General features: G+C 51.7%; 1 protein-coding gene across 4 annotated transcripts; it reads right to left on the minus strand.

The window, feature by feature from the left end:
• Positions 1–22361: 22361 nt before the first annotated feature.
• On the minus strand, positions 22362–37228 carry Kctd15 (potassium channel tetramerization domain containing 15). Of its 4 annotated transcripts, none has more exons than XM_045155219.1 (7): positions 37200–37228; positions 35433–35546; positions 33784–33929; positions 32955–33130; positions 27897–28041; positions 24953–25258; positions 22362–23786 (listed from the first exon to the last, which is right to left on the minus strand). In XM_045155219.1, the coding sequence occupies exons 3-7, from the start codon at positions 33838–33840 to the stop codon at positions 23628–23630; spliced, it is 843 nt and encodes a 280-aa protein (XP_045011154.1). In that variant the 5' UTR covers positions 33841–33929; positions 35433–35546; positions 37200–37228; the 3' UTR covers positions 22362–23627. The 4 variants fall into 4 exon arrangements, with proteins under 4 accessions (XP_045011154.1, XP_045011156.1, XP_045011155.1 ...); XM_045155221.1 differs by having other exon boundaries at positions 33784–33867; positions 37200–37217; XM_045155220.1 differs by lacking the exon at positions 37200–37228 and adding an exon at positions 34842–34977 and having other exon boundaries at positions 33784–33867.
• Positions 37229–64948: the final 27720 nt, after the last annotated feature.

Genomic DNA, 64948 nt, shown 5'->3' on the forward strand with positions numbered 1-64948 from the left:
GAAGAGAGGGAGGGAGTGTCTACAGTTATGATCTATTTACCATCTGTCTCTCTCCTTTTCCTTGATCCAAGTTTCCATGCAATCGCATGTTCCTTCAACCTGAAGAATTTCCTCTACAATTTCTCGAGGTGAAGGTCTCCCAGTGACAATACTGTAAAATGCTGAAAACAAACAAATGAAAAACCATGAAGTGGGGAGGGGTCAACCTGCAATTCTATACCCAGCTAAAGGAATCTTTTCCTCCCTCCGAGCTTAAAGGTGCTTCATTTTCTTCTTGATTACATTGTCTCTGGAAGGGCAGAATTGTAATTCTTTTATTTTTTATTTATTTAATTTTGCTTATTAATTTGAGAGCAACAGACAGAGAGAGAAAGAGGCAGATTAATAGAGAGAGAATGGGTACACCAGGGCCTCCAGCCACTGCAAACGAACTCCAGATGCATGTGCCACCTTCTGCATCTGGCTTATGTGGGTCCTGGGAAATCGAGCCTTGAATCGGGGTCCTTAGGCTTCACAGGCAAGTGCTTAACCACTAAGCCATCTCTCCAGCCTAGAATTGTAATTCTTTTACAACAGTGGTAATTCTTGCTATGTGCTTTAATTCCTTATTATTATGTTTATGATGGTGATATGATAATCAGCTCTCTCTTATGAGGTCTTATCTGTTGAGTGATTTGAAAAAAAATATAATCTAAAGGACAAGGTACAACACTGAGTGGTAGAGTCTTTGCCTACATATGAAAGGCCCTGGGTTTGATTCACTGTGCCATAAGAAAAAAAAAAAGCTGCTCTTCTGACTAAAAGACACATTTTGAAAGTCTTTTGATACAATTAGATGTTGATATTTGTACAATAAATTTGCTGACATAAATGTTTAAAAATATAGTCACTGAACAATTTGTTCTTTATTGTCTGTTTTTAGCCATTTAGATATGAGTCTTTGTGAGTGTTCTGCTTTGGAGTTGTAGGGATTCTTTGATCTATGAATGAAAATTTTTCATTAATTTAAGAAAGACTTGAGCTGTTATTTCTTGGAAAACCATCCTTCCTCATGTCTGTCTATATTTCCTTTTATAGTCTTTTAGACTATTTGATATTGTCATTGAGGCCACTGAAGCTGATCTTCATCTTTTTTTTGTAAATGATCTGTTGTGTGTGTTGTGTGAACACAGGTATGTGCGTGCGGAGGTCAGAGTTCAGCCTCCAGCGTGGTTCCCGATCTCCCCCGTGCTCGAAGCAGGGTCTCTGTTGCTCGGTACCACGTATGCCGTGCACCGGGCTAGCTGGCCCACGAGGTGCTGAGGTGCTCTCCTCTTCTCCTGTCTGCACCGCCATCTTGCTGTGACAGTGCTGAGACGACAGACGTGCGCCACAGCATCTGGCTTTACACAGGTTCTGAGGGTCCCAACTCAGGTCCTCACAGAGTCATCTCCTCAGGCCTCCACTCATTTTCACTGATTTATGAGAGAGAGTGTGTGTGAATGCTAGGACCTCTTGCCACTGTAAACAAACTTTAGACACCTGTGCCGCTTTGTGCATCTGGCCTTACATGAGTACTGCGAATTGAACCTAGGCCTGCTAGCAGCCATTGCAAGCAAGCTCCTATAGCCACTGAGCCCCTTCTCCAGCCCTAGGCGCTCGATTTTTACGCTTCAGTGTTCGGCTTTCAAGGTGGTATGACCAATGACTTCTTCCGCATCTCTACGACATCTTGAATTATAAATTGGTGATGCCTGGTTCCAATATGCTTCTTACATGTTTGAAGGAGTAATTTGTTCTGTTTTGTTGAGAAAGGGTCTTTCTGTGCAGCTCAGGCTGTCCTCAAACTCATGACTCTCCGGCCTCAGCCCCACGCGAGCCAGGCTGTAGCTCCAGGCCATATGCTGACAGACCTCACTGGCTCTGCCTCGCTGCCTCCTCCTCTGCTCCCCTCACTGCCCATCCAGCTGAAAACACCTCTCTCACATTTGTGCTTAGCCTTTCCCTGCCCTCCACACCTCCAGCACCTTAGCTCTGCTGTGCCCTTCACCTCCCCTCTTTAACCCTGACAGAAAGTCTCTCTCTATTTTAATGGAGGGGGGGGCAGTATTTCAAGGTAGCGTTTCTCTGTAGCATGGGCTGACCTGGAATTCACTCTGTATTCTTAGGGTGGCTTCAAACTTGTAGCAGTGATCCTACCTCGGCCTCCAGAGTGCCGGGATTCGAGGCATGCACAACCACACCTGTGCATTCTAGACAAGTGCTCTGCCACTGAGCCACGCCCCCAGCCCCTCACTGTGGATTCTAGACAAGTGCTCTACCTCTGAGCCACGCCCCAACCCCTCATTGTGGGTTCTAGACAAGTGCTCTACCTCTGAGCCACACCCCCAGCCCCTTACTGTGGATTCTAGACAAGTGCTCTACCTCTGAGCCACGCCCCAGCCCCTCACTGTGGATTCTAGACAAGTGCTCTACCTCTGAGCCACGCCCCAGCCCCTCACTGTGGATTCTAGACAAGTGCTCTACCTCTGAGCCACACCCCCAGCCCCTTACTGTGGATTCTAGACAAGTGCTCTACCTCTGAGCCACACCCCAGCCCCTCACTGTGGATTCTAGACAAGTGCTCTACCTCTGAGCCACGCACCCAGCGCCTCACTGTGGGTTCTAGACAAGTGCTCTACCTCTGAGCCACACCCCAGCCCCTCACTGTGGATTCTAGACAAGTGCTCTACCTCTGAGCCACGCACCCAGCCCCTCACTGTGGGTTCTAGACAAGTGCTCTACCTCTGAGCCACACCCCCAGCCCCTCACTGTGGGTTCTAGACAAGTGCTCTACCTCTGAGCCACGCCCCCACCCCCTCACTGTGGGTTCTAGACAAGTGCTCTACCTCTGAGCCACGCCCCCAGCCCCTCACTGTGGGTTCTAGACAAGTGCTCTACCTCTGAGCCACGCCCCCAGCCCCTCACTGTGGATTCTAGACAAGTGCTCTACCTCTGAGCCACGCCCCCAGCCCCTCTCTGTGGGTTCTAGACAAGTGCTCTACCTCTGAGTCACGCCCCCAGCCCCTCTCTGTGGATTCTAGACAAGTGCTCTACCTCTGAGCCACGCCCCCAGCCCCTCTCTGTGGATTCTAGACAAGTGCTCTACCTCTGAGCCACGTCCCAGCCCCTCACTGTGGATTCTAGACAAGTGCTCTACCTCTGAGTCACGCCCCCAGCCCCTCTCTGTGGATTCTAGACAAGTGCTCTACCTCTGAGCCACGCCCCCAGCCCCTCACTGGCAGATTCCAGGCATGCACTTCACTGCTGAACAATGCTTCTAACTCTCTTTTCACTTTTTATTTTTATTTTTTATTTTTTATTTTTAATTTTTATTAACATTTTCCATGATTATAAAATATATCCCATGGTAATCACTTTTTATTTTGAAACTGGGTTTCACTAAGTTGCCCAGGCTGGCCTTGAATTCACTCTGTATCTCAGACAGGACCTGAGCCTGCAGTCCTCCTCTCTCAGCCTCTGAGTGGCTCCAGAACAGGCCTGGGCCACGAGGCCCAGTTTGCACTTGATGTTGTATTAATTAGTTCTTTCTCTGTCCATCCTGATCTATTTAGGCCAACATTTCCCAGGTGCAGTTGAGCAGGGAGGCAGCAGTCGGTGGCGGTCCAGGGCAGAGCATGCATTTTAGAGGGCAGAGGGCACACTGCCCTGGAGGACAGCTCAGTGCAGGGAGTGGGGTGGCTGGTTGGAACTGGAGGGGCGCCGTGACTGCTCAAGGCAGTCCTTCAGCGTATTTCCGAGCTGGGCTGGATGAGGAAGGTGTCTGAGGCTTTTACAGAACAGCAACAAACTATTTTAAGGTTGGCAGAGTCATGTTTCTCGTTGGTGTCAGAGACACGAACAGAAAGGAGGAAACACTGGAAGTGTCCGTGTGAATTCATGACTAGTTATAGAAAGAAATAAAGAAATATATACATTAAGTCACAAGCATGCATGTGTCCACACATGTTGGTATCTTCTGGAACTTTCCACTGAGGGTTCTGGGAGGATTGGCACCACAACATCAGTGAGCCCCATCTCACCTGTCTAAATATTGTTCTCCAACAAATGGACCAGAGTTCAGAGTTCCTTGGTAGGCAGGGCTGCCTCTGAGGCTGGATTAGAGAAAGGAAAAAATGAGCCTGAGGACTGGAGAGATGGCTCAGCAGTTAAAGGAACTTGCTTGTAAAGCCTGATGGCCTGAATTCCAGTCCCCAGTACCCACATAAAGCCAGATGCACACAATGGCACATGGATTTGGAGTTCATTTATAGTGGCAGGAAGCCCTGTTGTGTCCATATTCAGTCTCTCTCTCTTAAATAAATGAATAAATAGGGCTGGAGAGATGGCTTAGCGGTTAAGCATTTGCCTGTGAAGCCTAAGGACCCCCGGTTCGAGGCTCGGTTCCCCAGGTCCCACGTTAGCCAGATGCACAAGGGGGCGCATGCGTCTGGAGTTCGTTTGCAGTGGCTGGAAGCCCTGGCGCGCCCATTCTCTCTCTCTCCGTCTATCTGTCTTTCTCTCTGTGTCTGTCACTCTCAAATAAATAAATAAATAAATTAAAAATATTAAAAAAATGAATAAATAAATATTTTTAAAAATGGGCCTGAAATAGCTTCTGCCAGGTAGCAAGGATGTAGGCATGTCAAAAGGACATGAAAGGGCTAAAGAGATGGTGTAGGGGTTAAGGCATTTGTCTGCAAAGCCAAAGGATCCTGGTTCGTCTCTCCAGGACCCACGTAAGCAAGATACACAAGGTGGCACATGCATCTTGAGTTCATTTGCGGTGGCTGGAGGCCCTGGCATGCCATTCAAAAAATTAAAAAAAAATTTTTTTTAAAGGAAGAAGACCTGAAAGCAAGACCAGACATGGTGACACATACTCGTAATCCCAGCAGGAGGCAGGAGGATGAGGAGGTGAAGGCCATCCTCAGCTGCATAGTAAGTTTGAGTTCAGCCTGAGCTACAGGAAACCCTGTCTCAAAAAAAGAAAGGAAGAAGCCAGGCGTGGTGGCACATGCCTTTAATCCCAGCACTCGGGAGGCAGGGGTAGGAGGATTGTCCTGAGTTCAGAGCCACCCTGAGACTACATAGTGAATAATTCCAGGTCAACCTGGGCCAGAGTGAAACCCTATCTTGAAAAACAACAAAAAGAAGAAGTAGAAGGAGGAGGAGGAGGAGGAAGGAAGAAAAAGAGACCTGAACATGAAAGACAAAAATAAGGTCTTCCCCTCCTCCCAATGGCCAAATCTGAGGCCACTGAAACCCTGAATTAAGCAATGAAAATGAAAGATCACCATCCATTGAAAAGAGGCATAAAAAATAATCAAGGTGAATGGGGAGCTGGGGAGATGGCTCAGTGCTAGCCACTCAAGCTGAAGCACCCAAGTTTGATCCCCAGACCCAACCATAAAAAGCTGTGGTGGGCTTCTGTAATCCCAACACTGTGACTGAGGAAGGAGAATTTCCTAGAAGCTCCCCGTGAGCACAGTAAAGAACAGCAGAAGGAGAATCCAGAGTGAGAAACTGCCTCAAGTGAGGCAGCCAGGCAGAAGACTGACCCAGACATTGTCCTCTAGCCACACACACACACCACGGAGTGTGTGCCAGCACCCACACCCTCACACACACGAAATGCACGCACGCGCAGAAACCATACATCTTCTTTTTGAAGCAGGGTCTCACTCTAGCCCATGCTTACCTAGAACTGACTCTGTAGCCCAGGCTGGCCTCGAACTCATGGTGATCCTCCTACTTCAGCCTCCTATATGCCAGGATTAGAGGTGTGCCCCACCAAGCTTGGCCCTTAGTAATAAAAATTTTTAGAAAGAATGAAAGTTAATAGAATGTCAACAGAAAATTGATAGGTGGCAAATTTCATGAGGAGCAGAGCATTTGCATAGTTTCTAAGTAGCTGCCTATTGAGTCCTCATTAAGTACATAATTACGCAGAGGAGTGACTTTATGGCAGGAAAGCCTGGTGGGCAGCACCTTAGTCAGTCATGTCATCAAAGTGGACGCTGCCAGTGTGTTAGTCAGCTGTCCAGCGCTATGATGGAATGCCCGACACAGGCTGCTTGTGAGAGAAAAGGGTCTCTGGCTCACAGTTTCAGAAGCTGAAAGGCCAAGTGGCATGGTGCCGGCGGCAGGGGTGCATCTGCACAAGCAGAAACAAGGGGTTCCCCTCCCAGAATTCAAGGGTCCCAAGAGGGGTGCCTCAGCCTTTCTGAGGGCACTCTTCCAGTGACTCAAGGACAGCACGTTAGACCCTGCCCCTCAAAGGTCCTGTCACTCCAGTCCTACCTCCCTGAGAACCAAGCCTTTCGCTACATGAGCTCTTGGGGGGTGATCACAGTTAAACATAGAAATCAGCAATAGGACAGAGGGTGGCTCACGTCTGTCATCTCAGCCCTCGGGCACTCGAGGCAGGAAGATCGGCATGAGTTCCAACGCAGATTGGGCTACACAGTGAGTTCCAGGTCAGGCTAGATACAAATTGAGACTTTGTTTCAAAAAGCGACACATGCCTTTAATCCCAGCACTCGGGAGGCAGCGGTAGGAGGATCGCCGTGAGTTCAAAGCCACCTTGTGACTACATAGTGAATTCCAGGAAAAAGGAAGATATTCCTGAGATATTCCTATCAAAGATATTTAACTTGATTCTTTTTTACAGGTAAACTTCACATAGTATAAATAATATAAATGTAGGCATCTATTTTAATTTTTTAAACTATTTTATTTATTTATTTGGAGGTTTATTGTTTGTTTGTTTTGAGGTAGGGTCTTGCTCTAGCCCAGACACACCCGGAATTCACTATGTAGCCTCAAACTGGCCTCAAACTCACAGCGATCCTCCTATCTCTGTCTCATGAGTGCTGGGATTAAAGGTGTGCATCACCATATCCACTGTATTTATTTAGTTAGTTGTTAGTTATTTGAGACATACAGAGAGAGAATGGGTAGGCCATGGCATCTTGCCACTGCAAATGAACTGCACACACATGCACAATTTTGTGCATCTGACTTTACGTGGGCACTGGGGAATCAAACTCAGGCCAGCAGGCTTTGTAAGCAAGTGCCTTTAAGCACCAAGGCACCTCTGCAGCCTGTAACTTTTTTTTTGGGAGGGGGGAACAAGGCCTTGAACCTACCATGTTCCTGCCTCAGCCTCCTGAGGGCTGGGCTTGTAGGCATGTGCCACGGCACTTGGCTCTCACACAGCCACTCAATTCACAGCCTTTGCTATATTCTCAGTGTTATGTAACCCCGACCGCCATCGAGATCCCAAATAGATCTCTATATCAATTAAGCAATTCCTCTGCAGTCTCCCCTTTATCCAGCCCTTGGCCATGACAATCAGCTCTGTGTCTTTATGGATGTATCTGCTCTGGGGCTGGGGAGATGGCTCAGAAGCTAAAGACACTTGCTTGGATGTATCCGTTCTCTGTATTTCATGTAAACAGATTATATCACGTGTGACCTATTGAGCCTGATTTTTTTTTTAAACTATACATTATCTACAAATGGATGTGTGATGTGAGTGACACACACACACACACACACACACACACACACAGGTCCGAACTCTCTGTGTGTAGCTTAGTTGGCACTCCTCCTGTGTGCTGAGGTTACAGGTGTGCACACTAGGCTTGGCATCACCTGCCATGACATTTTTGATGCTCGCCCTGTTGCAAGACATATTAGCACTTCTTCCTCTTCGTGGCTGAGCAACACCTGCTGTATGAATATACTGTACCAACTTGTCTTGATCCGTTCATCTACTGATGGGTGGGGCCTTGGGGTGGTCAGATGCGTTCCACTAGGCCTGCTAATATGTCAATATGATCTCCTAATGTTAGGGTGCAGGGTGGGGTTATATATACCCTTGTTTGTAGAAGACACACACTAACATAGTTCTGGGGTGATGAAACACCATGTTAATAACTTACTGTGAAATCATCATTAATTCAGCACTTGGGAGGTGGAGGCAGGAGGACCCTAAATTCAAGGCCATCCTGGATTACATAGTTAGACACTGTTAAAAACAAAAACAAAAACAAAACAAAAAACCCTCAATGAGCTGGGCCTGGTGCCACATGCCTTTAATCCCAGCACTCAGGAAGCAGAGGTAGGAGGATCATCATGAGTTCGAAGCCACCCTGAGACTACATAGTGAGTTCCAGGTCAGCCTGGGCTAGTGGTACCACACCTTGAAATACTACATATATATATATGTATGTATATATACATATATATATATACATGTATATATATATATATATATATATATATATATATATACACATATATATATCTCAAAACTAAACAGAGCAAACTACATGGTGCTCTCATTAAAATGTATAATTTTATATAGTTTTTAAAATAAATTTAGCTGATCCTTCCTTTCCAGAGCTTCTTTGTTGGTCCTTCTAAGCTCTTCTGACTTCTAAAAACTGAGTGTCCAGGGCTCTGTCCTGGCCTTTTTCTCCCCCTGCTCCCTGCATTCATTCCGTTGATAATCCCATCCAGTTTTAACTTGAAATATCACTGATCTACCAATGGCTCTGAATGCTCTACCTGCCTCTTGGTCTCCTCTCCGGGTTCCCGGGCACCTGACTATGCAGCTTCTCCATTCCTGTGTTTAACAGGTGTCTCCTGTCAACATGCCCCAAACCAAGTCCCCAGACTCCCTCCCTGTTTCTCCTTCCATGGTTCTGCTCATCCCGAATGAAGACAACTCCATGCTTGCTTTGTTCAAGCCAGAACCTTCAAGTCACCATGGACACCTCGCTGTCTTTCTCGTCCCACAGCAGATCGTGTGGGCTCTTCCTCAGTGGGTCTGGAAAGGAACCCCCTCTCACCACCTCCACAGAGTCTCCCAGAGACCAACCCCCTTCCGCTGTCCTCTGGACAGTCACAATAGCATCCAGATGGTCCCCTCCCCCAAGTCTTTTGTCTTGTCCCTTCAGGGTATGTCACTCTGCTTGTCACTTGGCAGCAGCTGCTCACCTGTCCCTTAGGAAAAGCCCTGACCCCACAGCGGTCTACAGTAGATCAGGATGCCCCAGAAGCTGATCCAAAGACAAGGCCTTCGGTGCCCATACTTCATTTGGGGTGATTCCTGGGAGGATGGAGGAAAATAAGGCAAGGAAAGAAAAGAAGCCAACACAAAGTATATTGATGCTCTACCATGTGGGCAACTGGAAATCACCCTGCTGGGGACATCGGAGAGATGCCCAGAGCCCATCTCCTGTTGCAGTTACCTTCACGTTAAAACACGCGCCCAGAAGCAGCTTAGGGGAAGAAAGAGTTGATTTCAGGCTTCCAGTTTTTTTGTTCGTTTGTTTGTTTTTATTTATTTATTTGAGAGCCAGAGAGAACAAGAGAGAGAGAGAGAATGGGCGCTCCAGGGCTTCCAGCCACTGCAAACAAACTCCAGACACGTGCGCCCCCTTGTGCATCTGGCTAACGTGGGTCCTGGGGAACTGAGTCTCAAACTGGGGTCCTTAGGCTTCACAAGCAAGTGCTTAACCACTAAGCCATCTCTCCAGCCCCAGTTTTTTTTTTGTTTGTTTGTTTATTTTTGTTTTTTCGAGGTAGTGTTTCACTCTAGCTCAGGCTGGCCTGAAATTCACTATGTAGTCTCAGTGTGGTCTCGAAATCTCGGCAGTCCTCCTACCTCTGCCTCCTGAGTGCTAGGATTAAAGAGTTTTGAGGAGACACTTCATCACGGTGGAGAGTAGCAACAGTGCATCTCATACATGGGCACAGGAAGGGAAGAGCAAGCTCCGCTGGCTCCGCGACCTCAGGTCCTCAACCCCCACGGTGCACCTCGATGGAGCCAGGCTTCGCCTTCCAAAGACTCCACCAGCTGGGGAGTAAGCAGGAGCCGTCATCAAAAATATACCGAAGGTGGGGGCTGGAGAGATGGCTTAGCAGTTAAGGCGCTTGCCTGTAATGCCTGGCAACCCTGGTTCAATTGGCCAGTACCCACGTAAAGCCAGATGCACAATGTGGCGGCTGCATCTGGAGTTCCTTTGCAACAGCAAGAGGCCCTGACCCGCCCTTTCTCCCTCTCTCTGTCTCTCTTTTCTCTGTCTCCCTCTACTTGCAAATAAATAAATAAATAAATAAATAATATATTTTTAAAATTACCAGAGGTAGAGAGATGGCTTAGTGGTTAAAGCACTTGCCTGTGAAGCCTAAGGACTCATGTTTGACTCTCCAGATCCCACGTAAGCCAGACACACAGTGATGCAAACATGAAGGTCACACATGCGCACAAGGGGGCACACGTGTCTGGAGTTCGAGTGCAGTGGCTGGAGGCCCTGGCACGCCAATGTTCTCTCTCTCTCTCTCTTTCTCACTCTTGCATTAGTAAAAGGCAATTTGGGGCTGGAGGGATGGCTTAGAAGTTAAGGCATTTGTCTGCAAAGCCAAAGAACTCAGGTCCTATTCCCTAGGACCCACTTAAGCCAGATGTACAAGGGGGTGCATGTGTCTGGAGTTTGCAGTGGCTTGGAGCCCTGGCACACCCATTTTCTCTCTCTCCCTCTTTCTGTCTGTCAAATAAATATATATAAATTTTTTTTTTTTAAAAAATGGCAGTTTGGGAGCTGGACTTGGTGGCGCACACCTTTTATCTCATCAGTTGGGAGGCAGAGGTAGGAGGATCGCCATGAGTTCAAGGCCACCCTGAGACTCCATAGTGAATTCTAGGTCAGCCTGGGCTATAGTGAGACCCTACCTCGAAAAATCAAAAAAGCAAGCAAGCAGGCAGTCTGTTGGGATTGCAAATAAATACATAAAATATTTTTTTAAAAATGCTCTTCAGCCAGACAGCTACATGCCGAAACACACAATGTCCCCACAGGCTCGCGTGCTTTACATTTGAGGCCCAGCTGGGGCCTATGGAAGGTTATGGGGCCTGTAGGAAGCCGAGGCTCGCAGGAAGAGGTAGAACACGGGGCGCTGGAGCCTTTGCTACTGTGCTCTCTGCTCGCTGAGCCACACACCCCTGTGCCATCGTGCTGCGCCCGAGGCACGGCCCACACGTCCTGGCACTAAACCCTCTGAAACCGACAGCTAGAATCAAGTATTCCATTTCTAAGTTGCTCCTTGGGGAATTGTGTTCACTGGGACACAAAACTCTGGCTGACACACCTACCTCACCTTCTTCAGAGCTTTATCCAAGTGTCACCAGTTCAGCCAGATAGTTTGGGTAAAAGGAAGCTGGAAATTGGTTAGCCTGACAGCACATTCTTAAAGCACTATTTATAAAGCGTGGGCAGGGTGTAGGGAAACAAGAGCTGGAGGGCAGCGAGTCCCTTCAGGGCTAGCACAGCGCAGTTACCACCCCCAGGACTGAAGGGATGAGGAAAGGGAGAGACTCCAAGAACCAGGTAGGCCCTGTGGGAACGGCCTCCTGCAGGGGACACTGCCTCTGGGGCGGGGGGGGGAGGGGGGGGTACAGAGCCGTGCTGACTCCTTTACCATCTGCCCTCCAGTCTCTTCGATGTGCTTCCTAACAGCCGTACCCAACAGGAAGCCAGAGGGTAAGGAAGCCCTTTCACCCCGTCCATGTCAGCCTCCAGGCACAGGGCAGGAAGTGAGGGCCAGAGATAGAGGTCCAGCACAAAGCCAAACAGCAGCGCACCCACACTCTGACCCTGCTTCCTGCTTCGCTCTCTCCCCAGCAACGTGTCGCTTCTTTTGTTTGTTTTCCAGCTCCTTCTATAAGGTGTAGACTCCACAAGGATGAAGCTGTTTTAGTCACTGTTGCATCCCAGGAGGGCCTAGACTAGTGCCCAGGACGACACAGAATGTGTTTGATTAAGAGTTTTCTTAAAAAATATTTATTTATTTATTTGAGAGGCAGGAGGAGATAGAGAGAGGAAGAACGGGTGCACCAGGGCCTCGAGCCCCTGCAGATGAGGTGCCTGTGCGACTTTGTCCACCTGGCTTTCTGTGGGCTCTGGGGAATTGAACCCTCAGGCTTTACATGCAAGCGCCTTTAACCACTGAGCAGTCTCTCCAGTCCAAGAGTTTTTGATTTTTTCTCCCACCTTCCCTCCTTCCTCTCTTCCTTCTTTCCCTCATTTCTTTCATTGCACTCTTTCTTTTCATACCTTCCTCCTTTTCTTTCCCTCTTTTCTCCTTTCTCTTTCTTTCTTTGTTTGTTTGTTTCTTTCTTTCTATCATCTGTCATGGAGACTAAATCAAGGGCCTCGCACATGCTATCCAAACACTCGACCACTGAGCTACATCCCCAGGCTTCAGTTAAGATTTCCTAGTAGGGCTGGAGAGATGGCTTCGCAGTTTAGGTGCTTGCCTGTGAAGCCTAAGGACCCAGGCTCATACATCTGGAGTTCATTTGCAGTGGCTAGAGGTCCTGGTGCACCCATTCTCTATCTGCCTCTTTCTCTTTTTCCAATAAATAAAAACTCTTTCAATTAAATAAACTCTCTCTATCTACATATATAAAACTTCTTAGTAAAGTGCTACCTAGCTGTGATAAACAACAAAAGTAGCTCGGTGTGGTGGCGCACGCCTTTAATCCCAGCCCTCAGGAGGCAGAGGTAGGAGGATCATCATGAGTTCAAGGCCACTCTGAGACTACTTAGTGAATTCCAGGTCAGTGTGGACTAGAGTGAAACCTTACCTCAAAAACAAAACAAAAGAAGGAGGAGGAGGAGGAGGAAGAACAGGAAAAGAAATCTTCCTAAGTCTGTCCATACTCTAAACTTGAGGCATCTGTACCTGGATGACTGTGGACACTTAGTGCACCTGGAAGGGTGAGCAGATCTCATTAAATGACGCCCAATAATGCATTCATCTTCCCTGTTTTTAGGACTTTGCAGTCTCCTCCCCCATTTTTGACTATTGTAAATAAAATTTGAGGAGATTTTATGTACATGGGCTCTTTTTGAGATTACTCTCTTACTTCTTTTTCAAATAATCATTTTATTCACAAGCAGAGAGAAGACAAAGAGTTAATGGGCCAGCCGGGGCCTCCAGCCACTGCGAAGGAACTCCAGGGCTGCATGGGCCACCTTGTGCCTGTGGGTTTATGTGGGTCCCCGAGAATCCAACAGAGGTCGTCAGGCAAGCTCCTTAACCGCTGAGCCGTGTTCCCAGCCCCGAGTCTCTTACTTCTTCAAAACAAGAGCCCAGCGGTCTGCAAGGTTGGCGCTCACAGGGAAGGAAGTGCCGTGGGCAGCTGCTCTGGTCAACTCGGCCAGATGGGGCACCGCCCAGAGCTGGATGCCAGCCTCCCACGTGGCAGCCAGGCTAGGGCTGGAAGGTGAGAGGGAGAGGGAGAGAGAGCAGAGGCTGAGGCGGGGTCTGACCTTCCGGGCTGGCCTTTCTCTAGGTGCCTCGGTCAGGGCATGGGACCTGGGGGCGGCCAGAGGCAGAAAGGAGCCGGGTGAGACAGGAGAGAGCGAGCGGGCTGGTGCAGGGAACCTTCTCCCCATGCCAGATTAGTGCCGAGGCCAGTTCCGCAGCTCCGGGTGGTGCCTCCGGGGCCAGTGCATCCAAAGCACCCTCCTTCTCGGCAACCATCCAGGCCCGCTGCTCCCTGGGGAGGGCTGCACACCCACAGCCTGGGCATGGAGGTGGGGGCTTTCTTGAATGTCTGGGGAGGTGGGAGAGCCAGAGGGGAGGGGACAGCGGAGACAGGGAAGCCAGCTCCGACCTTGTGCAACACCAGACCAATCTGGAGGCGCACGCCTCTGCGCTGGTCACAGCTGGTACTCCCGAACCCCGCAGGACCTGAGTTTGCAAGGCAGAGGAGGGAGAGGGTTGTGAAGTGAAGCCAGCAGGAGAACAAAGGAAGCTTTGCTGGCGAGGGAGGCACCTTCCACCGAGGCCTCGGGGCCTGGGGAAGTGAGTCATTGGGCCCCCGGGTTGGACCCACCTATGGGGTGGGGGCTCCCTGACACTGGAAGTGAAGCCATGCTGGCCATGCGCAGCCCTGGGGTGCGGTAAAGGTTGTCAGACTCTGGCGTCTGTTGGGTGGGGCTTCCCCAGGGTGCCCCCTCCTCCCTCAGGACCTGGTGTGCGTCCAGCCCGGGGGGCTTTGGCGACAGTCCTGCGCCTCATTAGGCACTGCCAGGCGGGGCCTTGCCACCACCGCTTCTGCAGCTGCCCGGGGCCGTGGGCGTGGTCCCCTCCCATCCTCCAACCCTCAGCAGGGACCCGGGCTCCACCAATGGATCCATCTGTGCCACCCGAAGGTGGCGTCCGGCTGTGTCCCAAGGTCCCCCCACCCCCCACGTCCCGCTTCCCAGCCCCCGACGCCCATGATGAGAAAGAACTTGGAGAGGCCTCGCTGCATGCACGCCCCGGCGGCTTCTTGCACAATCTTCCCCCAATTATTCTCCATGTAGTGTGTGGCAACCGGGCGGGCATTCCAGGGCCTTGCACTTACTCGTACAAATCCGCCCCCCGCTTTTCTGCAGGGCCAGGCGTGTCTCCCTTGGGCGCCCCTCGGGAAATGGGGGTGTGTCCGCGTCCAAAAGGGCGTGGCCCGCGTCCAGCGCGGCGGTGGGAGGTGGGGGATTGGACACCTACCCACCCCAAACCACAGCCACTTCGGGAGCCCTGGACCCGGGCCAGGACCCTGAGGAGTAAGCTCTGGTGACATTCTACACCGCTCAGCCCTCCCGGCTCCAGCCGTGGCTGGTGGCACACACTTGCTGCTCACCCCGCCAGGACCTGGACCTGCGTGGCCTCTGCTGTGTCCTGTGGACAGCACGGAGCATCCTCCTCCGGGGCCCCAGAGCTGGTGTGTCCTTGCCTTCCTGGACTTCTTCCTTGGCTCCTGAACATTTTTTTGCCCTAGTTCCTGATTCTTGGTTTGATTTTTTTTTTGAGAATGATTTCACTCTGTAAGCCCAGGCTGGCCCAGAGCTACTGGCAATCCATCTGATTTGCTCGTTTTATAATCTTTTTAAATTATTTTATTTTATGTATTAGAGAGAGAGAGATAGAAAGAGGAACAAGCCGGGCATTGTGGCGCACGTCTTTAATCCCAGCACTGGGAAGGCAGAGGTAGGAGGATCGTCTTGAGTTTGAGGCCACCCTGAGACTACCTAGTGAATTCCAGGTCAGCCTGGACCAGAGTGAGACCCTACCTCGAAAAACCAAAAAGAAAAAGAAAGAAAGAAAGAGGAACGGGGGGGGGGGGGGGGGGGGGGAGAGAATGGGTGTGCCAGGGCCTCCAGCCACTGCAAACGAACTCCAGACACATGCACCACCTTGTTAATCTGGCTCTACGTGGGTCCTGGGGAATCGAACCTGGGTCCTTTGGTTTTGCAGTCAAACACCTCAACCGCCAAGCCATCTCTCCAGCCCTGCTTTATAATTTCTGTTTAAGGTGGACCCTAGGAGTCAGGCTCTGATGATGGCTGTTATTCCTCAGTCATGGCTCTGGGCCACAGAGCAGCATTATCCCCAATGGCCTGGAGACAAAGGACAGCTATCAGGACTGGCTGTTCTGAGTAATGAAAATAAAGACAAAAATCCAACCTGGAGCCTTTCTCCTATGTGTCTCCCCTTGGGACAGTGCTTGCCTCTTTCTCCGGGTATCTCATTAGAATTTCAGAGAGGTGGGGTTTGATCCTATAAAGGCCTCAAGACCCAAGAGATTGGCAGCTCTCCATGCGAATGGAATTCGGGTAATCCAGGTTGGGTATAATGACCAACTTGGAAGCTATGGTATGGTTTTTCTTCTTCATCGCTTTACAGAGCCTCCAATAACCTATCGAAAATAAACAATCCTGTGGATAAGCAGGTGTCTTCTCTTTACGCAACCAACGTGGCCAGCGTAGGCTGCCCAGCAGCGCACAGCTCCTGCCCTCCCGCCGGCTGAGAAGTGTGTTCATGCTTTCTGTAGCTGAGAAAAGAAACCAACAGGGAACAATTCATTTTGGCTCAAAGTTTCAGAAGTTTCAGTCCGCGGTTGTTTGGGCCTGTGGTGGGCAGAGTGCTGTGTGGTGTCGTGGTGGAGCATGCACGGTGGGGCCGACAAGGCAATGACGGAGCAGAGAGAGGAGCGTGGTCACCTCATGGCCACCAGGAAGCAAAGCGAATGAGAGCAGAAGGGTAGAGGGACAAGGTCATCCTTCAAAGCCATGCTCACAGGGACCTACTTCTTCCAACCAATCCCCACCTCCCATTCAGCTACGAATCCACCAATGGACTGATGCATTGATAAGGTCAGCACCCTTGTGATCCAATCATTTTCCACAGCACCACCAGCTGGGGGCCACGCATTCAACCTGTGAGCCTCTAGAGAGGACGCTTCAAATCCAAACCGTAACAGGGAGATAAGGACATTGGCAGTAGAGATCTTTTGAGAACAAGTCCAAATGTTCCAATACCTTGGCCAAATCCTAACCAATACATCCTTCCGGTGGGAGGAGGAGCTGGTGGTAGAAGTGCTGGAAATAGAAACACATGAACCGGTGTGGCGCACGCCTTTAATCCCAGCACTTGGGAGGCAGAAGTAGGAGGATCTCCAGGAATTTGAGGCCGCCCTGAGACTACATAGTGAATTCCAGGTCAGCCTGGGCTAGCGTGAGACCCCCACCTCAATAAAAGAGAAAAGGAAAAAAAAACACAGGGCCTCCTATTGGGGGATGAACATCTACCAATGGGCATCCATCCCTTGGGTGCACATCCTCAGAGTGGCACTTAATCGTGAGGCTCCCATTTGGCCTGCGGTTCTGAAGTTGGGGTCTCAACAGTGGAGCAGGCAGGTACTCTGTTTGCTCAGCTTTGGGGCATGTGGGGAAAGAGCCATCAGCCAGGGTTCCCACAGCAGACCTAGGGGTTAGCCTGGCTGGGGGCCGGGGGGGGGGGGTTCTGCTTACTTTATGTCACTGTAACCAAGTACCTGACAGAAGGAACGAAGGAGGAGAGGCATGGCAGAGATGGTCCATCGTGGTGGCTGAGGCCTGGCAATGGCAGCTTGTGGCTTGTACTGACCCTCACATCTAGGCAGACCAGGGAAGAAGAAGAGCTCTGCTGCAAGCAGGAGCAGCCAGAGCCCCCAAGGTGCACCCCCCACCAGCCCACCGTGACCCACCTCCCCAGCTAGGTCACACCTCCCAGACAGGGCCTCACGCTAGGGACCGAATGTTCAGACACATGCGCCTACAGGGGACGCTTCATATCCAAACGTTCACCCTGGGCATGGGTGGGCCTCGGCCTGGGGTCTCTCTTCTACTGAAAGCTCAGGGTCATGGGGGGGCCACTGACTGCGAGGTCCTGTGGGAATGGGGTGACACCCCTGGTCAGTTCTCCTTTGCTGACCCTCAGCCTTTGGAGTTGAGTTAGCTTTGGACGACCAGAGAGCTCTGAGGACATCGTGCCAGCCCGCTCCTGGAAGGAAGCTGCTCTCATGTGTCTTTGTCTTGTTCCACACAGACTGCTTCCTGAGTCCTCCAGAGGATCTCGGGGTTCCTAGAAAGTGTCACCAGGATGTGCTGTAGCACAAGGGATTCTGGTGATAATCTCTCTTTGCCTTTCTTGTCCCAGTTGGTGAATTTAGCCATTTTATCCAAACACAGCTGATACTTAAGTTTTCTCTGAGCAAGTGCCCTTGACTCTCTTCCTCAGATCTGGACGAGGTTGGGCAGGGAGATGGTCTCGGGCTTCTTGTTGGACATCATGGCTTTGTCCTTGTAGGTTTCCTTGGATACTGACAACAAACAAAAGTTGTCTGACGAGAACTCTCATACCGATAGTAGGCAAGCGTGTCTGTAGACAAACACGCAGTGAAGCCATTCCTTGCCAGGCATGGTGGTGCATGCCTGCAGCCCCAGCACCTGGGAAGGAGGGGACTGCGAATTTGAGGGCAATCTGGGCTGCATAGCGAGTTCCAGGCCAGCCTAGGCTAGCTACATGGTGAGACCCCATCTCAAAACAAAACAACAACAAAGAAAAACCTTCCTTTACTTTTAGTCAAGTTTAAGGGCATCTCTTTGTAGAGTGTCTAAAAACCTGTGGTAGTGATCACACTTGGCTTTGACCCTATGTTACTAACTCCAAGTCAAAGCCCTCCCATCAAGGGTGAGTCAGCTTCTGAGGCCCCAGTTTCTGTGTGGGGGAAAGCCCTCTTTTTCTTTTTTTTTAAAAAATGTTTTAGGGCTGGAGAGCTGGATTACTGGTTAAGGCACTTGCCTACGAAGCTGAAGGACCAAGTTTCGATTCTCCCGGTCCCACGTAAGCCAGATGCATGTAGTGGTGCATGCATCTGGAGTTCGTTTGCAGTGGCTGGAGGCCCTGGCACACCCATTCTCGCTCACTCTCTATCTCTCTCTCCCTCTAATAAATAAATAAGTAAAAATAAAAACATATTTTAAAAAACGTTTTATTCAAGGAGAGAGAGTTGTGCCAGAGTCTCTTGCTCTTGCAAATGAACTCTAGTCATGTGCATCTGGCTTTCCATGGGTGCTGGGGAACTGAACCCATGCCATCAGGCTTTCAAGCCAGCACCTCTAATCACTGAGCTGTGTCTCTGGCACAAGCCCTCCCTCATAAGAAAGCTCCTACTTGAGGTGAGGAGATGTGCACAGAGGAGCCTGCCGTGTCCTCATCCCACGAGACAAGACCTGTATTATGTGGCTGCCTGAGCGTTGTGACTCGACACCTTTGCCCACCTTCCTTGAGTGACATGGCCACCATTGTCATCACTCTGTGCTGTACCCATACAATGCCTGTGGCGGCCCAGACGTCCGGCTAGAGGCCTGCGGCTGTCATCAGTTGTCCCTCTAGTTCTGCCAGGAGCCCTACATTGTTTGGAACCAACTGCCCTGAACACCCCCTGACCACTCTCATGTCTGTGCTCATGCCCACCTTATTCCCCAACCTGGAGACGCTCCAGGGTTAGGTGCCCTTCGAGGCCAGCGCAAGTGTTCCTCTGTGTCCAGACTAATGGAGGTCGGGGGGGGTGATGGGGTAGGACCACCTTGGCATACAGAGAGCATTCTCTGGGGAGCACCGATGGAGGCAAGTTCAGTCAATTTCAAGTCTTCTCTTCGTTAGGGCTTAACTGGCGTCTCCCCCATTCTCAAAGCCATACTTTTTGGGTCACACAATACCATGAATTACTTTTCTTGTTGCTATGACTAATTGCATCACATAAGCAACTCAAGGGAGGAAGGAGTTGTCTATTTTGGCTTACGGTTCCGAAGGTATGGTCTGTCGTGGTGGAGAAGGCACGGCAGCTGGGGCCGTGGAGCCTGCGCTGTGGCTTGTTACATGGAGCTGAGATGCAAAGAGCTCAGGTTAGACCGGGGATCACCTCACCTACACCTTGGGGCCGCTTCACCCAGTGAGGCACCATGCCCCACAGCTTCCCGAAGCAGCACCAGCCACTGCGGGGAGATCATGCGCTCAAACGCATGATCCCGTTGGGGAGCATTCAAACTCAAGTCATAACACAGGAATCAAGACACCATGTGTCGGTGACCACTGGGGTGACTAGAAACTCACTGAAGTGTTGAGAAGTGACAGTGGAGTGTTCAGTACGGAGACCTCCCTATCTCACCCTCCAAGGCACAGGGACCATTGCAGAAGAGGTGAGAGAAAGAGCGTAAGAGTGAAAGGAAGGGGAGGAGAGCTTACAACACTGTCCTCCAGACGCAGAGCGGCCGTGAGTTCATGGCCTCGCAGAGGCTGCCATTGCCTACACCAGGCCTGCGTAATAGGAGGGGTGGGAATCAACACCAGGAGAGAACAGAGACTGGCTGGAAGAAGTGACTCACTCAGTGAGGGGGAGAAGGAAGGGTGGTGGGAAGGTCACGGTATATTGCTTATATGGGTGGAAGGTGTCAAGAAAAAGTTTAAAAAGTAGAAAAATATATAGAAAAGGCCCACTACACCCCAAGCCTACGGTTGGGATGTAGGTGCCAGAGGATATGCCACTTGCTCTGGGGTCTGCCAGCAAAGTATTGGGGATACCATGCACCCGCTGAGCATCTGATTCTCACCAGGATCCTCAGAGCCAGTCACTGTGTGATTGGAACATGAGATCCACACTCAAGGTTCTCTTTAGAACCCAAGCCAGAGAACCTTCTGGCAGCTGCCTCAGTGGACAAAAGCACGAGAAGGGTGTGTAATTTATAAAATATTCTTTATTTATTCCAAGGAACACAGTCAAGTAATAGCTTTAAAAACACACTTTTCAAAAGATTATGACTCGTGTCGTGGCTTGGCTTTGAGTCCACGTGAGTGGGGGACAGTGGTGGGGGCCACCAGCTGTGGCCATGTCTGGCTGTACAGTGGCAGAGATTTGGTGGGATGAGGTTCTGTCCCAGCTCTCCGTCCAGTTGCTTATAACCAAGAACTGTTGGTTCTGAGGTTTGTGGAAGAGCAGAAGTAATGATTTTGCTAGCATTTCAGGAATCCTGTTTTCCAGGAAGTATAAATAGGATGGAAGAATGGGTAACATGTACTGGTGTTTAGGAGTAGGGTATTTATGATGCTAGTATTTCTATGGGAAGATAGTATTTCCCTGCAAATTCAGAAATTCCTCAGTGGATGTAAACATCGTGCTTTTTGCTGGCTGCTTTGTGGAGTTACTAGTATTGAACCCAGGGCCTGTTCCTGTTTGGCAAGCACTCCTGCGCGGACTACATCTCCAGTCCTCGTTCTACTTCTTAGTTTTGAAGACAGTGTTAGGGTTACCTGAGCTAGCCTTGAGCCCATCCTACTTCCCAAACTGGCCTTGGGCTTGTGACCTGTTTTAGCTTCCCAAGTAGCTGAGATTATAGACCTGTGTAAAATCAAGCTTCTTGATTTTATTTAGTAAGGTCATGTTTTCTCCCTCTTCATTCTTCTCTCTCTCTCTCTCTCTCTCTTTTTTTTCCTGAGGCAGGATCTCACTTTAGTCCAGGCTGACCAGGAACTCACTCTGTAGCTCCAGGCTGGCCTCAAACAGTGATCCTCCAACCTCAGCCTCCTGGGTGCTGGGATTAAAGGCATGTGCAACCATACCAGGTCTTCATTCTCTCTCTCTCTTTTTTTTTTTTTTTCAAAGACAGAGTCTCATTAAGCCCAGGCTAGCTTCAAACTTGGCTTAGGTATCTGAGAATGACCTTGAATTCCGACCACAGGTGTCCACTACCACACCAGGTTTCTGCTTTTGCACAAGATAGCTTGAGGACTAGAGAACCTCCACCCGTCATGGCCCGCGCTAGCTATCCTGCCTGAAGATCCCACACACACGCACTGGGTGTTTTCACAAGACTTCCTGTTAATCCACACCGCGCTTTCTCCTCCTCACAGGCACCTGCCCAATGCCAACATGCAGATGTGCCAACTGTAGGCGCATTGTTAAGCAGAGAAGCCCGGAAAATCTGTCCAGCCAATTAGAGTATGGTGAGATGGCACCTCTGTGGCCTCAGTCTGACGGCCTATGCTCCTGAGCTCCGAAGCGGGTGGAAGCTGGTGGCCCTTGGCAGGAATGTAAACGTGTCCTCATGGGTTTGAGCATAGAGCTTCGAGGAAAAACACAAAAAGGCTCATTAAAATTGGAAGTGTGTGACATGTTCAAACTCCCTCCTCTGGACAGGGACACACTGCAGTCCAGTCACACTGGCTGTACGACTCTGACCCTGGGCTGGCCTGTGACATGCAGCGCCACCATCTAACACCACCGCGTGGGATCGTAAAAGGAACCCGGAACCCGGCTTGCTGGAGCACACCTGTAATCCCAGCACCTGGGGGGCTGAGGCAGGGAGTTTGATGCCAACCTGGGGTACACGAGTTCCTTGCAAAGCAAGATCCAGTCTCCAAATAAAAACAAGATTAAACAAGACCAGGTGTGGTGGCACACGCCTTTAATCCCAGCACTTGGGAGGCAGAGGTAGGAGGATCGCAGTGAGTTCGAGACCACCCTGAGACTACATAGTGAATTCCAGGTCAGCCTGAGCCAGAGTGAGACCCTACCTCGAAAAACCAAAAAAAAAAAACCAAAAAAAAAAAAAACAAAAAAAAAAACAAACAATAAAAAAATCAGCTCCAACTAAAACACAGTGAGAAAGACCAAACATTTAAGTCTGCGTTCAGAGCCCCTCCTACCATTCCGTTTCCATCTGATTAGGGACTAGGTGTCAGCATTTAGAATCTGTTCTGCCCAGGGAACCCCAGAAGCAGGGAAGAAACACCAAAAATACAGGAAATGGCAACACGGCAGCAAGCCTGTGCCTCTGCCTCTGCCCCCCACCCCCGCAGCTTCTTCCCAGAGCGCTAGGGAGGAGCCCTGAACCCTCCCTGCCGAAGGTCAGGTTCGCGAGCTCCAGCCGCTGCCCCTGCACAGGACAGAGCCTCCGTTTTGCTTTACAGTGTCCTTTATGACATGAACTGGGAACGCAATGTGTTTACACAAACACACGACAATTGTACATCAGCATCTTTACAATATTAAAGGAGTCATATACAAGTCTACAGGCATTATACACAAGGGGGTGCTGGCTAGGGTGCCCCACCCACCAGTTCTCTGCGGTCTTCCCATTTAGGAGAAGCCAACACATGGGGAAACGTGACAAGGCCAGGGGTGTCCATGTTGGAGCCCGTGTCCTGGGCAGCAGACGACCCCCAACCCCAGGGCCAGTCCTCATGAGAGTCTTGGGTCAAGAGCACTAGATAAGCCTGGGTCTGGGCCTTATTGACAGGCTAGTTTAATAAATTTAATTAAAACCCAGTGTGCATTTGAGTGTAGGAAAAGTGGAGCTGGAGGTGGCTCCCTGAGCTGGGGACCCAGACGGGTTGCTGCTGACAGATGGGTCCCTTGGTGGGGGAGGCCATTCCTGAGGTACGATGTGGCCCCATGCTGGCTGGATGGGTGGAGACTTCTCCAAAAGCCCAGATGTGAGCACACGAGGAGGTTGGGATTGGAAGCCCCTGGACAGTGGGGAGTCATATACCAAGTGAAGTCTGAGCCCTGGGTGCCACGTAGGTCTCAGATAAAGGTCACAGAGCCATCCCCCCAGTTGCCCTGCTCCCTGGGGACCCGTTCCATCTGCCGCAGCGCTGCCACCACCATCGCTGTCCCCAGAGCCCCAGCTCTGCGGGCACCTGGGCCTGAGCACCGGCAGCTCATCTACCACGAGGCCGGCTGCACGTCCGCCGGAGACCTGAGCACCAGGCGATGTAGCAGGCTCCTTGCTGGTCTCACTGACTTGTACAGTGGCAGTTTCTTCCATCCTCAATACTGTAGAAAAATAAGCCATCTCGGATGCAAGGAGACCTGCCAGAGTCTTCCACATGAGGAGAAGGACAAGAGCCCCCCGTGGAGGACGCCGCACTGGGCGCGGCCAGGGAGCCAAAGAGCTGGAAAGTCGGGGGCAGCGTTGCAGCATCTCTGGGTCACATCACTGGTCCTTCAGCGGGCATGCCCCCAGCATCCCCTGTTCTGTTGCCATGACACCTGGTGCTCCCTGGCCCAGCTTTGGACCCTCCTGCCCCACATCCAGTCAGGTGCCTAACTGCTAAGCACGCACAGATGGGACGCCTCAGCACTATTTCCAGGTTCCTGGTGTGTGTGTGGGGGCGCGAACCCAGGGGTGAAGGGCCTCAGGTGGGTACCGCGGCAGGGCCTAGTCCAGGGGCTCCTGCTTTATCCGGACGGCGGTTGGGGTGGGCTGCGGTCGCCGCTCCTCCCGGCAAAGCACATACTCGCTGAACTGAGAGGAGTCCACGCCACCCCCGCACGATGCGGCCACGCCGAAACCCCTCTGGAACAGCCTCTCCAGGACCTGGGGGGCGGGCGGGGGGGAGGAAAGGGGTCAGCGGTGCCCAGCTGGACAAGCTACCCTCTCCTTCTGAGGTCAGTGCCGTACCACCAGTTGGACGGCCCCTCAACTTATCTGACCCGGGTGAGCGGTCACTCCCCCACCCGGGGTGTCACCCTTTGCCTTCAGGGGTGCAGAGTCAAGATTTGAAGAAGCAAAAAGAGCCTTTGGGACCCTTCCTTGCCTCCAGGGTTCCCCAGGCACCCCCTGTCTGTCTCTTGCCCTAATAATGGAGTGTCCCTGTCCCTTAGCCTCGGGCTAGCCACCTGCTTCCTAGAGCTGAGTCCCAGATGGCTTAAGGCCTGAGGGTTCATCAGCTCAAAGGAGCTCTGGGTAGAGGAAAAGAGGGGGGACCTCAGTGTGTTTTTCTGTAGGCCTCCACGTCCACATGAGTTTGTGTCTGTGAGGGTGGGGGTTGGACGCTGTCTTACACTTCATTTTAATCAATAGCTTGTACAGTTGCGAAGGGGGTAACCTTTCCCCACAAAGCTCTTTCTACTCTGAGCCCCCAACTTTTTAAAAAATATTTTACTTATTTATTAGAGAGAGAGGGAGAGAGAGAGAGAGAGGAAGAGGCAGAGAGAAAGAGGGAACGGGCACGCCAGGGCCTCCAGCCACTGCAAAGGAACTCCAGATGCATGTGCCCCCTTGTGCATCTGGCTGATGTGGGTCCTGGGGAATCGAACAGGGGTCCTTGGGCTTCGCAGGCAAATGCCTTAACCGCTCAGCCATTCAAAATCAAGAAGCGTCCTGGGCAGTGACCTTCAAGTGACAGTGACCTTCAAGCCAGCTGCGTAGGGAAGGGACCAGGTTCCAAGGCCTCTTTTGGTGCCTGGGTTTAATTTAATCCAAAGTCAGATTCTGGTTGAAAATATTCTGGGCCATTTTTATAGAACACCTTTTTTTGGGGGGGGGGAGAAAGTACAGATCAATTTTTTTAAGTCCCTACCCGAGGCGCCATCATTTAATTATGAGTAGGACATAAATTATGCATCAACACATTGTTGCCTTTTCTGTAAGGGCTTCACCAATTCAGGGACCGTGCCTCCTTCCAGCTCGCTCCCTGTGCCTCGGGAGGGCTCCAGGGAGGCGGCAGGAGGGGAGGCGACGTGGCGGCCCGTCTTCCTCACCTGCACTGAGTTGAGCCGGCAGTAGCCGTTGAGCGGGAAGCGGATGACGTGCGTGGGGTCCTGGTTCCAGCCGGCGTTGACAGAGTTACACATAACGTCCCCGGTCTCAGGGAAGACCTCCTCAATGAGAGCTTTCTCACCACTGAGCGCGATGCGCTCGCCCAGGTCGGGGGTGACCCGCACCACCAGGCAGTCGCAGGCCCGGCTGCGACGGCGCTGCTCCTGCTCTTGCTGCCAGCGCTCCAGCTCCCGCACCATGGGCTGCAGCTGGTAGTAACGGGCCTCCTCGTACAGCAGGCTGAAGTCCTGCGGACATGCGCACACACTGTCAGCTTGTGGGAGCCAGAAGCAGTCCCATCTGGGTGCCTCTTTCCAGCTGTGAAGGTGGGGGAAGAGGGTCATGGGGACTGTGACTCCCAGGGCACAGAGTGGACTGGGACAGATGAGCAAACGAGGTTCTGAAGAACGTGTTCCCAGCACAGAGGGCGTCGGAGCGGGCTGCCGTGCACCTGCTCCGGTCTACCCGGCCCTTCCATGTGGCTCCAAGCCCTGGGTGGCGGAGAGAAGGCTCCCGAGTCCAGGGAGCTCCTCTCTCAGACATCAGGCAGGGCCCAGGGCATCGTGGCTTCAGCCAGCCTCACGCAGGATCTTCTCTGGGCAGATCCGGTTTTCCCCCATTTCAGCTTCATCGCCCACTAGCTATAAGGTCTATGAGCCTGTCCTGACCTCTGAGCCTCTTCCTCTATGAGATGAATGTAAACACTAACTCAGAGAAGCGAAGACAGAAGGACGCAAAGTCTGCCAAGGCCCTGTCCATGCCCACGTAGGCTCAGAGTACAGTGAGATGCTCTGCCTCAGCCTCCCCAGCGCTGACTTTACAGGTGTGAGACTCCAACACTGGCCCTGTGCCCAAGCCAAACGCTGGCTCACTCACACCCAGTCCCAGACTGCAGTGGCCTATCATTCGTGGGTATCAGGTCTGGGGGGGTGACTCCTCCAAGATTCCTGGAGGAGAGATGAGGAAGACACACCCTCCTGGGCTTCCGCTTGCTGGCCTCAGCCTCAGAACGGCACCACAGGAAGCCCAAGTCTCAACCCCCACTCCAGGCCAATCATGGCTTGTGATGCTTCCTACCTTTCTTTTTATTTTTTATTTCTTTAATTTGTGAGGAAAGAGGGAAAGAAATGGGGAGGGAGGAGTGAGAGAGAGAGTGTAGGTATGCCAGGATCTCTGCCCACTGCAAACCAACTACAGATGCATGCAAACTTTTTGCATCTGGCTTTACATGAGTACTGGGGAATCAAGCCCAGACCAGCAAGCTTTGCAAACAAGCATCTATGTAACTGCTGAGCTAACTCCCCAGACCCCCTTCCTTCTTTTCCGAAAACAATCCTGAAGGTTCTTTTGAGGTCTCTGCTCTCCTGGCTCTCACAAGCTCTTGGGGTTTTATGTGACATCTAAATGCCAAACAACTCCATCTTTCTTCATAGCCCAGAATGTTCCATACCTGAATTTTCACTCATTAACTCAGGACTCAAACAGCAAAGCTAGGGGTTACTTTTGAGTACCTCCCGACCCCTCCCAATGCCCATTCATGTTCATCTGCAGCCTCTTCCTTGCTCCATCACCTGCCTCCACACTGGCTTCTGGCCTGGGGTTGTGGCTGCATCTGCCATTGGCCTTCGGTTCCTACCCCAAGCCTCCCTGTACCCTTCTCACACAAAGACCACTGTGCTTTTCCCAAATGGCAAATCGGATCACTTGTCCCCTACTCACCACTCTTTCAAAGCAATGTATGGTAAGTGCCAAATGCCAAGCCACCACCAACGCCCAGACATCACCTAGCAGTTTTCCCTCCCTCCCTTCTCCTGGTTCACAAGAGCCCATGTTCAAATACCTTCTATCAAGAGCAGGGGTTTTCAAGCCCTTTGCCACTCCTTGCGCTCACCAGGGTCCTCACACACATCGACCCTATTCCTCCTTCACCACCCAGCTAAGCCTGTTGCTGTCTTCTTTGTTCCCAAACCCACCCAGGCACGGTTCCCCAGTCACCTGCATAATACCCCCATTCCCATCCTTTTGTTTTCGTATTTTGAGATAACATCACACTCTGTAGCCTTGGCTGGTCTAAAACCCACTATGTAGTCCAGGTTGGCCTTAAAGTCACAGCAATCCTCCTGCCTCAGCCTCCCAAGCGCTGGCACCCCAGGCTGGACCACCATGTCTGGCACACTCTCTGGTTTCGAAGCACACCAACTTCGAGCTCTATCTTCCCACTAGACTCATCGCCACGGGGCAGGGCCCAGCGCTTCCTTCAGTGTCGCTGCATTTTCAGCCCAAGCTCAGCTGCTGCCATTTAGTCACCAAGCTGGACGAAGGACAAAAGGGCCCCAGGGCTACTGATGCTATGGTTAGCTGCAGGACGCCTCAAACAAGGAAGCAAAAAGACAGACATTCGCTGGCACAAGTCAGGCCTGCACTCCCTTCCTCCCACCGTCCTCAGAACCTTGGAGGGGCTCAGCACAGAGGCCAGGCCAGGGGCACCCGATCAGCTACTCAAGACAAGCTCATCCTGAGACCTGGGGTAACTTTTTGTTGAAACGGTGTCTATCCGGATCATCATGGTCTTTTCCCTCGTAAATTACCAACAAAGAACAGAGTTATTCATCTCTAACTTGGGCACCCAGCACCCAGCAGTCCTTAAACACGACTAACATTAACCCAAGGTAAGCGCCAAAGCTTAATTGTTGTTACACGCTGATAAATAAGCTAAAAATGTGAGAAAGCAAAATGAGTTTAGAAAAACTGATTTAGCCCTCGGCTTCATCGTTTAACTTTTTACAGTTGCCATGACAACCGTGGGTCCATTTATTAAGTCACAGCATCCCCTGTGTAATGCCACGACACGCACAGCCCAGGGGGAGCCGCGGGCTGCGGACTTACCTTGAAGTCATCTGGGAGCAGCAGTTTTGACGTCCGCAGGAAGCTCAGGATGTAGCGGAAAATTTCGCCATCGCGGTCGATGAAATAATGTTGCTTGAGACTGTCCAGGACGATAGGTTCAGTGCCGTTGAAGAGGCGGCTTATTCTGAAAACAGTGTGGGAAGGAAGGGCTGAGCCCACTGGGCTGGAGGATGAGAACCCCCGCGTGGGTCTTCTAGAGACCACGTGAAGCCTGACAGCTGTCTGCCCGCGTGGGAGGCAACCAGGTCCCCACCACACAGGGCACTGCAGAAGCCACCAGCACATGCCACACACCTCACCCACATGCATAAGGCACTGCCAGAGACACACCAGCTGTATGTACCAGTCCCGGGACACGTGCTACAGGCCTAAAAAAAATATGGCAAGACACACACAGCCACAGAAGCCAGCTGGTCACAGTTTGAACACACACCCTCAACAGACAGACCCATCCAGAAAACACACATTGGCCACTCAACATCCTAGCTGACAGCCACACACCCGGTGAGACCATGCCAACCAGACAAGATAGTCACTGTGGACACACACACTCTTCCCAGCCGACCCATGTCAATACAGCAGGTCCAGCCATCTGGCACGGGGTCACCTATCCCCTTCCTTGCAACGCACAGATCTCAGGCAGACCCAGGCAAAGAAACTCACCAGCCAATGAAAGCGACACAGAGACACAAAGCCACAAATGTCCTATAGCTGCTGGCTCAGGACGCCACAGGGAACAAACAGGTGGACAGGAGAGTTGGTGTGTGTGTGTGTGTGTGTGTGTGTGTGTGTGTGTGTGTGCCACAATGCACTTGCACACACACCACAGCACGTGAGTGTGTCACGCTCCAGGGAGGCATTCATATGCAGCACAGCATGAGCACACCTGGTAAGAGGCTGGCACCAGGAAGACAGATGCCCAGAATGGCAGTGGTCCTAGCATGCAGGGCCTACAGAATCCTGGGAGCCCCTGACGCCTCTGCCCGATGCAGAAAGGAGGAACTGGGCCTCAAAGCCCCAGCCAGTGCCTCCCTGATGTACGGTACAGCAGGTTCATACTGCGTAGGTTTGACTAAGTGCTTTGCAGACCTCAGGCTAAGCTATGGGACAACCAGGAGCCCCAAAGAGGGGCAGGGACAGCGAAGAGCTTGGGCTGGGAGCGGGAGGCAAGTCAGCAGTCTCCCCAGTGATAATGTCGCCAGACCTTCTTCAGCAGTGGGCCCGTGTGGTACCCAGTGAGACCCTGCCAAGGAGACAGCTTTCCTGTGAGCCTGGAAGAAGGGTGGCCCAGGGGGACCAGGGCCTGAGGTGACCATCAGCCCGGCCTGCACAAGTTAGGTCCTAAGCCCCTTCACTCTGCCTGAACCGGCGCCCTCCCTCCATGGATCCTCTGACAATTCCCGCAGCCACCCACACCTAGGTCTATTCCAAATCAGCCGCACCCAAGGCCCTGTGCTTATCACGGTCACGTGCACTTAGGACACACCAGCTGTCAGAAGCTCTGAGGCCTAGAGTCCCAATACTCTTCTCAGGCTTCCCATCCACACCCTCCCACGCTCTGGTGGTCACCTGTTCCTCCTCTGGGGCATGGCCTAGCCTGCCCCAGTCAAGGCTGCCTTGTGGATAGGTGTGAGCAGGTCACAACCTGTACTGGTGAGGGGTATGGAGGAGGCCCACATCCATAGAACCAAAGCTGCAGCTAAAAATAAAACTCCTCAGGGCTTCAGGCCACTGGTGACAGTGTCTCTCCCAGGACACAGGAGGGGCAGACCCAGGGGTCTACTTCCGGCCTCAGGATAAGTATGCTTGTCTCTGTGTGAACCAGTGAGGCACTCGGCACAGACCCACAGCATCCAAGCCCACCCGTGGAGCTTCAAGAGTTCCAAGGCTTGGTGACAATGTTCTCAGGGGACACACTCCTGGCTGGAAAGCCTTGCAGGTTCCATTGTCTCTTTTGAAGTCTGGGCCAGCAGAACTTGAGCATGCAGCTGTCAGAGTTAAGAGCCACCAAACATCCCAGGAGACAGATGTGACCAAGTCAGTACCGTGAAAGACTGCTGAGGTTCCGATACCAGGCTCGGGCAGGAGGAGGGCAGGACCACGTGCATAGGTGAGTCAGCAAATCCAGTGCCTCTTGGGAACTCTCCCCACCCTTCCTGGCTAGGCTCAAATGCTTTGTGTAGCAAGCAGCATGCTGAGTATGGCTGCATTCCAAGTTGCTCTGACATCAGGGCTGGCTGCGGCTCCAGAGCATCCTGTCGTCTAGAAGACTCCTGGTCTGCCCAGGTTCCAAGGCTGGCTGGGTTTCTGTTCTCTCCATGTCTCAGTGTCTGTCCCAGGACCAACGGCGGCAGGGCACCTCCTCATGGGTCAAAGGCCTGGCATAGCCCTCCCTGGCTTCGGAGCCGACCACAGACAGGAATAGGCTGGAGGAAGGTTTTTGACAATCACCCTGAAGAACTCCCTTCGCACTTTTCAGTCTTCCACAGGAGCCCCGGCCACAACCTCCTGGGTTCCATAGGCAGCTGTGTATGTCCTCGGGGAACTAGCCACCAAGGAACACTCCAAAGGAGGCTGCAGGAAGTGATGAGCCAGTTCCGTAAGTCCTCATGGAACAGACTGGTGAGTGCACACATCGGCCAGTGAGCGCACGAAGGTTCCATCCAGCCGCCGGCCGCTGGTGCACGAAGATGCCACAGCGCCGCGTCTTCTCTCTAATATTCCTTCTTTGCAAAGCCCTGACTCCAGTTTCCTAGATGGTCCAGCACACAGTGGTCTTATCCTGAGGTTCCGGCCATCTCCAAGGGGCTATGACAACAGTAGTTAAGTGACATCCAGCCACAGACCCTTGCCTCAGTTCTCTCCGCACAGACCAGAGAAACTCACCACTAGGCTCACAGCACCCAAAGTTGCCTTGACCAGCCGAAACCCAGTAGCACAGTGCTGTGGGCACCAGGGCCAGAAGGATGGGGCCCTTGACTCTCACAGTGCTGTCCAGGGTAGGACACTGTTGGCATCTAGAGCATCCCTCCTTTACGGGTGACCTCAGCACTCTTAATTCTCCACTGCCACCTAACCATCACTGGCACTACGTAAAAGATTTATCTTTCCCAGACTTGCCTCCAAAACATTTAAAATTACAACAATTCACTTGAACAAAGCAAATTAGGAATGAGAGTGGCGTACTGGGCCCTGTCCCGCAGAGCTCTGCAGCTCACATCTCAGGCCCTATATGAACCCTCATTCTGGCTGTCACACGGGCCACGAGCACCCCAGGCCTCTAGGTCTAAGCCTCAGGCCCCGTGAGCCAGAAGCCATTCAGGCAAAATGACAGATTCATCTCTTGCCCCGCCCTGATGAAGAACGCAGACTGCCACCTGTCCCAGGCACACCTAGCCAGCTGGAGGTCCCACACGCACACCACGGGGCCAGAGGGTCCTCAGTTTCCCAACTACAGAGCATACACCACTGCAAAGCAGGGTGATGGCTGAGGACAAGCCACACAGTGGCCCAGGGAGGGGACAGCATCCCTCCCCAGCACCCGCTCACAGCCACTGGAGACAAGCATGGGAAGGGCCCACCCCACTCCTTGATCCCCCAGGTCTGGGCTGTGGCTGCTCCAGAAAGGCAAATGTTGGATTTCAGGGAACACTTTTTTCCGAGGGAGTTGTGGGCAAAGAGTTTATGAATTTCACTCACAAACATCGCCAGCTGATTAAGGGATGATCTATCTTACACAATTCAGGGATGCTGCAGAAGGCAAAACTGAAATTAAATGAGCAGAATCCATCTCCTAGCCTAGACGGAATTCTGCAAGTGAGCACGCAGGCCAGAACAGTCTGCGTGGTCTAACGGCTTGTGCCCCAGCAAAGCAGCAAGTTCACAAGAGCCCCATGCCTAATATGCATCGGCACGACCTGCACCCCAAATTCTATGCCAGACACTGTATCCACTTCCAGCTTTCCCTTCTCAAGGGGCCATTCCTGCCCCACGAAGGCTCCACCTGGCCACTTCTGCACACTGCACTCCTCCAGGCTCTGAGTAACAAACCAGCAACACGGCAGCCCAGCATGCAGGCTACCCCCCCTCCCCGAGGTGAGCCCTTGGTGCCTGCCTAGGGGATTAATTAACTCCTCTTCTTATTTCAAATGTATAAAACAGGCGGTGTCCTGCGGCCTTGTCCTCGTACCGCTCAACCTTGGGCAGTCACTACTGTGCTGTGTCTGGCCAGGAGCAAGCAGTGGAGGCTCAGCAAGATGACAGTCATGTCACCTGTAGGAGACACTCAAAGAGACCAAGCCCAGCTCCACTATTCCTGTTGCTGGGCCGGTGGGGAAACCGGGAACATCTGGGAGGCAAATACCCAAGAGGCAGAGCAGGAGTCGGTGGCACCTGGCACTTTGCTCAGACTAAGTGTCAGGATGGCGCAGACAGAACGGGAGGTCCCTCCTGGGAGGAGGTGCAAACCCTCAGCCAGAGTCCCGGCCACTGACACTGAGGCACACATGTTCCAGCCCGTCCCGGGACTCCTAGTACGCCGGTGTGTCCTCCACTGAGGGAAGCCCTTACGGTCAAGTGGTGGCCACCAAGACAGACCACAGGGCAGCCTGCAGCCCGTCCTCCACGCACTTTTCAAGGCCGAGGACAGGAAACAAGTTAACTCCCTCCCTCCACACACGACCCGCACCTTGGACTTAGTATCCCTCACTCGCAAATGGTCCCCTGCCAAGGCCAGGTTTGAATTTTTTAATTTTTAAGAGGAGTCTAAAAGTGTGGGAGATTCCCCCGCCGGCTGCTGACCAGGCTCAAGCGGCGCTGGCTTTGCCACTAACGTCAGGAGCCTCACCTTGTACCACCAAGAGTGGCATCAGTGTCACAAGGCTCGGTCTGAAACAACAGGATCAGTCTCCCAGGGTCCTGAAGTCTGTGCCCTGTAGAGCATCACTGGGGGCTGCCGGGGGAGACAGGCCCACCGTGGATGCTGCACGTGTTGCCCCTGGCACCACGTGCCTGGCACTGGTAGGGCTGTGTTCTTACCTCGAGTCGGGGTACTTGGTGAGGGTGGCCAGGCTGCTGGTGTACATATGGCCGCCCACGTCGATGTGCACAGGTGCATTGGACTTGGTGAGCTGAGCTGGCAGTGGGATTCCCTGGGCAGCCAGGGGAGACACAGGCGACCGGGTGAGAGACAGCCGGGACATATTTCCTCCTTCCTAGAGATAGAAATCAAGCAAGGATAAATAAATGACCCAAGAGATTCTAAATGAATGGACAGCGTCCTCCCTTTACTGCGAGTGTGATCACAGATCTAATCAGATCACTTCTGCTGTGCCTGATCACATATTCAGCTGACAAATTATGACCACCACTGTAATTAAGTATATTTGCATCATTTTCTTCAAAGTACTGGGGGGGGGGGGAGGAGAAAGATGCTTATTAGCAATAAGAAATCAAGAAAAAAAAAAAACTCAAGGTGTCAGCCTCCAGGGGCATAAAACAAACTGCAAAATTCTAATTAAAGGTCGCAGGCTTATGTGTTACATGTGAAATATCCCCTGACAAACGAATCACCAATTTGTGAATTGGGACTCAGGGGTTTTTTGCAAGTTTGTCTCAGTAACAAGACACCTCTAAATTAGTGACTTCCGCAGCACCTAAGGCCTTGAGTTTTATACATGTAGTAAATTTCACATCAAATTAAGAGCATTTTTGTTTCAAAAAAAAAATTACATAACTATATAGGCAGTCAACAGCAATCTCTGAAATGCCGAGGTGCAGAATATGGGCATCCAGGGAGCAGGTGCCCCAGAGCAGAGGAAAGAGGGCTCCCCCCACCCCACTGATTCTGGCCACCCTGCAGGCTTACCGCGGTGCCGTGGGCGTGAAGCGAGGACCCGCTCGGCCGCTCCTTGCGGTGAGGCATCTAGGCTTCCATCCCTGCTCAGAGCATCTGTGGGAAGCAGCAACCAAGCAAGGGGCTTACTCCTCGCAGTGCTGGGCACCAGGTCTCTCCTGGAATAGAAGACACAATAGAGATGCTTCTGGGGACCCCCGCCCCCCGCGGGCATGCCAGGCAGCCCTCCCAGATTCCGCCTGCCGCTCTACACCCACCGCAGGCCTCCAAGCCACCCCATAATGACACACATACACACTCACACATGTGTTTTTTTACGCAGCCCCAGGTCTGCTAATTCACTAATGACAGTACTGAAACATGTGCTCACCATTATTGCCCTGCAATGTTTCAGAACAAATCTGATTTCCCTGGTATTTTGGGTTAGAGCCATGTTACCAAGCGTATCTCCTCTGGCATGGGGCAAAAAAAAAAAAAACAACCTTGGGGAGTGCAGTTCCCCTTCCATGGGTTGGGGAGCCCAGGACCTCCCACCTCTGTATGAAGACAGTTCGCAGCAGACAGGACCCAGAAAGAAGCCTCTTTCCCCAGGAGCCAGGGCACAGGAATGGGGAAGAGTCTCCGGGAGGCCACCTCGCCCCCTATGGCTCCCCACGCAGAAAGAACCTGTCTTTGTTTGCCTAGTGTGCACCTCCTCGGTTCTCCATAGACCCCCAGGATAGTTAGGTCTGCGCCTAATGTATTCCAGATGCCCTCAGGATCACAGGCCCATGAGGCATTTGAGAGCTGGCCAGCCGGCAATCAGCAAATGGGGCTCTCTTCCCTCCCCAGAGCTACTAAAGGGACTTTCCTGTGCGCCACAGCCACCTGAAATAAGATTGTCCCTCACAGGCCCCAGGCAGGAGGGGAGTGAAGAGGGCAGGTTCTGGCAGCACCTCCCACTGGCTTGGGGCTTGTCCCAAGGGGGAGAGGAGATTTACACTGTGAAAACACACACAGGCACGCACGCACGCACACATGCACTTCCACAAATCTAACCTGTACTTGTATGATACAGGTTTAATCCTTACAGAGCAATTGGATGGAACTCCAGGCACCCAAGGGATGCTTTTTTTTTTCCCTCTTAAACTCTAGCTTCTAAATCTGTGCCTTGAAATTCAGCATACAATTTTAAAGCATGGTCCCGAGTCCACAGAGAATCAAACCCTGAAAATGCAAGAAAGGCTCCTGTCTCTGGCTTGTTCTGCCCCCAGCGTCCTGGCAAGTTCTCTGAGCCTGTGTGGAGGGCAGCTGGGGGTTAGGTACGCCCTCACCAAGAGCGGTTCTGTCCCCTGCGTTAGGCATTCCTGAGTTCTAGAAAGCTTACAAACAAAAATCAGGTCACATCTCAAGCCAGTTCTCAGAAACCAAAACAGACCTTAGGGGTGGATCACCCAGCCCTAAAGAGCTGGCTGGGGGAGGAGTCAGTCGGGGAGGCCTGCAACAAAACTGGGAGGAATTCCCACGGAAAGTCTACCTAAGCCCTGTGCTTTCCCAGCTACCAGGAAGCAACTGAAAGTGACAGGTAATCTCCAGCACCCATCTCCCAGGCTGCCACAGCCTGTTCTCACGCTGCAGCCTCTCTCCCATAACCTGATGTTCACGGCAAACCAGAAACTCACCATTGGAAGCCCCAGGCTATACGCCTTGACCCCGAGCCTCCAGTACTCCCTAGGACAAATGCATCCGCGCCGGACCGCGACCCTCGTGCGGAGACCACTGCTGAAGTCACAAGCCTAAGAAAGTGCATGCAGTCAGCGTCACTAGTCCCCTGCACCAACACCGAGCCCTCCAACCCAAAGTCAGTCGAGGCTCTGGCTAAGCCGCCTGTTGCAGGGTCCTCCCCAGGGTCTTTGCAAACTGGCCCGGCACCGTGACCCCGCTTCTGCCAGGCGAGCTGCAGCGGCAGGAGACCCTGGTTCCTCGCCCACCCGCAGCCGGGTCCCCGCCCGCCCGCGCAGAGGGAAGTGAGGAGAATGCCACGCTCATTTACACACAGAATGACTTTGTGTCCCATTGTGCTCGCAGAGCTCAGCTCTCTGGGGGTGATTAAACTGGCTGAGCTGCGGCAGCTTGACACGATTTCACTAAATCGCTTCTTCGTGAAGTCGTTTCTCTGCTAAGCTGTTATTTTAACCATAAAAGGTAAACAGAAGGCGCCTCTCGAGTTCCCTTCAGCTCTACGCCCTGGGCTCCTAGCCCCGGGGCGACAGTGCCAAGGGCCCGCAGGACAGCCCAGGGGGTGAACCGGGAGGCACGCGGGCGGGCGGGCCACCTGGTGCGCGCCGGCACCCCGCCACCACCAGGCCCGCGGGCCCGTGTGAACTTGGGGAGCCTGCTGAGCCGAAGCCCGGGGAGTCGCGGGGCGGGGTGGCCAAGGTGGCACCCGAAGTGCCCAGTTAGGAAGAGGGGTGCGGCGGCGGCAGCGGGGATAAAGTTAAATCAAGAAGCAAGACACTCAGAAACCACAGATGGAAAGCTCGCCTAATTAAGGACGTAAAAGCGCTTTTGTTCTCAAAGTTTATTGTTGCCAGGATTTACCAAAAAAAAAAAAAAATCAATTGAAACTAATGCTGTTAATTCACTCGTGCAGTTAAAATTCCTTCATGCACCGGAGTGAAAACTTGAAGGTTTCATCTCTCTGCAGTCTGCGGCGGCGCGGGGTGGGAGGGTGCGGGTGTCCGCGTCCACATAAGGGGTGGCGGGTGGGACAGCTGGGTCTGGAGCCGGATGAGAATCGAGTTTCCACGGGGCTCACTCCAGGCCCTGCACCCCGCGCGCCTGGGACGACCACCAGCGCGCCAGGTCGTCCCCCCCTCAGCTCCCGCCTGGTTTAGGACTCGTGGGGTGGGCGTCAGAGGACGAACCTCTGTCCCGTTAGAGACTCCCCCCTCCCCACACCTTTTCTCCGATTTGGGCGCCAAGCCGGGTAACCCTGTGCATCCAGAAACCCCAGCTGCGTGGAGCCCCGTTTCTGACTCCGGAAACTCGTCGGCTCTGCAGGGCGCTCGGCCCGACACAGTGACCGGGAGTGTGGGGATCTGGACGCACGCACACGCGCGCGCGCGCGCACACACGCGCACACACACACACACGAGCGCACCAGGAAGCTCGGAGCCCGGCCGAGTGGGGAGGGTCCACCGGCGGCCAGGACCAGCCCACGTGGGCAGCTTCCACCGCCGCCGCCCCCCCCCTCGCGCCAGGCCTTTGTGCCGGGCGCCCCCGCGCCGCCAGCCCCACGGCTCAGCGGAGGGACAAAAGCAACCTCCCCCCTCCCAGTCTCCCCACCCAACAAACCCAGCTCCGGACCTTACTTTCTGGGCATCTCGGCCACTTTGGGGGACAGGGGTGCGCGACGCCGAGCGGTGACCGCCCGCGATGGGGCTTACCTCGGGGAGCCGGGGCGCCGGCTGGGGCGCAGCCTCCGCCCCCCGCAGCAGCAGCAGCAGCAGCTGCCGCCGCCGCCGCCGGTGTAGGGCGACCGGGCGCGCAGCCTCGTCGCCGATGCTCGCTGCGCGGGTCGCTCCGGTCTCGTCCTGGAGTTACTTTCTCTCTCCCTCTCTCTCTCTCTCTCGCCCCCAACCCTCCCCCCACCCACCCACCCCTCCCGCCCCGGCCCCCGCTCCGCGCGGCCCCTCTCGGCTCGCCGCTGCCGGGGCCTCCCCTCCCCGCCCTCCCTTCGCCTCCTCCCTCCCCGCCGCCGCCGCCGCTCTCCGGCTACCCTCCCGCCGCTCCCACCTCCTCTCTTCCCTCCCCGCTCTCTCTTTCCCCCACGATGGCCGGAGAGGACAATCCTCCCACCACCCCCCAGCCAAAAAAAAAAAAAAAAAAAAAGCCGCCCGCAGTCCGCGCCTGGCCCACGGCCCAGCCTCCGGGACGCCCAGGGCAGCAACGATCCGGCTCGGGAGGAGCGGGGCGCGGGCGGGCGGGCGCGCGGCGACTCCCGGCTCGGGGCCCGGCGGGGCCGCGGGGCAGAGGATTAGAGTCGCAATTAGCTCCGCGCACCCGCGCTCGGCGACAAAACCGCGCCGCGTCCCTTCCTTGCGCCCGGCGATCACCACCTCCCCCCCCCCAGCCCCGCCGTCCCTGGCTCTACACGTCTCGGCCGGAGCCCGTGGCTTCCCGCCCCCAGGGGTTGGCGGGGTGGGGGCAAAAGGGGGTGCTCGGCCAGGACCCTCCCTCCCCGGAGCTCCGCGCGCCCTCGGCGGCCCTCCGCCCCCCGCCGGCCGGCCACGCGGCGCCCGGGCCTCCTCCTCCTCCTCCTCCTCCGGGCTCGGGTGGTGGTTGGGGTGGGGGGGGGGGAGCTGATTTTAATCATTGTCATTTCATCTGATGTAATATTTCCCCGGGCGCTTTCAGCTGGGCATAAATTTTCGGTTCCCAAATAAGTAACACAGGGCACGTTTCTCACATTTCTTGACTCCTCGGTTACAAAGAGGAGAGAGAGCAGCAGCCGCCGCCGTCGCCACCGAGGCGCCCCGGGGCTGGAGGCGGGACTTGGGGAGGGAGAAAGAGAGAGAGAGGGAGAGAGAGAAAGAGAGAGAGAGAGAACTGGGCTGCGAGGCGGCCGGCCGCGGCGGCAGCGGAGCCCCGGGGCCCAGGGCCGCCCCTCCCCCGTCCCGCCCGGCCCCGCTCGCGGGTCTCTCGGGGCGGCGGGGAGATGGGGATGGGGAGGGATGACCAGCACCGCCGTGACGTCTGCGGACACGCGGGGGGAGGGCGCGGGGCAGCCCGGCCCGGTCGCCCACGGTCAGACGCGCCATTTCCTGCACGCGCGCGCGATGGAGAGCGCGGGTCTCGGCCCGGGCTCCAGCGCCCCTCACCGGTGCCCGCCTCGGCTGCCCCTGTCCCCGTCCCTCCTCTTCCTCCTCCTCTTCTTCCTCGCTCACTTCCCGCCGCCTAGATAACCCTGCAAGGCCGCACGGTGCGCCCCCACGCCAGCTTCCCGGGACGCCCCGGGGCCACAGCCTGGGCTCGGGCAGCGGGAGGGCGGGTGCGCTCGCTGGGTCTTGTCCCCCTTCCACGAGCTCCAAGCAGGCCTGCGCGCCCTCTAGTGGCCAAACTCCTAAGGGGACACTCGCCCCCTCGGGCACGGGACAGCAGCCCCAGAACTGCTGGGGAGGATGAAGTGGTGGGGTACCAGTCTCCCTTGATCTTAGGGAACCTCATTTTGTGATGACAGTATCCGGACCACGCACTGCTCTAAAAGTTCTCCACGCGGGAATAAGAAACTTTCTTCCTAAGGGAGGGATTTATTTATTTATTTACTTATTATTTATTTATTTATAATCTCAAACTACTGGAGAAAGGGGGAAATTTTCTCATTAAAGTTACATCCCTGCAGTTAGTTCAATTACTTGATATATTCAGAAGATGTTGTAAATTTATAGATTTAAATAGCTTACAAAGATGCCGCAGGCCCCATCAGTTAATTTCCTTAATTTATGGATTTTTAAGCTTGCTCCTAGAACAGAAAGGGGCTCTGGAAGTAGGTCAAGGATCTGTGCAGTGGGGCCCTTGGCTGCCCACTCTAGTTTACACTCTCTGGAGCCCTGGGGACTTCTTACTCCCACCTCTGGCCGAAGGGAACCACTCCTCATGGGCACACAGGCCAGGCCCAGCCCCAGGCTGGAGGTGGGCGCAGCTCTGCGGCTGGCTCTCTCAGGCTACACCCACAGATGTTCTGCAATACCTAGAAACACAAAAGCCCCAAACTGTGGAAGACATGGGCCCTTTGAAAAAAAGAAGCGAAGGTTGGAGAGATGGCTTAGCAGTTAAGGTGCTTGATTGCGAAGCCTAAAGATTCAGGTTCGATTCCCCAGGACCCACGTAAGCTAGATGCTCAAGGTGGCACATGTGTCTGGAGTTCGTTTGCAGTGGCTGGAGGCCTTGGTGCGTCCATTCTCTCTCTACATCTGCCTATCTCTCAAATAAGTTAATGAAATAAAATATTTTTTAAAAAAGAAGTGTCCAAATACTGTGCCCATCCGGAGGTCCTAAGTCCTGGTTAGAGTCAGCACCAGAGGAAGGCCATGTGGTGTCCACCTTCCGGGGCAGAACTATCCCAGGACACTGACGGGGATGAGAAAGAGGAAATTAGACCAGCCTTGTTCCAGGAACAAGACAGTCATGGCCCCAGTGGCCCCCAGTGCCCTGGCTCCTCTGCCTAGTTGGCTGCTGGCATGCCTTTGTTTCATGCTCAATATGGGTGAATACATACATATAAATTAATGCTTGAAAGATAGGTATAAACTCAACTGTTTTAGGAAGCCACATGGCAATGTGATTAATATTGGTATTCATGATTTAACATTTCTTTTCCCTCTAGATGAAGTTTCTAAGATTTGCAAGGTACATGTCAAGGACGGGTATATAAATGGATTTTTATTTATTCACAACTCCAAGACTAATTGCTTCCCTTTGCCTCAAGGCCCCGAGATTGGTTTTAATATGACACTTCAAAAGTATTCACAGAACTACAGAGATACTAAGTGTCATTGTTTAAGAGACAAATCTCACCATGATACTGCTGACCCTGAAAACTAGGACATTCTACTTTATTTTAAATTCCCCGCATGTTTTTTTTTTAACAAAAGAGTTTCACTTTATACCAACTATATTAAAATGCACAATTTAATCGGAACAAGCCATGATCATTTTGAACAACCTTTATTTCCTTAAATACTACTGGGGACCTTGTTTTCACATTCTCTAATCCTTTTATTAAAGAGATGAACTTCTTACATGTCATTAAGAAGAGTGGGTTTTGGCTATAATTTATTCCTGAGTGTTTGCAAAGTTCCTGACTAAATGTCAACCATCCCGTACATTGAGAGCCTTAGACATGGCCTGTGACAAGTATTTAATGGTCTGTGGTATATGAAGCCACAGTGCAGCAGGGTTTTTTTTTTTTTTTTAGGTTAGGGTCTCACTCTAGCCCAGTCCAGGCTGACCTGGAATTCACTATGTAGTCTCAGGATGACCTCGAACTCACGATGATCCTCCTACCTTTGTCTCCAGGTGCTGGGATTAAAAGTGGGGGCCACCAAGCCTGGCAGATGCAGTTTTTAACTGAGGGGATGTAACAGGACTGAAAACATGTTGAAGCATCTTGGGGAATACATCTTTCCTTATTGCAGTCCAAAAGATGAAACGCTGTATGTCTAATCAGAATGTGCTTTGTCATTAGGATTTGAAGCCTACCTATGCTCACTTTTGATGCCCCCATCTACGACCATGTGACTGTCGAAGCACTAGGCAGGGCGGCCACGTCTTTTGCAGGACACAAGTGCAGTAGCTGCTGGACATGGCAGTGCACACTTGTAATCTCAGCTCTCAGGAGGCCAAGGAGGGTGATCTTGAGTTCCAGGCCAGCCTGGGCTATGAGATCCTGTCTCATGCAACAATAACAACAAACCAACAACAACAAAAAGTTAAACCCTTTTTGAAAAGCTCAAATGGATCCCAAATGAGATGAGTTTGCCTAGCCCAATCTTCTCAGGAAGCTTGTGACCAGACCAACAGATGAATGGGCTCAGGGACCAGCTGCTGCCATCTTGGATGGAGGGAGGGATGGGGAGCAGAGCTGGGTTATTAGGTAGGACTGTCTCTTCTACCAACAACCCGAGGCTTCTTGGGGTGAAAGCCAGACCTGCCAAGGTCTGTGCCCACCTCAAGGCCCAGAGATGACCCCTCTTTCAGGCTTCATTTGACTCAGTCTGGCCCAAAGCTCACAGTCTGACATTCCCTTGGCTCTGCCTCTATCTTGGAGAGCTCTTTCAATCTTCCCTCTTTTTTTTGTATGTGTAGTTTTGTATATGTGTGTATGTGTGTTGGCACACATGTGTTCATCCATGAGCATGTGCGTGCACTTAAGTGTGGATGCCGAGGTGGATGTTGGGAGCTGTGCCGGCTTGTTCTCAGATGTCCCCATAGACTCCAGTGTTTTGAATGCCTGGCTGGAGGCAATCTCGAGGTGGAGCCTGGCTGGCGGAGGTGTGCTTCTGAGAGCAGGCTCTGGGGCGTTACAGCACAGCTTCCCCCCTTGCTCAGCTCGCTCTCTCACTGCTTTCTGCCGGCTGCCACGCAGTGGTGATGACCAGCTCTGCCATCCCGTCCCTGCCGTCATGAAGCTTCCTCTCAAGACTAGAACCCAAAATAAATCCTTTCCCCCCATCGGCTGCTTTTGGTTGGGTGTTTTGTCCCAGCAATGTGAACATAACCACAGCAGGTGTCTTCCTTGACCATTCCCCACATTACTTGCTGAGGCCGTGTTTCTCGCTGGAACCTAAAGCTCCCTCATTTGAGACCCCCTGTCTTTGCCTCTGGAGGGCTGGGGCCCCATCATAACCACATCCAAACCCAGGCCCTCATGTGTGTGGGGGTTTGAAGTAGGTGTCCCCCATAAACTCATGTGTTTTGAATAAATAGTTGGTTCTCAGTTGATGGCAGTTTGGGAGGTGGGGCCTTGCTGGAGGAGGTGTGTTGTTGGGGGGCAGCTTAGGGGCGTTCTAACCAGGTTCCCTTGCTAGAGTTTGGCTCACTCCCGTGCTTCTGTTTTCCACCTGCTGTGGGGAGGAGGGGATGCACAGCCTCTGCTCTACCGTCTTTTTTTTTTTTAATTTTTATTTATTTATCTGAGAGCGACAGATACAGAGAGAAAGACGGAGAGGCAGAGAGAATGAATGGGCGCGCCAGGGCTTCCAGTCTCTGCAAACGAACTCCAGACGCGTGCGCCCCCTTGTGCATCTGGCTAACGTGGGACCTGGGGAACCGAGCCTCGAACCGGGGTCCTTAGGCTTCACAGGCAAGCGCTTAACCACTAAGCCATCTCCAGCCCTGCTCTACCATCTTTCCCTGCCACCATAAAGCTTTCTCTAGAGACTGCAAGCCAAAATAAGCAACTTTCCTCCATCATCTGCTTTTGGTTTTGTGTCACTGAGAAGGTAACAGCAACACCACACCTGGGCAGCAAGCACCTTGTCTTCTGAACCGTCTCCCTGCCTCTGCTCTCCCTCTTCATTGAAATCCCAGAGATCAGCCAGGCGAAGGTGGCGCATAACTTTCATCCCAGCACCCAGGAGGCAGAGGTAGGAGAATGGCTGTGAGATCAAGGCCAGTCTGGGACATGGTGAATTCTAGGTCAACCTGGGCTAGCGTGAGATCTTATCTCAATGCCCCCCCCCCAAAAAAAGCTTGGATAATAAGAAAATTACCCCAGTGGCCCCTATAGCCTTCTATGACACACCCAGTTGGTCCCAGCTGGATTCTATGCTAGCTGTCTCTGGCTAATCAGGTTTTTCTTCCAGTGTGTGTGTGGAGGGGGCGGCGGGGTATGCTACCTTTCTTGAGAGCAAGGTGGGCAGTGGTCAAAGTTGGACTCTGCCTGGGGAAAGAAGATGGATTTTGTGTTTGGGGTTAGAATACCCAAAGTTTATGAGGTGCTGACCAGAACACACCTTTAATCCCAGCACTTGGGAGGCAGAGATAGGAGGATCGCTGTCAGTTCAAGGCCAGCCTGGTACTACAGAGTGAGCTCCAGGTCAACCTGGGCTAGAATGAGACCATACCTTGAAAAAAACAAAACAAAACTGAAAAAGAAAAAGAAAAATAGAAGCTGAACTGCGAAATAATGACCCAAACACAAGCATGGTGGTGCGTACCTCTATCCCAGCATTTGGGAGGTAGAAGCCGGAGGATTATGAGTTGGAAGTCATCTCCTGGGCTAAATTAGTAAGGCCCTGCCTTAAAAAAACATTTTTTAAAAAAGGCCCCAAGCCAAATGGACACCTCCAGGGGCGCTTAAGACAGCCACGGCCTGTTCTGTCTTTTGCCCTCGGGAGACGCGGCCCAGAGGTGGGGTCGGTCAGAGTGGTGGCTTCCAGGTAGCTGACACAGGCCACTAGCCCTAGGCCCTCCACCTGGGTTTCTCTCTCTCCAGGGCTGAATCAGTGAAGGTGAGAGCCTCCCAGCGTCCCCCCACCCCCACCAGGCATGGTTTGGTGGGGGGTCAGCAAGGCTGTTCCTGGTCTACAGTAACTGTGAGAAACATTGCAAGTGGGTGTTCACTCACCCACTGCGTCCGCGCCTGGCATGGGCAAGAAACCTGAGAGCTACCCCAAAACCTGAAGTGTGCTACGTCACAAACTGGCAAGATCGCACTGAGGGGTCCAGAGAGACCCTCTCTGGGGTCCTCCAGTTGGGAGAACGCACCTTTACACACTGAATCTTGCACCTAAATGACGTTACGTGGCTACATGTGACCTTCTGGGCTCACAGGACACACACCCAGGGAGTTCGTCCCTCAAAAAGAGCTTAGACAGTGAGGATCGTGACCTCTGGCCTGTCAGCCCTGCTCCTGGGCTTCTTTTTCTTACAAGAGCTTTGTGAGCTTGCCCTCTTTCTTGTCTCAGGAGCGCCTTCTCAGCTGTCTCCTGTAGAGCACCACGTAAGGAATGTGAGCTCACCTGGGTGGCCTTGACACCTTGGAGTCACAGTTGTCCCCATGTACAATGTGGGGACAACGACAGAGAATTAAATCTGTAGACAGAGGCCAAGAATTGGGCTCAGCCCAGGATAAATGCTCTGGGGGTGTGGTTGTTCTTAAAGTGAGGCTCCCTCTGACCTGCGCCTGGGATTCGGGGTGGTGGAGTGCCTGCCCGCACATGGGAAGCCCATCCGTAGCACTGAAGATGGTCACGGAGGTGGTGGCTAGCTTCCCCCTTTTTCCAACTGACCCTTCATCCAGCTCTGGTCAAGCCTCCTGACCACTTGCAGATGGCGCGCAGGACCATGGGAATGTTGGGTGGAACTGTCTGGGTGGAGAACACTAGAGTCCCCTTGACTCAGAGTTGGGGCTTGAAGCCTCCTGATAGCGTACTGAAGATAAACATGCAGCCCTTAAGGGGGACACGGTAAAATGTGCCTAACATTTAATGATAAAATACAAAAGTTCAGGAAAATGTCCTCTTTGCTTTGGGCTATACCCTTGGGGTAAGGCTAGGTGGTGTCCTTGGGGCTCCAGGAGACAAAGGGAAGCAGAGCTCCAGGGAAGGCCACTGGAAGCCAATGAGGGTCTGCCTGGAAGTTCTTTTTAATTTCAAACCAGAAGGCACCTTACTGTCTTTCTAAAAGTAAACATATTGGGAGGGTTGGAGGCCGGGGAGATGGCTCAGCAGGTAAAGGTGCTTGCTTGCTTGCATAACCTGGTGGTTTGGGTTCAATTCCCCAGTACCCACGGAAAGCCAGATACACAAACTGAAACATATTGGGAGGGGGGATAAAAGGAGTCTGGAATTGATTTTTGCATGCTGTATGCATGTACTGAAATGTCATAGGGAGCCCTATTAATGTGCACTATTACTGTGTGTTAACAAAATTAAAAAACTACATTGTGATCATAAACAAATACAAGTCTCAATAAAATGCACCAGCAAGAAACAAAATCCTAGTTCCCTTTCCCAGAGGGAATGGGACCAGCCGCTTAGTGTTTGCTCACAGTCTTTTTCCTGTTCACATCCGTAGTGTGCTCATGGACACACACTTACAGACGCGCACAGATACGCTCTCACGAGCACACACGCTCAAAGATGCACAGAGCCACGACTTTAGGCATAATCCATAGACACAGGTACCCACAATAGCAAACATGGAGAGGCACATGCACCTTTGTAGTAAGCATGTATAGATCCCATATGCTCACACACATGACAAGCACAGAATATTCAGAGAGGCACAAATCACAATACACACTTTAAAAAATTATTATTAGTCAGGCGTGGTGGTGCACGCCTTTAATCCCAGCACTCGGGAGGCAGAGGTAAGACGATCGCTGTGAGTTCAAGGCCACCCTGAGAATACAGAGTGAACTCCAGGTCAGCCTAGACTAGAGTAAAACCCTACCCTGAAAAACCAAATTATATATATATATATATATTTATGGGTACTGGGGAATCGAACCTGGGTTCCTAGCATTCTTAGGCAAGGGCCTTAACTGCTGAACCATCTCTCCAGCCCAACAAGACACACTCTTGAGAACATAGGCATACGCACACACACACACTGATTCTAAAATATATTAAGGTCTGAGCACATGGCTCAATGATAGAACACTGGTCCAGCATGTGCAAAGTCCTGGGTTCAATCCTCAGAACCAAAAAAATAAAGAAAAATGAAATAAATCATTTATGCTGTCCACAGCCTGTCTTCCCTACTGTGTATTGCATTTTCCCTTTTTTCCTTACAAAGCTGGGCGTGGAATCCAGGGCCCTGTGCATGTGAGGCGAGGGCCCCACCATGAGACACATGCCCAGGCCCTTGCTGCCATGTATTTATTTCAAACTACAGAAAACAATATAGCAGACACCCTGCCACCATCCAGATTCAGCAAATCTTACTATTTGGAATACTTCCTCAGATTTCTTTCTAAAGATTAAAGGAAATAATCCAAACCACTTGAGACCACCCCTTCACCCTGAGCTTAAGTTCTGTCACTCTTTGTGGACATTTTGCAACATAAGAATGCATCCATAAGCAAAAATAATAGTTGCACACAGTTTAGATTTGTACATAAATGGGATGGACGTGTGTCTGTCTCCTTTGCCACTTCCTTTTCTCACATCACAGGGTATGGCAGGCACCCTCCTTTCATCCACAGGGACCACTAGCTCTGCCTGGAGCCCCTCCTTCAGCTGGCTTCCCCTCCCCCTCCTCCTGGTCCCTGCTTGCCCTCCGTCGCTCCCTTCCTCTCCTATCCTCCTCCCTCCTCCTTTCCTCTAGGCCATGCAAGCCTCTGGCTAAAATACTGGAAAGTCACCCAAGGAAGTACAATAAGAAAAGACATCTAGTACATTCTAAAATAGTATCTCCGCATGAATTTTTACAGTTGGTTGTACAGTCGGGCTCTTGTCCTTTTAGAATTAACTTTCCTCCGTGGTTTGAGGTCTTGATCTAAAAGCAAACAGATTCTTCAACACAACCAGACTCTCAGAAAAGCAACTGCTGACGCTTTTACATGAGGCGTTTGACCAGAACTGGGGAGAATCGACGGCTTCTTCTCTTCCCTTTATTACAGAGGAATTGGAGAGTACAAATAACATTGTAAAAAATTAAAACATTGATTCTTTTAGTAATTAGAACTAATTACAAATGGATCTCCCCACTCCCTGGCAATCTCATTTTCTTCTTCCTAGGGAAGTTCAGCATGGGATGTGTAAGAGGTTAAATTATTGAGTTCAATTTTTCCCTGCCCTGTAGTACCTACGGGTATCTACTCCCTTGTCATGGCAGAAAGAACTTCGCACTGGGAACTGGATCACCGAGGGGAAGTCGTCACGTAGCGGCTCCAGCAGAGGCTGGAGATGTTGAAGTGGATTCCTGAGACTGAGCTTGTGCAGAGCTTGCTGCCCGGCCGGGGGAAGAAGAGACTCTGGAGCTGAGCCCCGGAATGAAACAGGCAGGGTGGGGCCCGCAGGAGAAACAAGCACCTCTTCTCCTGTTGGATGCACCCAACCCTTTGTGTTTATCAGGTCACAGCAGATGAGTACAAACTGACCCCCCAACTCTGTGTACATGCATGCCCACATTCCAGTGGGTGGTATACACACTATTCTATGTTTTGTAATTATATAATATATTGTAAGTATACATACTACAAATATGATATAAAATTACTTTGCTCATAACATATCTTGGCCCAATCCTAAATTTATTTATTTGAGAATGAAAAAAAGAGGGAGGGAGGGAGAGAGGGAGAGAGAGAGAAAGAGAGAGAGAGAGAGAGAGAGAGGGAGGGAGAGAGAGAGAGAGAGAGAGAGAGAGAGAGGGAGGGAGAGAATGGGCACATCAGGGCCTCTAGCCATTGCAAATGAACTCCAGATGCATGTGCCACCTTGTGCATCTGGCTTACATGGGTACTGGGGAATTGATCCTCAAACCGGGGTCCTTAGGCTTCACAAGCAAGCATTTAACCACTAAGCCATCTCTCCAGCCCCCAATCCTAAAAGTTTTGAGACCCAGACCAAGAGGATAAATGGCAATCCACATTGCAAATGTCTAACTATTTTTGTGTTTCATTCTGTTTTGAGACAGCCTTTTGAGTCTTTTGTGAAGCCCAGGCTGGCCTTGAATCTGTGGTCCTTCTGCCTCAGCTTCCCCAGCGCTGGGTTACAGATGTGAACCATCAGGCCTAGATGTGCAATTACTTAAGAGCATGAATTGCGCTAATGACCTGTAAAGTCAAATATGTTACTTCCTCCCACCTTGACAAATATACCTTCATAATGACCCGAAGACCCAGTTTGGTCTGGAATTCTCGCATTCCTTGGAGTCACGCTGTGCTAGAATGCTGGGGCTTCAGACCAGCTGTTCTCGCCAAGGAGGCCACAAATTTCCGTGCTTGTATAAATCGCCACCCTCTCAGGCAACTGCAGTGCAGGCCCCTCCTTCCCCTCCCCCCTCCCCCCTCCCCTCCCCTCCCCTCCCCTCCCCTCCCCCCTTTGTCTTCTCTGTCTCCTGTCCTCACACTTTCTCCTCGCTGACTCTCCAAGCTGTTGTGTAGTTATTTTCCCCAAACTATTACTATTATTTTGCATGTGTATAGCATGGTCTGTGCACGTGTGTGATGTGTATGTCCCTTGAACATGTCTGCAAAGGCCAGAGGACTTCGATGTTCCCCTCTGTCGTTTGTTCACAGGTGTGTTTCCTTGAAACCAGAGCTTGCCGTCTTGGTGAAGCCCCAGCAATTCTCCCTCCCTGCTCCTCTTAGAATTGGGCTGTAGATGTGCGTGGACATGCCCAGCTGTTTATGTGGACGCTGTGGACCTGAGCTCAGGCAGTCTCGGCCACACCTAGGTCCTCATGCTTACATGGGAAATGCTCTTTAATTTTATTTATTTATTTGAGGAGGGAGCAGTAGAGAGAGAATGGATACACCAGGGCCTCTATCTAGCCACTGCAAATGAACTCCAGATGCATGCACCACCTTGTCCATCTGGCTAACGCTAGGTACTGGGGAATCGAACCTGGGTCACTTTGGCTTTGCCAGCAAGCACCTTAACCTCTAAGCCATCTCTCCAACTTCTCCCACATGAAAACCTTCCCTCCTGAAGGGAGAAAGACTCAGGAAGCCCCTCCCCACAATTCCTACCCTGAAACCTGAGTTCCTCTACCTGGCGCAGTGATACCCGGAGTCCTGTGCTGGTGGGGCAAGTGTTCTGTGAACTCCTGGCCAGTGTGCTGGCCCTGGCCCTGTGGGTAGGGAAGGGAAACCCAGATTTAGAATGTGTGTTTATTCATCACAAATGAATCACTGATGAGAAGGATTTCCATGGTTTAAATTTGCACTCTATCTCCTCCCCAAGTTCATGTGTTGGAGAGGTCAGACCTTTATGCAATGATTGCAACACGAAGGCTCTGCCCTTGGCAATGTCCTAATGCTATATTATCTTAGCAGTGGGCTGGCTGCCATGGAAGAGGGTTCTAGTAAAAGAGTGGTCTTGTCCCTTTCTTGTGTTTCTGCCTCTGTCCTCTGCCTTAGGATGACGTAGTAAGGTCTTTGCCTGATATAGGTGAGATATTCTTGGACTTCCAGTTACAACCTCTTTCATCTTTTAAAAAATATTTAATTTATGTAAGAGAGGGAGAGAGAGAGAGGGAGGGAGAGAGAGAGAGAGAGAGAGAGAATGGGCACATCAGGGCCTGTAGGCACTGTAAATGAACACCAAATGCACCATTTTGTGCATCGGGCTTATGTGGGGAATTGAACCTGGGTCCTAAGCCTTCTCAGGCAAGTGCTTTAACTGCTAAGCCATCTCTCTAGCCCCCCCTTTAATTAAAAAATATTCATTTATTTATTTGAGAGATAGAGAGAGAAAGAGACAAATATACAGAGAGAATGGGCTTCAACAAACAAACTCCAGATGCACATGCCACCTTGTACATCTGGGTTTATGTGGGTACTACGGAATTGATCCTGGGTCCTTACACTTCATGGGCAAGTGCCTTAACCACTGAGCTATCTTCCCAGCTCCCTTTCTTCTCTTAGGAAATAAACCTCCATCCTTTATAAATTATTCAGTTTCAAGTATTCTGTTTTAATACTCCAAACATTACAACAGGAAATTTTAGTACCATGAAGTGAGGCTGCTGCTGTAATAAATGCCTGAAGGATCTGTGGTCTTGGAAGTGGGTCATTGAAGATGGGGAATCTGGCTAGGAAAAGTCTAGGCGGCCATAAACAGCTTTGAGAGGTCAGAAGGGGAGATGAGTTTGGAATCAGAATCGTTTTAGAGATTACTCAATAGCTCTGAGTAGAATGCCAGTCGATGCGCAGACTGTAAAGGCCACTCTGGTGAGGGCTCAGGAGGAAATGAATTACAAAGTAGTTTTTGGCATGTGTGTGGGTGATGTGCTTATGTATGTTCATGTGTGTATGGGCACAATGTGTGTGTGTGCACAGGTGACATGTGGGCACGTGTGTGTGATGGCCATTGGTCACTGGTCATCTTCAATTGCTTTGTACTTTACTTTTGTTTGTTTTTGAGACAGTATCTCATGAGTCCAGGCTGTCCTAAACTCACTATATAGACCAGACTGGCCTTCAACTCATGGCAATCTGCCTGCCTCAGCCTCCTGAGGGCTGGAATTATAGGTGTAACAGCTACATGCTGGGACCAGGCCTGACCAGAACCAGCTTAGCTTCAAGGAGAAGCTTCAGCATGTGGGGAAAGCATGGTGAAAGTAGGAAGCTGGCTCACAGCATCACAGGTCAGCATGGAGGAGGCATCTTGAGTGAGCTGGCCAGCTCGGGGAAGTGGGCTGGGCTATTATAGCCCAAGGCCCCCTCCAGTGACACCTCCTTCAGCAGTGTGCCAGGAGCTGGGCGTCAAGTACAGGACATAATCACAAACACATGAGGATGAAGGGAATTTCCTTCCTTCTTCCTCCCCTCCCCCCACTCTTTCTCTCTCTCGCTCTCTCTCTTTTTTGAGGTAGGGTCTCGCTCTAGCCCAAGCTGACCTGGAATTCACTATGTAGTCCCAGGCTGGCCTCGAACTCACAGTGTTCTTCCTAGCTCTGCCTCCCAAGTGCTGGGACTAAAGGTGTGTACCACCACACCTGGCAAGGAGAACATTCTACACCACAATAGGTGTGAGCTACCATGCCCAGCTTCCCACCTTATTTGGGGAGTGCTGGGTCTCTCACTCATTCAACCTGGAGCTCACTGATTTGGCGAGGTTAGCTTGCCAGCAATCCCCAGGGATCCTTCTGGCTCTCATTCCCCAATGTTGCAATTACAGGCATGCATTCCATGCCCAGCTCTTCCTTCTATTCCTCCCTTCCTTCCCTTCCCCTTCCTTCTTTCCTTCCTTTCTTCTTTCTTTCCTTCCTTCCTTTCTTCTTTCCTTCCTTCCTTCTCTCTCTCTTTCTTTTTTCCTTATTTTTTCTTTTGTTTTTTGAGGTAGGGTCTCACTCTAGCCCAGGCTGACCTGAAATTCACTATGTAGTCTCAGGGTGTCCTCGAACTCATGGCGATCCTCCTACCTCTGCCTTCCGAGGGCTGGGATTAAAGGCGTGTGCCATCATGCCCAGCTTTTTTTCCTTTTTTTGTTTTGTTTTTTTGAGGTAGGGTCTCACTCTGGCTCAGGCTGACCTGGAATTCACTATGTAGCCTCAGGGTGGCCTCAAACTCACGGCAATCCTCCTACCTCTGCCTCCCGAGTGCTGGGATTAAAGGTGTATGCCACCACGCCCGGCTATTTTTCCTGTTTTGAAGTGGGTTCTGGGGATCAGAACTTGGGCCCTCTGGCTTCTGCAGCACTTCACTGACTAAGCCACCTCTGCAGCCTCTGGGACAAAGTGCTCATATCAGCTACTTTTCTCATCACTGTGACCAAAACATCTGATGAAAAGGAAGATGCAGACCCCCATGGTGGGGTAGGCATGGCAGATGGACCCAGTCAGGCTGGGTGGCAGTTGGTCACATCACAGGGACAGGCAGGAAGCAGGAAGCAGGAGGATCACCTTCAAGTCTAGCCCCCAGTGACCTCACTCTGTTAGCTAGGCCAGTCACAAAAAGGTTTCCACTTCCTCCCAAAACACCTCCGCCAGCTGGCAATTAAGTGTCCAAACCCATGAGTCTTTGAGGGGCGTTTTAACATTGAAACCGTCATAGCTTTCGACACTGGTGTAAGGGCCCCCTTGTGATACAGTTGCAAAGACAATAATGGGATCTTGCCCACGTTCTAGGACTCTGTGAAAAGACAATGAACTTGAGTGTCCGGTGAAGAAATACTTCAGTAGCAATGTGCTCAAGGTGAAATGGGGTGCCTACACTACAATAAGTTGATTGATGGACGGAGCTGACAACTCAAAAGAAAAGAAAGCAGAAGAAAAGGTGTGCAGTGCTTTCGGCCTGGCCATGTAAAGAATAAAAGCAAGCAAAGAGGCAACCAAAAGAATGGGAGGAAATCTTTGCCAGCTGCACATCTGACAGAAGATTAATATCCAGAATATACAAAGAACTCAAAAAATTAAGTAATAATAAACCAAACAACCCAATTAAAAATGGACTATGGAACTAAATCGAGCGTCCTCAAAAAAAGAAATACAGATGGCATATAAACATTTAAAATATGTTCTACATCCTTAGCCATCAGGGAAATGCAAATTAAAATTACTTTGAGATTCCATCTCACCCCTGTCAGAATAGCTATCATCAAGAAATCAAATGACAATAAATGCTGGCGAGGATACAGGGAAAAAGAGGAACCTTTCTACACTGTTGGTGGGAACGTAATCTGGTCCAGCCATTGTGGAAATCAGTGTGGAGGTTCCTGGATAGCTAAAAATAGATCTACCATATGACCCAGCTATACCACTCCTAGGCCTATATCCTAAGGACTCATCTCACTACCTTAGAGTTACTTGCTCAACCATGTTTATTGCAGCTCTATTCATAATAGCTAGGAAATGGAACCAGCCTAGATGTCCCTCAACTGATTAGTGGGTAGTGAAGATGTACATTTATGCAATGGAGCTTATTTTGGTGACAAAGAAAAATGAAATTTACAGGGAAATGGATGGACCTGGAAAGGATTATACTTACTGAGGTAACCCAGGCCCAGAAAGCCAAACATCGCATGTTCTCTCTCATATGTGGATCCTAGCTAAAATTTTTGGACTTCTATGTGAGTTGGAATAAAACTTGATAGTAGAGCCTGTAAGCTAGACAGGGCGGAGAGGGGAGGACTTAGGGGTGGTGTTATATATGTGTAAATGGAAGAACAGATGACTGGGGGTGGAAAGGCCTACGTAAGGTCAGGGGAAGAGACTGAGGAAAGGAAGGGTGTGTGTGTGGGGTAATCAAAATCTAAGAGGGTATGAATAAGTCATATGGAAACCTACTGTTTTGGACAATGGCACATCCAGAAGCTATAGATAGTAGAAAATTTTAGTAGAAAATTTTCAGTGCCAGGGATGGGATACCTTCCAGTGAGTTATAGGCCAGGGAGGTCCCCGATGCCCCCCAAACATTACAGGCTATTGCCAAGGCTCTTGGTTTCCCACTAGGAATAGATGGTAAGACCCTATTGGTGAAGACTCCACATACTTGGGCTGCAAGGTAACTGAGAAATCTTGCTGGAGCTGAGCTAAAAACCTCTTCCATGTAGACCAGCTGACAGAAAGCTGGGAAAACTATACTGCATGCAGCTCTATGGGAGAGAGAAATCCCCAGTGGAGATAAACAACAGTGGACACTGCGAACCTTAAGTTTGGCCAGCCAGGTCAAATGAGCCAATGGGTTTAATAGTGGTAGGTCTGTTATGGGGGAAACCAGTGGCTCCCTACTGGACTGGAGGTCTGCTCCATGGAAGGAAATACATGCGTGATAATGAAAACCTATGACAAGGGTAGTCATGAGCCCTAGTGGTGTGATGCCTGCTGCTGTCTGGCTAAATGCATATATTTTTCTCACCAAACTGCCCAGTAAGCACTTCTCTTAATGTTCATACCCATATATTAACGCTACTCTCGCTTTTGGTTAGAGTAGCTTCTCTTCTCAGATGGCAGTGACCTTAGGATGACTCAGAGGCATCATGGCACTGGAAAGAAGTGACAGGAGTGCTCAGTACTGCAATATCTCTATTACACCTTTCAAGGCTCAGGGTCCATTGCAGAAGAGGTGGCGGAAAGAATGTAAGAGCCAAAGGAAGGGTAGAACTCCTTACAACGTGCTCCTCCAGACACAGAATGTCCTAGATATCCATAACCTCACAGTGCCTGACACTACCTACACAAGACCATCTTAATAGGAGGAAAAGATGATGACATCAAAATAAAAGAGAGACTGATTGAGAGAGGGAGGGCATATGATAGAGAGTAGAGTTGTGAAGGGGGATGAAATTATCATGGTTTATTGTCTATAATAATGGAAATTGTCAATAATAAAAAATATTAAAGAATAAAGACATTCTGGGTAAATAATAATGTAGGTGTGGCCAAAAGACCATTTGTAATAGAGATTAACATATACATCTATAAGTGCAGCACTTGGGAGGCTGAGGCAGGAGGATCATGAGTTCAAGGCAAGCCTGCACTCCCTGGTGGGTTCCAGGTCAGCCTCAGCTACATAAGAAGACTGTGTTAGGACGACTATGTGATCCAGTGGTCTTTAGTTTGTATGCTGCATGGAGAGAGCATCATTATGAATCAGTGTATTTCAGAAATAGACAACTTGTTGATCTCACAGGCTCAAAAACTGGAATGGAACCTGACTGAGGACAACCATTCCTTTGCTCACGTGGACCGTATTTAGATGAGACATTGGACTTTCAGATTGGTGCTGGAACACATTATGGCTTTGGGGCTCGTAGATTGGACTTCGCATGTGAAGAGGATATGAATTCTGGGGCTTCCAGAAACTGAATGCTATGGCCTGAGTGTGTGTCCCCAAGTTCACATGTTGGAACCTAATTCTCAAAGCAACAGTGTTGAGAGGTGGAAGCTGTGAGTGGTGATGCGATCATGGAGACTGGCGTCACGCGTGGATCAGTGCTGTTGTCACAGGAGAGGACTCCTGATAAGAAGGGCGAGTTTAAACACAGCTCAGAGAGCCTGGTATGGTGGCATAGAACAGATGACATGGCCTTGGCATCATTTAGAAACTGGCAATTGTTAGTTCTTCTTGCTGGAAAGTTGGACTAGGCCAGCTTTGGTGAGTGAGAGCTCATGTAGCTTGATGTGTCTACTACCTCACCCCTACCACCACGACTTCTCCAGCGACTGCCCAGCCGCAGTGACAGGCCAGTGACAAAGCCCGTCTGATGCTTCTCCATCAAGTAAAGCTTTTCTCTTTACTTGTTAGCACATCTTCCACGGGGGATGCCCTCCAGCAAGTGCTAACGTAAGACAGAGCGCTTCACACTTTGTGCTGTGTTCCAGCCTGTGACTTTCCCACCCACCAGTCTTGTCCTTGCCTCCTACCCATGTCCAGGTAGTCTTTTAGCCGCTGCCCATGACTTCCTGCATATTCCAACATTAGGCCACTTCTGTTTCCAACAACGTGGATGACCAGTGCAAAGCCCTGCCTCTCAAGATTTCTCTTCAGTATTGTTTTTCAAAGACATTTTTTAAAGGGAGTTACAGACAGGGTTGAGCTATGTAGCTCCAGTCTGGCCCAGCCTGAAATTTCTTTGTAGCCCAGGCTGGCCTTGAATTTACTATCCTCTTGCCTCAGTCTCCCTAGTTCTGAGATTATAGGTGTGTGACCTTCTCAGACCATCCTTTTTATTATTCTTATTATTTTGGAGACAGACAGAGAGACAGAGAGAGAGAGAGAGAGAGAGAGAGAGAGAGAGGGAGAGAGGGAATTGGTGCACCAGAGCCTCAGCCACTGCAATCGAGCTGCAGACAATTGTGCCACCTAGTGGGCATTACAACCTTGCTCTTGCCTCACCTTTGTGCATCTGGCTTACATGGGATCTGGAGGGTCAAATATGGGTCCTTAGGCTTCACAGGCAAGTGTCTTAACCACTAAGCTATCTCTCCAGCACCCCTCCCTTTTTTTTTTGAGGTAAGGTCTTGCTCTAGTTCAGGCTGACCTGGAATTTGTCTCAGGATGTCCTTGAACTGTCAGTGATCCTCCTGCCTCTGCCTCCTGAGTGCTGGGATTAAAGGGTGTGCCACCACTGCCCAGCTTACCTCCCTTTTGTACCCACTTGCAACATACCACCCCAACAGATGAGTGCACCAAGCTCTGGCTTTTTCCTCTCCCACTAGCCCATCATGCCCCATCATCTGGCCATGGAGCTGAGTTGGCGAGGCCCTGGAAGAGTGGCGATGGGCAGGAGGGAGATCCTGGCTCCTGCCTCACTCTGCTCCCACTGGCCTCTCCATGTAACCTTCCTATCCTACGGCGACTGCATCTGGATCCACTTGACCTTTTGACATGGTAGGTCTCAGGACACCCAGTTCATAGTGGATAATTATGGCCTCATTTTCACTTGGTATGCTGTGGTCAGGGCCGCTGACTATACCGGGGCCCAGAGCATGCTGGGAGCTGCTTTTCAAAAGGCTTGTGATTTTACTCATAGAATGGTCTCGTGGCAGAATTTTAATAGTATGTGATGTAACTCCCCCTTGGAGTCTTGCCAAAAAGATATTGCTTCCCAATGCAAATTCCTCTGACCCCGAAGGCTCTGCGGGGTCATTTGGCCCAGGAGTTAGGAACCGGGAGCTCTTGCACTCCAGCCCGACTCTGGATAAACTCAAAGCTCCAGTTTTCCCTGTATCCTGACATGTGGTGTGGTTATTCCTACCCGTGGATGAGGCTTTTAGGGTCCAAAGAGACCTAAAAGCACAGTGCTTCCTTCTTGAACTGGGGTATTGCTTGTCTTTAAAAAAAATCATTTATTTATTTGAGAGAGAAAGAGGGAGGAAGAGGGAGAGAATGGGCACGCCAGGGCCTCTAGCCATTGCAAATGAACTCCAGACGCATGTACCACCTTGTGCATCTGGCTTACGTGGGTCCTGGAGAATTGAACCTGGGTCCTTAGGCTTGGCAGTCAAGCGCCTTAACAGCTAAGCCATCTCTCCAGCCCTGTCCTTTATCTTGGATGTCATGGCCTGTACATACCCAGCACTTTATGTGGGTTCTGGGGAACAAACTCAGCTTCTGAAGCTTTCAGTGTGAAAGCTTTACATCAACAGAGCAATCTCCCCCGTGCAGCTCACTTTCTCTATCAGCAGCTCGTTGCGTTGGCAACTGCATCTCTTCAGAGTCCTTGCCTGATGCGATCCCTCACTACTTCCCCACGGAAGGGTACTCGGGCTCTTTTCAGTCTGTTGACAGCTAGTTCCCACAAGGAAGCAAAAAAGTGTCCCTGAGCCTCACTCTGACCCCACTTACTATGGCTTCCACAGGACAGGAGCTAGTATATCTGGGCTCGTGTGTCTCTCTAGACGGAAACAGGAGTGACCATAGGGACATGGGGTCACTTCCTCCCTGGGCATCGGGGCCCAGAGTGTGATTTCTGGCAGGGACTTTGGCATGGTTCCAGGGAGAAGGGCAATAGATCCACAATGCGACAATAAGGCACGAAACTGCTCACAGAAGGAACAGAGGTGACCCCTGTAGAAAGTCCCGGTCCCCAAGCCCCCAGCCCTGGGTCCCCGCTACCCAGCTGCAGGGTCCCCATTGCTCTGAGTGCTCAGTCAGGTACTGTCCCCAGGATTCAGGTGTTTACTGCCGGCTGTAGCATGATCCAGTTTTTACCATTGTCATCTAAGGGTGTGACTTGCATTCCCTCCCCTTGGGAATTTACTGAGATGTATGCACACGTGTCCATGCACATGCATGTGTGCGTATGTGTGTCTGAGTGCCTGTGACGAACCTTTGCATTTGTCACAGAGCACTCTGAAGAGGTGACACGTTCTCTGTGACAGGCAAAGTCATATACACATCAGCTTGCATCCACTTGTTGCCCTTGGCCAAGAGACAGGCTGAAGCCTCTGCCTGGCTCTGTTAGTTCCCAGCAAGGGTGGGCTGGGCTGTTGGGGAGGCAGAGGTTCGCGCGGCAAGTGGCTGTGTTCTGGAGCCAGACATGTGTGCACGGCCAGGGCCTGGTGCACGTCGCGGGGGGCCCAGCCCAGCAGGGCTCGGTCGGGGCGTCCTTGCACAAAGGCAGGGGGAGGCGGGGCGGGAAGAGCACTTTTGGGATGTGGGCAGCTGCCAAGCTGTGTGGCAGAGGCGGACAGCAAGCTCGGGTTCCTAGGGGGCTCTGGAAGCTCTAGGGGCCAGCTGAGAGGCAGATGCCCGTATGAGGAGTCCCGCCAGAGTCCTGGATGATGGGCTCCCGTCCTTGGCTGGGAGCGTTCATGTCACCACACGAGGGAAACGCTTAGACCAACACCCGACCCACGTGACCACTGTGTCAAGTGGACATTATGGACTGAACGCCTGTCCCCACCCACCTCACTACAGCAGTCCTCCCCTAGGCCCCAGTAGACCCACCACAGAGTGCTCTTGACGCTGTATGGCTTTGAACCCAGAACAATGATGCCACATGCTGTACCCAGTTTTGGATCCTCATCTGGAGTCTGGCCATCCCAGTAACCGAACTTCCCAGGCTACGCACGCTCTGCGTCCTGGTCACCATCCAGAGGCCCTGTCTATTCCTCGCTGGCTCCTTTAGGCCAGCAGAGCTGTTCTACCAGTCCTCAGAGAGGCGACCTCTGAAAAATGATGGAGAGCCCTTGTCCTCACGTCATTAATTCTCCTGTGACTGAGGCCTTTCCCCCAGGGAGGGCGTGGGGTGGGGTGACTGATGGTACCTGCTTGGCCTCTTGAGGACTGACCAGTGGGAGGCATCAACAGAATCTCCCCTGCGAAATGCCGCGTGGAGATTAATGACCCCTGAGCTGTGTGTGGCTCTGGGTGTGCAAGGCCTGAGTGCAGCTCGCCTGGGGCGCTGAGGGGCGCTCAGGTCCCCCCACCTCCCTCCACCTGGCTCCTGCCAGGATCAGAGGTGCATGCCAGCTCTGTTTCTTCACCACGATCCCGAGATCACCCAGAAATGGTTGTCTCAGCTTCATGCCTGAAACCTCCAACACAAATAATTTTCAATTTGCCTGGGAGTTTCAATCGCACAATCCAATGTTAAATAATAGATTAGGTGCCTCGGGGAGAGAAACAGGATTTAAGAAGAAGAAATAAATAAAAGGCGAAGTGAAATTCAGCACATGGGCTTGGAGAGTAAGCTTCCAGCTTCCCCTCCTGGCCTGCGTTTGCCTGTCTCCTCTCTTCCCACTGGGGCGGGACAGCAGGTCACTGGGCTGTGGGACTGTCCATCACACGCTTCCCCAAGAGCAAGTTGGGTTCAACTTCAGATGTCAGATTGACTATCTCCACCCTCATATCTCTCTTCTAGGGGTCCTGCGCCCCTAGGAAAGGCTACAGTTATAATCCTGGCAAGTGCCTTCCTCCCAGGCACACAGGCTGGCCGGATACTTAGATGGACACACCGAGTGTCCCCAGCAACCTTGAACAGCTGCAGGCTGGCACACGTGGCCAGCAGATGGGCAGGTGGGTGGCAGGCAGTGGGAGGGCTAGCAGAGATGGGCGCAGACACCCCAAAGAGAATCCGAGGGGATGTGATGGGATGGGACCTGCCCACCACCATAAGATGGAGGGCATCTCTGCCCGTCCTGTTCCGCTTCCCTGTCCACAATAGACAGCCCCAGGTGCCCTTCTCCTCCAGGCTGGCTACGATCTCTCTTCTTCTTTGCTTTGCATTTTAAAAATATTTTCATTTTCATTTATTTATTTGCAAGAGGGGGGATGGGCAAGTCAGGGCATCTTGCCACTGCTAACAACCTCTGGACACATGGCCACTTTGCGCATCTGGCTTTACGTGGGTCCTGGGGAACCAATCCTTGGCCCTCAGATTTTGTGAGCAAAAGCAAGCACTTGTGACTGCTGAGCCATCTCTCCACTTTTTTGTTTTTGAGACGGGGTCTCATTCATGCCAGGTTAGCCTTGAACTCTCTGTGAAGCAGAGGATGACTTTGAACTCCTGATCCTCCTGCTCCCATTTCATGAGTTCTGGGATGACAGACATGCACTGCTCCCATGGGTGGCTTTGGGTGACCATTCTCTGCTCCCTTCTCTCTCAGTTACATGTGCTTAGGAAGCGCCAGCCAGGATCTTCCCATACCTCGTGCAAGCAGCAGGATGGCATGTGGTGGTGACTAGGCATTCATCATAACCCTCAGGTGGACACCCAACAGTATCTGGGAATCTCCTGTGTCCCCACAGAGCTCATTTTTGCTTTGCTCAAAGGATCAGTGGAGTCATAATCCACTCTTGTCACATTTCATCCCCACGGGAGCAGCAGGGAGACGGTGAGCATTGTCACGGGTAGGAAGCTGGGCACCAGCCTAAGCTGCCTGGCTCTGCATCCTTCATGGCTGTGTGGCCTTGGGGGAATTGTTTAACCTCTCTGTGCCTCAGTCTTCTTATCTGTAAAGAGTTGGGAGGCTATAATTATTGTGCTGCATTTTTTTTCCAGGATGGTAATGAGGAGTAAATAAGAGCAGATGAAAAAAGAAAGAAAAAAGAACAGGTGAGGCAAGCAAATGCCTTATTTATTTAATTTTGAAGCTGGGGGTTGAACCTAGCTCGGGCTTTGAGCATGCTCAGAGGGGCAGCTTACCACTGAGCCACTCCCCAGGCTCTTCCTGGTGGGTTCTAGGCAAGAGCTCTACCCCTGAGCTATATCCCCACCGTTGTTATTGACCTTGGATGAACAGGGACTCCCTGTGTAAGTCCCAGTGGGCCTCAAACCTGAAGCAATTCTCATGTCTCTGTCCCTTGAGTGCTGGGATTTCAGGCACGAACCACCATGCCTGGCACTCATTATGATTTTTTAATTTTTTTAAAAATTTTATTTATTTATTTGAAAGTGAGAGAGAGGGAGGGAGGGTAGGAAGGGGGGGGGAAGAGAGGGAGAGAGAGAAAATGGATGCACCAGGGCCTCGAGCCAATGCAAATGAACTCCAGATGCATGTGCCACCTTGTGCATCTGGGTTTACATGGGTACTGGGGAATCAAACCGAGTCCTTTGGCTTTGCAGTCAAGTGCCTTAACTACTAAGCTCTCTCTCCAGCCCTGTTATTATTTCTCATTGCTTGCAGAGCCAAGGCCAAAGAGGACCAAGAGTGCAATGTTGGAGAGGGAGGGAGAAGGTGGGCTGGGCATGGTGGCGCATGACAGTAATCCTGGCACTCAGGAGGGGGCGGCAGAGGATAGTCTGAACTACATAGCAAACCTGTCTCAAACAAAACAAAACAAAACCCACCCACATGTAAGTAGGGAATGGATTTAAGACTCCCTGAGGCCAGGTGTGGTGGCACACGTCTTTAATCTCAGCACTCGGGAGGCAGTGGTAGGAGGATCGCCATGAATTCGAGGCCATCCTGAGAATACAGACTGAATTTCAGGTCAGCCTGGGCTAGAGTGAGACCCTACCTCGAAAAACCAAGGGGGAAAAAAAAAAAAGACACCCTGAGAAGCCAGGGAAGAAAGCCGGAAGCTCAGTGGAGGGGTGGAGTTGAGCTCATCCAGGGTGTAGAAACTGCAAGTGGAGTCTAGTTCAGAAAGCTGAGGGCAGCTGAAGGTGCCTTGTCAGCCGTGCAGGGGTGGGAGGAGGAAAGGCAGACTTTTCCGGGAAAGGCCAACTTTTCGGGTAGGTGGGGGTAAGAGGAGGTGGAGGAGGCACAGAGGAGAGCTTTACTGGGCAGCACAGGGCGGAAATGAGCTGAAGTAGATGCCAGAGCCACCTGAGGCAGGGATATTTTTAGCATTTATTTAGTTTGTTTGAGACAGGGTTTTACTGGGTATCACAGGCTGGCCTCAAACTCATGATCCATCTGCCTCAGCCTCTACAGAGTGCTGAGGTTACAGATGTGGGCCTCCAAAACAGGTTCTTCAAAGTTTTTTTTTTTTTTTTTTTTGTGTGTGTGTGTGTGTGTTTCCTGATGTGGTGGCACAAGCCTTTAATCCCAGCACTCAGGAGGTTGAGGCAGGGGGATTGCTGTGAGTTCAAGGCTACTCTGAAACTACAGCCTGGGCTAGAATGAAATCTTACCTTTGAAAAAAAATGAACAAGCCGGGCTTTGGTGGTGCAGCCTTTAATCCCAGCACTCGAGAGGCAGAGGTAGGAGGATCACTGTGAGTTCAAGGCCACCCTGAGACTACAGAGTGAATTCCAGGTCAGCCTGGGCTAGAGTGAGACCCTACCTCGAAAAACCAAAAACCAAAAAACAAAACAAAACAAAAACCAAATTTGTGTGTGTGTGTGTGTGTGTGTGTGTGTTTATGGTATACAGGTGTGTTTATATGTATGTATGTGGGGGGGCACCTACTCATGTGCACACTTGCGTGTGGGGGCTGAGGTCAACACCCGGCATCTTTCTGGATGGCTCCCCACCACTTCTGAAACAGGGTCACGCCCCGCAGCACATGAGCTAGCCAGCAATCCCCAGGGAACTTGGTATTAGGACATAGAGGTTTTCTTGGAGCTGGTGAGCCTGGGGTCGTCCGAGGCACAGGCTCGTGCGGGGAGGACGGAGACCCACGGTTTCAGGCCCGCAGCCCGGCCACCCGTCTCTCTGCTGCCGGAGCGCTGCTGCCCCCCGGCGGCGCAGCCAGGTGCGCCTAAGACGCTGCTCGGACGCGCACGGAGCGCCGCCTGCTGGCCACGGGTGGCTCCGCCGCTGCGCGGGGGAGGAGGGAGCTCAGGAAGGAATCCCAGCGCTGGACAAGCTTGCCAGCGCCTCGCTCTGCTCTCTGCAACGCAGGGTGAGGCATGCGCGGCTGGAGGCCTGGCCGGAGAGACGTCAGACAAGGCATTCGCAGCAGCCACAGGTCAAGGTCACGAGCACCCGACCCGGTGGCAGGCACACCAGCTACAGAGCCACCCACACCCCAAGATTGCTGCCGCTGCCCCGGCCCTGTGCTTCAGGACCTCTGGCCTCCTCCCTTCCCTTTTCTTCCTAAGGGTGGAATCTTTCGAGGTAGGGTCTCACTCTGGTCCAGGCTGACCTGGAATTTATTATGCAGTTTCAGGGTGGCCTCGAACTCACGGCGATCCTGCTACGTCTGCCTCCCGAGTGCTGGGATTAAAGAGTATTTTTTTTTCCCTCTTGTTCCTTAGTGGCTTTGCCCTGGTGTCCCTCTGCTGGCAGCCCTGATGACAAGAGTCCCTTCTTCAGGAGGAGACTCGGGAGAAAGTTAGCTTCTATGAGGCAGTCTTACTCAGGGACAGGACCCCAGAGAGGGAGCCAGAAGGTGGCACCCTGCCTTGGAAGGAAGGGAACGCGTGTCTGATCTGCTTTCACCCACAGCGGCTTCAGTGACCCCTGCTGCCTCCACCGTCTGCCACACCACCTGGGTGGGCTAGCATTTGGGGTCGGCCCCTTGAATCTGCAAACGTAACTGAGTCTGACGACAAAATCCGTATCAACTGACCATAAAGGCTTGCCTCTGCTGTCTCTGCCCTGTGAGCCGACCTCCCTGGAGTCCTCGTGGAAGCCTGGCCTCCGCCACGTCCAGCCTCACTGCACAGGGGAGCACTTCCCCCAGTCTGGGTGTCTTTCTATCTGCGTCACGCTTTGGGGCACCTTCTCGGTTTGATTACATGTATGATTTTTCTCTGATCTCAGAGTCTATCATGTGTGTATTCCCCTAAACTCTAGATCTACCATCTGGGTATTTCATCCAAATTCGGGGCCTGGTCCATGCATAATTTCTTTAAACTCAGGACCACCTAAGCAGGAATGGGATAACTCTCTTGAGTTCCTTTACTTCTCGTTCCTCATGTGAATTCCCCATCGCTGCTTCCGTACTTTCCCCCCTGCTATTTTTCCCCTTAATTTCCTAATGTCTTCCGGGTGGAGGCCCAGGGCTGGCATTGTGCCTCCTACAATGAGTGTGTGTTTCTTCTGTGTCTTTGTGCATGGGCTTCTAGATCCTACCTTCCACGTGCTCGTGAAACTGCCGCAACCTTTCCCTAGATCCCAATTTTTCCTAAATAAACCTCATGATTTGTGATTTCTTCCTAAATAAACTCAGTAATTCATAACTTATCCATCCCATGTCTGTTTTTTTTTTAAACAAATTCTTTGTTAAATAGCTTAAGGGGCCAGAATTGGGGTTGTCTGGGAGATCCCCTCCCAAGCCCCCAAATCCTGCATCATCAGTTCTGCCCCGTCCCCCCACTATCCACACCTGCAGGCAGGTGAAACTCTGTCTCCTCACACATTGCTTTCTCCTCACACAAAGGTCCCACAGGGTGTCTACTTATTTCTTACCCAGAAGCCAATGTAGCTACTGACATAGGGGTACCCAAGTGCCTTTTGAGCCTGCTCCACCCCCAGCTCTCACCCCAGTACGTTCCTGGGCTTCCGAAGGTCAACACTGAGCCCTCTGCTCAGGTCTGGGTCCTCCACACTTGTAGGAGGAAGAGGGGGAGGGAGGGATTCTGGAGGTTCCCTTGATTGATTATGGGGCTCTCAGGTGGAGGCCCAGGTGACATGAAGTGTCACGAGGAGAGGTAGCCTTCACTCCTTGGGCCCTTGGTCTCCCCACAGGCTTCTGTCCTCAGGGAGAGGGTTCACCCTTGAGGAAAAGACTTCCTGAGAGCAAAGGAAGCGTGCTGCAGGACCATCTGTTACCTGTCTCTGTCAGGCCATTGGACAAACTCTGTGGAGACAATCCGTGACAAGGGAGGAGGGAGGCTGGTTGTATCTCAGGTCAGCACTCACCTCACTCACCTGTCTGGGTTTTTTGTTATTGTTGTTGTTTTGTTTTTTTGTTTTTTTCAAGGTATGGTCTCACTCTGGTCCAGGCTGACCTGGAATTAACTCAGGGTGGCCTCGAACTCATGGCGATCCTCCTACCTCTGCCTCCCGAGTGCTGGGATTAAAGGCGTGCGCCACCATGCCCAGCTTCTGTCTGGGTTTTTTAAAAAAATATATTTAATTTACTTATTTATTTGAGAGAAAGAGACAGGGAGGGAGAGAGAGAGAATGGGTGCACCAGGCCCTCCAGCCACATATGCTCTCTCTCCTGAGCATCTGT

This window comes from Jaculus jaculus, chromosome 7 (assembly GCF_020740685.1).
Source record: "Jaculus jaculus isolate mJacJac1 chromosome 7, mJacJac1.mat.Y.cur, whole genome shotgun sequence".
Taxonomy (NCBI): domain Eukaryota; kingdom Metazoa; phylum Chordata; class Mammalia; order Rodentia; family Dipodidae; genus Jaculus; species Jaculus jaculus.

Excerpts from the sequence above, each read along its gene's own strand:
- Kctd15 (XM_045155219.1), bottom strand. The coding sequence starts at position 33,840 with ATGCCTCACCGCAAGGAGCGGCCGAGCGGGTCCTCGCTTCACGCCCAC. Across the intron at positions 28,042-32,954 it reads ACCAAGTACCCCGACTCGAG|AATAAGCCGCCTCTTCAACG; the intron begins GTAAGAACACAG and ends CACTGTTTTCAG. Across the intron at positions 23,787-24,952 it reads GCCGGCTCAACTCAGTGCAG|GTCCTGGAGAGGCTGTTCCA; the intron begins GTGAGGAAGACG and ends CCCGCCCCCCAG.